This window comes from Phocoena phocoena, chromosome 10, assembly GCF_963924675.1.
Source record: "Phocoena phocoena chromosome 10, mPhoPho1.1, whole genome shotgun sequence".
Taxonomy (NCBI): domain Eukaryota; kingdom Metazoa; phylum Chordata; class Mammalia; order Artiodactyla; family Phocoenidae; genus Phocoena; species Phocoena phocoena.
In genome coordinates, this window is record NC_089228.1 from 87762177 (window position 1) to 87834265 (window position 72089).

The following is a 72089-nucleotide window of genomic DNA, read 5'->3' on the forward strand; positions in this document are numbered from 1 at the left end:
ATAATTACATTCAAGTATATTAGGGATTATTAGACTAAGGAGCTTTCAAACTCTGTGGAAAACGGGGAAAAAAATGTGGAATGACTTCAAGCTTCAAGGTATACATAAAAAGAAATTCCAGCAGTCTGGGTTGTTGAGTCCTGGGATGGATGAATCATTAAAGGAGACTGTGGTTTGATTTCCTAGGAATTATATAAGGAGCAGAATGATCACCATCTGATGTGGTTCATACTTTGTAACCAAGCAAAAGGAGTGAGTAGATTAGGTCACCCCAATCATGTTTTCCAGCTCCAAAATGGTCAAAGTATTAATTTTTTAAAAGACCTCATGCAAAGTCCCTATAACTTTAATACAAACATCCACATTTTAAAAAGTAAAATCTCGGGCTTCCCTGGTGGCGCGGTGGTTGAGAGTCCGCCTGCCGATGCGGGGGGCGTGGGTTCGTGCCCCTGTCTGGGAGGATCCCACATGCCGCAGAGCGGCTGGGCCCGTGAGCCATGGCCGCTGAGCCTGCGCGTCCAGAGCCTGTGCTCGGCAGTGGGAGAGGCCACAACACTGAGAGGCCCGCGTACCGCAAAAAAAAAAAAAAAAGTAAAATCTCCTACAGATTGGAAAATCAGTTTAAAGTTCCAGCTATGATGCTAACAAATAATAAAAATATTTTTTAAATAAAACATGCACTACACAATAAATGAAAACTTTAACAGCAGCCATTTCAGATGAAACTTCTAAGACACTCCAAGAGGTTCAAAATTGTATCACAGAGGTGGTAATAGAAACACAAGACCAAGTTTCTCTGTTTTTGTTTGCAGCCCCATAAAACCTTTATGATCTGAAGTGTCCAGGAAAAAAAAATATTTTGGTCACATCAAAAATGTTCATCCTTTCAGTGACTGGTCATCATAAACACTGTCACTGACCTTCCAAACAAAAGTTAATGGCATCCTTGTTACAAGGTCTTTCATCTACACTTTTGTATATCTGTATGTATATGTTGATGTGCATGTATGTGTATTTTACTACTTTTAATATTTTTAACATTCATTCTAAGAAAATGAAGGGGGAAAATTAAAATTCTCTTCTGATATCAACATTTTGTGGTGTGGCATTTTCACTTCTTTCATCCAGACTTTATTCTGAAAAGAAGAGAATTAAGGTAACAAGAAGTCTAAATTTTTGATCTTCGCACACTGGAAAGTGGGATCCTGACTTTTGGTTGCATGCCAATAGCTTTATGTTGTGGTATGTGTTGGAGAGGGGCATATGTGTACATGCATAAGAGGGCCACCGGTGCTCTAGTAGCCTGAAAAATTTCATGCACCACCGATCTACTCCTGACAGGAGGAGTCCAGCTTGGAAAACAAAACCCCTCCCTCTTTGTCACTTCAGCCTTCTTGAACTCCTCAAAAACACAAGTAATAGAGGGAGAGGCTTTTATTCCACACAAGCTGTTTCAAATGATAAGGGACTTTGGCACCTCTGGAGACCAAGTACCCAGTCGTACCAATGACCATCTTTAGGGAGCCTGGCCTGTTAATTGGTCCTGAAAGTGATGGAACCTACAAAGATACTGAAAGACAAAAAAGAGTGTCCAACTGAAACTGAGGCAGGTGGCTGAGGGGTTTTTCATCCACTGATAACTACTTAAATATTAACCCTTTTGCTTAAATGGTATTTAGCCATTGAAAATCTTCTCCATTCTGCCTTTCTCAGAAGATACTGCAAAGAACAAGTTCTTTTTTTTTCCCTACGTAGACACCAACACAAATATATCAAATGTCACAAATAGTGACTAGTAGGAAGAGTAAAAGTATTTTTGAGGTGTAACTGATAAAATTGTAATTACTTAAAGTGTATAACATGATAATTTGATATATGTATATATTGTAAAAGAATTCCCCTTTCTATTGAGTTAAGTAACATATTAATCACCTCACATATTTACCTTTTGTTTTTTGAAGAGAACACATTTAAGTTCCATTCTCTGAGACAATTTCAATTACATAGCACAATCTTATCAATTTTAGTCATCACGTTATACATTAGATCCTCAGACCTTATTAATCTTACAAGTGAAAAATGTGTAACCTTTTACAAACCTCTCCCTATTTCTCCCACCCTCCTGCCCTTGGCAATCACTTTTCTATTTTCTGTTTCTGAGTTCAACTTTTTATTTTTTTGAATTCCAGATAACTGAGATCATACAGTATTTGTCTTTCTCTGTCTGACTTATTTCACTTAGCATAATGCCTTCATCCATATTGCCACAAATGGCAGGATTTCTTTTTTTAATGGCTAATATTATATATTTATATATATATGTATTATATTTATATATATCACATTTTTTCAATCTGTTGACAGACACTTAGGTTGTTTCTATACCTTGGCAACTGTGAATAATGCTGCAGTGAACATGGGGCTAAAGATATCTCTTTGAGATACTGATTTCATTTTCTTTGAATATATATCCAGAAGTGGGATTGCTGGATCATATTGTAGTTCTATTTTAAATTTCCTGATGAACCTCCACAGATTTTCCACAGTAGCTGTACCAATATACAATCCTACCAACAATGCACAAGAGCTCCCTTTTCTCCACAACCTCACCAACACTTGTTATTTCTTATTTTTTTGGTAACAGCCATTCCCTGATAATTAGTGATGTTGAGCATCTTGTCACATATCTCTTGGCCATCTGTATGTCTTCTCTGGGAAAAAAAAAAAAGGTCTATTCAGTAAAGCTGCAGGATACTGTTTTGTATATTGTATCCCAATATACAAAATTCAATTGTTGGTGCATATCCATATACCAACAACAGTCTATCAGAATGAGAAATAAAGAAAACAATCCCATTTACAATTGCATCAAAAAGAATAAAATACTCAGGAATAAATTTAAGCAAGGAGTTGGAAGATCTATATACTAAAAACTTTAAAACACTGATGAAAGAAATTTTTAAAAAGACACAAATAAAAGGAGATATATTTCATGCTTATGGATTGGAATAATTAATATTGTTAAGATATCCATACTACCCAAAGCTAGCTACAGAGTCAATGCAATCCCTATCAAAATTCCAAGGCATTTTTCACAGGAATAGAAAAAAATACAAAAGACACCAAATAGCCAAAGTGATCTTGAGAAACAACAACAAAGCTGGAGGCACCACAGTTCCTGATTTCAAATTATATTTCAAAGATATAGTAATCAAAACAGTATTGTAGTATAATAAAAACAGACACATAGATCAACAGACCAGAATAGAGAGGCCAGAAATAAACACACATGTATGTATGGTCAATTAACATACAACAAAGGAGCCAAGAATATCCAATGGGGAAAGGGCAGTCTCTTCAATAAATGGTATTGGTAAAACTGGATAGTCATATGCAAAAGAATGAAGTTGTACCCCCATCTTATAGCATACACAAAAATCAACTCAAAATGGATTAAAGACTTGAACATAAGAGCTTAAACCATAAAACTCCTAGACAAAAAGATTGGGGATAATCTCTTTGACAATGGTCTTTGCACTGAGGTTTGGGGTTTGACACCAAAAGCAAAGGCAACAAATACAAAACTAAACAAGTGGGACTACATCAAACTCAAAAGCTTCTGCACAGCAAAGGAAACCATCAACAAAATGAAATGGCAACCTATAGAATGAGAGAAAATATTTGCAAACCACATATTCAATAAGGGCTTAATATCCAAAATATGTAAGTGACTCATACAAGTCAATAGCAAAAAAACAAAGAATCCATTTTTTTAAATGAGCAAAGGAAGAGTAAGGGCTTTGATAAATCTGAAGATGAGACTGCAGATGATAGACACAGCAAGCTTTTCCTTCCAGAGCAACAAAAGCCTGTGTCTTCCTGGCATTGCTTTTTTTCACCTCCACCCATCTGTTTGGCGACTGCAGTCCACAGTGTACATCCTTTACTCAATAGCAATCACCCCACAGTGAGTTATAATATGGACTCCAGAATAGCCCCACTGGGCAAAAACTAATATTTATATACTTACTAATGAGGCATATAAAAAGCAAGGTAATTTCTAGAGTTTAACAATCCATTTTTCTCTACATTCTATGTCAAAATTGAACCACCTAGTAAGGAAAAATGAGCTAGAGAACCTCAATAATGTATGGATAGAAGATCATTTTAAAATGGGAGCATTTATGGATTATAATTTGGGGAGGATTTATCATTACTACTGCAATTTTATTTAATTCTCTGGTACATCAGGTTAATAATATATTATGAATATTAATACTAACATAGATATACATGGTACTGAAATTATAGTGGATAGAGAAGACAAAGACTGAATATGAGGCAGGAAGTGAAATTAGGAAAGTCAGCAATGGTATCAAAGTAAGGGGCAGTATTGCCTAGAGAGAAAGCAAAGTTCTCAAAGTTCCTTGAGACACCAAGAGCAAGACAGATGTGAGGAACCAGCTTAAGTTGTATACCAGAAACTGCACCAGAAGGAAAATTAAGTTCATAAAAATATGACAACGCTAAAAAGCCAAAATTTAGACAGTAAGAGAAGCTGAGTAGGGTATATGTAGACACTGAAATTCAGGAATAGAGGTAGATATGAAAGCAAATATACTAATGAGTATCAGAAAAACCAAAGCACAAAAGGGTCTGAAAAGGAAATCCTCAAGAGGCTTGGAAGTCTGATCAAAGGGACAAGAGAATCAAATTGGAAAACAAAATACAAAGACTTGCACAAATGGTAGAACCAGAGGATGCTCAGGAGTGAAAGCTTGGGACTAGGTGGACCAGAGAATGGAAGACTCCAGCATCAAAATCAAAAACTCTGGGATAGGGCTCATGTTTGTACATTTCTGGGAGCAACCCCAATTTTAATGCTTGGACACTATAGCACCTAAAAGTGAAAGTAGGCAGGGATTATACCTTGCTGTAACAGTGAGTCAAAGATAATAGTGTTTATTTTTCTCATTAAACTATAAAGTTAACGCATAGTTACCCAATGATGATCGAGGCCTTCAGTTTACAGTCTGGATGACTCATTGAGATCCTCTTTGGTGATATATTAGATACTTGGATATGTTATATGATCACCAAATAACAGAAAAAGATCATACAGTTATCCATCTACCAGAAAATGATCAATTACACTAGGACTTAGGATATTCTGCTATACTTAACTGCCTCCTATAAAATCTAATTTTGATAAGGCCCAAAGTACCATGTAGGAATTTATATTTATGCATAACACATGTATACATACACAGAAATATATGTACATAAACATGTCTATGTTATATGAGTTATTATTCCCCTGTGCTTGTCACAATAAGCCCTTAGTATGTTGAGAGGTATATTCCCAAATTTCTCCAACTTATTTCTTCTTTTTAAGGGCTACTTCTTTTGTTTTCATCACCTAATTTTAAATAACCATTTTATACTTAGATACCATGCCCATTTACAATTGAATAAGAGCAGAGAAAACCTAGTAAGTGCTGATACCTTATCCTTAATTAAATGACCACTTCTGATAAACTGGAAAAACAATCATCTTCAGATCTTATTCAGGATGATAAAATCTCTCTCATTTATCAGTCCTTGTCCAGGCTAAATTCTCGCTCACTTCAGTCTTAAATTCTGCTTACTTATATTATTCTTCTACTCCAAAGTCAGGTTCTACATATATATGTGTGTGTGTGTGTGTGTGTGTGTGTGTGTGTGTGTGTGTATAAATATACATATATTTTTTCAGTGTCACGGGCAAAAAGTAAATCAAGTTTTATTAAAATTTGATGGCAGCATGAAAGTTAGAGCAATGCAGAGTTTGTAGACATATTTTTTAAATTCCCTTCTCAGAAACATTTTTATAATGAGATATTTAAAATAAAATTATTTAAAACAATAAGAATATGAAAATACTTCAGCTTAAAAGGACATTTGTTTGTCCTCTGATATCCTTTTTATAAAAAGGAAAATGAGTAAACATTTTTGAAAATACTATTGTGAATTATTTTTTAGCCAACTGCAATAACACTGCTTTATATAAAATAGATCATGGTTCATCTTATTACCATGGACTGTTTATATTCTTCAGTGTAGGATATCAAAAGATTTGTGTTTTGTTGAACTTCAAAAGAGGATTTACTATCATCCTCAAATTTACATGTACTTGAATCTTCTACTATACCTTTTCCTTCTGCTGAGAACAATTATGAGCTCTGGGAAAAGAAGAAAGAAAGAGAGGAAGATAGGAAGCAAGGAAGAAGGAGAGAGGGAAGGAGGGAGGAAGGGGGGAAAGGGAGGAAGGAGGGGAGAAAGGAAAGGAAGGAGAAAGGAAAAAAAAGAAAAACAAGCGAAACCATACTTGAACATACTGAAGATGAACAACAAATGCAGTAGATTTCTAGAGGACTGTCAATATCAAGAAGAAGAAAATGACAATGGTTTTTCTGTATCATATGGCTTTTAACCTCAGAGAAGAGTGCAGTAATGTTCTGTTGAGTGGCTAAAACTCTGTTAGAAGCCCCACAGTTACTGTGGGCAACTGTAGCCACTTGAAAGGGAGGGGAGACTCTCTTCTCCAGAGAAGAGGAGTCCCCAGTTTTATGTACAAATTCTGTGCAAATTTCTGGCTGACCTCTGTGTGTGTGGCAGACTCCACGCAGCACAGCTAAGGATTAAAGAACTGATCAAAGGTTTCAATTGCCACCCAAGAACTGGAGTTCGAAGTCTGAATCTTGTTAAATTACTCACCAGCTAAAACAAACAAACAAAAAGCAATTCTCTTCAATAGATTATAACAAAATCCAAACACAATATGTCATTTACAATGACAAGAGTGCAATACAAAATTACTTGACATATGAGGAAACAGGAAAATGTCACTGATCATCTTTTCAAAAGACAATTAGCAGAGTTCAATCTTGAGATGACTGAGGTATCTGAGCAAACAAGAATTTTAAAACAATTCTTGTAACTATGATCAATGATATGAAAGTAAGTATGTTCATAATAAATGAAAAGGTAGGAATCGCAGCAGAGAAACTGAAAGAAAAACAACCAAACAAAAATTCCAGAAAATTACAATAGCTAAATATTTTTTTTTAAAATCACAGAATGAAGATGACAGAATGAAGAGTCGGTGAACTTGAAGGTAGAATAATAGAAATTATCTAATCTGAAGAACAAGGAAAAACTGAAAGAAAAATAAACAGAGCCTCAGGTACCTATGGCGTAATTTTAAAAGGTCCAATTTACATTTAACTGGTGTCTCAGGAGAGAATATGGGGCAAAAGTACTTGAATAAATGACAACAAAAATGTTTTCAAATCAGTGAAAATAATAAGGATACAAGAATCTGAATGAAACACAAGCAGTACAAATTCAAAGACTATCATATCTAAGCACATTATAGTCAAACTATTTTAAACCAAAAATAGAAAAATCCCTGAAAGCAATAAGAAAAAAAAAATGCATTAAACGTAGGGGAACAGTGATTAGTTAACAAATGACTTCTCATCTAAAAATACGAATGCCAGAAGACATTTGAATGACATATTCAAAGTGCTGAAGAGAAAAAAAATAAACTAAGAACTTCATATTAAGCAAGGCTATTCCTCAAAAATAAAGGCAACAGAGAGACATTTTAGATTTTTTAAATGAGAGGATTTGTCATGAGCAAACCTGTAATATAAGAAATGCTAAAGAAAGTTTCTCAATCTAATGGAAAACAATACCAGAGGTAAAACTGGACCTCTAGGGAGCAAGGGAGACCACCAGAAATGGTAAGTTTCTAGATAACTATATAATAATATTTACTCTCTTGATTTCTATGTAATACATACAACTATTTAAAGCAAAAAACGTAACATTGTTTTGAGTTATAAAATGTATGTACATATAACACATATGACAACTATTGCATAAAAGACGGAGAGGGAAGAAATGGACCTATATGGTTATAAGGTTTCTGTATTTTATGTGGAATAAAACATTATTAATCTACCTAGTTATAAAAAGTTATAGGTATATATTATAATCTCTAGAGCAACTATTAAAATATTAAGAGAACTCAAATACCATAATAACTCATTTTCAAGAGTGACTACCACCTCAATCAAATCTAAGGTAGTGAATAAATTTAGTTCCAATAATCACTGGCATTGCACTTTATTTTAATTGAAGTATAATTGACTTACAATTATATTATAATTATATTACAATTATATTAGTTTCAGGTGTACAATATAATGATTCATTATTTTTACACATTACAAAATGATGACAGTAAGTCTAGTTACCATCTCTTACCATACATACCTGGGGTTGCTGGCTGCAGTGTAGAGGGGGGTCCCAGGACTGGCGCCACCCTGCTGGTGAGTGGGTAAGCCCTCAGCACTAACAGGCTAAAGAGAGGATTCTACAATGGTGCCTGCCATCACCAGTGTCCTCATGGTAGAACAAGCTCCCCCAAACAGCTGCTGTCAGCATCTCCACACCCAGGAGGAGTCTCAACTGCCTCCTGCTTCTCCAGGAGGTTTCCAAGATCAGCAAGTGGGTCTGACCCAGGCTCCTTTCATATGATTTCCTCCATGCTGAGTCTCGGAGTACGTGAGATTGTCTGCATGTCCTTTGAGAGTGGAGCCTCTGTTTCCTACAGGCCTCTGGCTCTCCCATATGCAAGCCCTGCTGACCTTCAAAGCCATTCTGGGGCTTGTCTTGCCAGTGCATGACCACTGCGCTGGGGAGATGAATGTGGGGCTCATACCCCTCATTCCTTGGGGAGGACCTCTGCAATTGTGCTTATCCTCCCACTTGTGGTTCACTTACCCAGGGCTGTAAGTCTTGACTATACCACAGTCTGTCCCTCCTACCCTTCTTGTTGCAGTTCCTTCTTTGTATCTTTGTAAAAAAAAAAAAGTTTTTTCTGCTAGTCTTCAGGTCATTCTCATATATAGCTGCTCTATAAATAGTTGTAATTTTGGTGTTCCCCATGGGAGGAGGTGAGCTCAGGATCCTCCTACTCTGCCATCTTGGCCACCAAAAGTTGGCATTACAATTCTTAATGAAATTTTGTTTACACTGTTTCTTTTCAATACATTGAGTGTGTGTTACAACTGTGTTGTATGACAGAACAGAAATTATAATATTTAGCTCAAAGGGATCTGTAAAGCACTGACTTACTCACAACAGTAATTAGAGTCCTAATTTCAATTCAATTGTGAAAAGAATTTCCTATCACTAGTTCACATAAAGGCATGTAAAGGCAAATATTTATCATGGGATTGTTTATAGTGGGAGAGGGAGTAGATGTAATCTGGAAAAGCAGATAAGTCAAACATGGAAGCATTCAATGATGTATTATAAAAGAGTTAGAAACAACAGACTAGATGTACACATAGTAAGATGAATGCATCTTCTAAACATAACTGAGTAAATAAAAACCAAGACAAAGATCAGACTGAAATCTCTAAGACCGTATCTTTTAGGTAAATTAAAATGTGTGCTAACTCAACAACACTGCACATCTTACAGAAACACATACAAAGTAATTCATATAAACATGTCAGAATGGTTGTTTCTGGGGAAAGGAAAAGAAGGGAGTGCAGAAGAGGATAAAAAAGATGGATGGATGGATAGGTAGATAGATGAAAAAATAAAGGGAGTAGCTATGCATTGAACAATAACGATGATGTATCATGAAATGAAGAGAATGAATAATCCACCTTTGTATCTAACTAAGGTCCATTCAAAACAGGAAAGAAAAAAGAAAAGGAACTGCATTTTCTGAACATCACTTTTTTTTCTCTTCTTTATTTTTCTGTTCTGGATAGCTAGGATTCACTTTCACACAAGTTTTTTTTTTTTTTTTTTTAAACATCTTTATTGGGGTACAATTGCTTTACAATGGTGTGTCAGTTTCTGCTCTATAACAAAGTGAATCAGCCATACATATACACATGTTCCCATATGTCTTCCCTCTTGCGTCTCCCTCCCTCCCACTCTCCCCATCCCACCCTTCCAGGCTGTCACAAAGCACCGAGCTAATATCCCTGTGCCTCGCGGCTGCTTCCCCCCAGCTATCTACCTTACTACGTTTGTTAGTGTGTATATGTCCATGACTCTCTCTCGCCCTGTCAAAACTCACCCTTCCCCCTCCCCATATCCTCAAGTCCATTCTCCAGTAGGTCTGCGTCTTTATTCCTGTTTTACCCCTAGGTTCTTCATGACATTTTTTTTCCCTTAAATTCCATATATATGTGTTAGCATACGGTATTTGTCTTTTTCTTTCTGACTTACTTCACTCTGTATGACAGACTCTAGGTCTATCCATCTCATTACAAATAGCTCAATTTCATTTCTTTTTAAGGCTGAGTAATATTCCATTGTGTATATGTGCCACATCTTCTTTATCCATTCATCCGATGATGGGCGCTTAGGTTGTTTCCATCTCCGGGCTATTGTAAATAGAGCTGCAATGAACATTTTGGTACATGACTCTTTTTGAATTTTGGTTTTCTCAGGGTATATGCCCAGTAGTGGGATTGCTGGGTCATATGGTAATTCTATTTGTAGTTTTTTAAGGAACCTCCATACTGTTCTCCATAGTGGCTGAACCAATTCACATTCCCACCAGCAGTGCAAGAGTGTCCCCTTTTCTCCACACCCTCTCCAGCATTTATTGTTTATAGATTTTTTGATGATGGCATTCTGACTGGTGTGAGATGATATCTCACTGTAGTTTTGATTTGCATTTCTCTAATGATTAATGATGTTGAGCATTCTTTCATGTGTTTGTTGGCATTCTGTATATCTTCTTTGGAGAAATGTCTATTTAGGTCTTCTGCCCATTTTTGGATGGGGTTGTTTGTTTTTTTGTTATTGAACTGCATGAGCTGCTTGTAAATTTTGGAGATTAATCCTTTGTCAGTTGCTTCATTTGCAAATGTTTTCTCCCATTCTGAGGGTTGTCTTTGGTCTTGGTTATGGTTTCCTTTGCTGTGCAAAAGCTTTGAAGTTTCATTAGGTCCCATTTGTTTATTTTTGTTTTTATTTCCATTACTCTAGGAGGTGGGTCAGAAAGGATCTTGCTGTGATTTATGTCATAGAGTGTTCTTCCTATGTTTTCCTCTAAGAGTTTGATAGTTTCTGGCCTTACATTTAGGTCTTTAATCCATTTTGAGCTTATTTTTGTGTATGGTGTTAGGGAGTGATCTAATCTCATACTTTTACATGTACCTGTCCAGTTTTCCCAGCACCATTTATTGAAGAGGCTGTCCTTTCTCCACTGTACATTCCTGCCTCCTTTATCAAAGATAAGGTGTCCATATGTGACTTTCACACTAGTTTTATAACTTAAACTGACTGACAAGTTTTATGAAAGACCCATCAAACTACTGTTACAGTAATTCTTAGCAATTAAAATTGAAAGCATTAGGCAGAATATTTGCAGTGACCAGTGTAGACGTAAAGTCAGGTTTTCAGCATCTACATATCCCTAAAACCAAATGAAAAGTAATTCACTGGGTTTTAAAAATTTGATTTGTACAGTGGTACAAATGATCTAGGCCAGAAGCTGACAAACTATAGCTTGCATACCAACTCCAGCAGAGCAAGCTGTTTTTGTACAGCTCATGAGCTAAGAATATTATTTACATTTTAATATCATTTTATAAGTACCTACATAACATCCTTGATATTGCCTCTTGGCTAGCAAAGTCAAAAACATTTACTCTCAAGCTCTTTTAAGAAAATGTTTTCCAACCCCTGATCTAGTCTGGAAAGACCAAAAATATATTTCTGATATTCTTTCCTTTTCATGACTTGTATCTCAGGTTATAAGAAAGTTACAGAAACAGTTTGGGGGAACAAAGGAAGAATCTTCATTGTCTGGCAACCCCTGAGTAGAATATGGGGAAATATGCTGCTGGTGGTATAAAAATATTAATTAGATGGTAGATATCTAAGATCCTTTGCAGAATAATTTATGGAATAAACATAATATCAGCACTAAAGTATAATGATTACTGCAGATTATGTTTTCCAAGATGGATATGACAGAATTTTCCATTCTACACACTTTTCTTACAGTGACCTGTTGACACCCCTCCTATTGATAGACGGGGATCTAGTCTGTCCCCCTGAATTTGTGCATGCTGGTGACCATGAAGGAAATGATACTGCATAACTTCTCGGGCTTGGGATGGTAGCCCTTGGAACCCAGCCTCCATGCTGTAAAGAAGCCCAGACCACATGAAGAGCCCATGAGAAGGTGTTTTGCTGGACAGCCCCAGCTGAGTTCCCTGCAGACAGCCAACATTAACCAGCAGATATTTGAGTGAGGAAGCTTTTGAGATGCCTGAACCCCAGCTACCACCCGCCTGCAACCTGCACGAAAGACCCTAAGCAAGAACCATCCGAAATAAGAAACTGTGTTGAAAGCCACTAAATTGGGGGGGGGGGGGGGGTTTGCAACAATAGATAATCAGAACTATTTATCTTTTATGAAAGACTCAAAGAATATTCTTAACATTATTTGATATATCATGAAATCAGTCCTGTGCAGAGAGGTCACTGTTCTAAGTGAGTTACCTGACCTATCTTATTTCATGATGCCTTGGCAGAACTGGATATAACTGGAAGTTGCTGGCAAGAATCAGGAACTATCATAAACCATGACAAATCGCATTCCTTAAATTTGGTACTGAAGTAACTATTTTATCACAATCACATAGGTACAGCCTCAGTAAGCTAGTAAAGGAGTCAGCAGTGTAATTCAAAACTCCTTTTTCATAGTCAATGATTTATGCATAAGTCTATATAATTTCTTAACAATCACATACAATTTGATCCACGGAATAAGCATTTTTTCATCCTAAGTCTTGGAGTTTGCTCTGAAATAACCCTTTCTAAAAAATAAGGCTTAAGATATAAACTTGTAATTGGGGACTGTAATGAAAGTAAAAGTTTTAATGTCATTTTTTATGAACTGTGCTAAAATGTGTCAGTCAAAAGGGAGAATATAAATAATAAAGTCTTTCATAACATTACAAAAAAATTTTTTGGGGGGTTTATGTTTGGGATGATAAAGTTTCCTCTGCTTGGGATGACACTGAAGTAAATGACAAGAAAAGACTTTTGAGGTTTTGGGGGGTTTTTTTGGACAAGGAAAAACCCATGACATTTTCACAAAGCCTTTGGTCTTAACCTTGGAAAGCTGGCTGCTTAGGATAAAGGCAGAGAAAATGAGCAAGAAAGCTCTAAAGCTGGGCTGCTATCATTAAATGCAAATATAGTCATTAAGGAATTGGCCAAACAGGAAGTTATATTCCATTTTTAATGACTTTTTTAAATACGCAAATATTCTGCAGGTGTGCGTTTATAATTTAATTAACCTTTGAAGGAAGCAGTGGTTATCTGTGGAAATGGGCCTGGGTGATAAGATGCTATCTAGACCTAAGTTTTCACCTTTTATTTTACATATATATGTTATAGAAAAATTTTAAATCCATCCAAAGCTGCCTTATTTCTACTTTCATACCCTTGACTTTTCTGCGGAGTCAATGAAAGCTCCAATGGCACCATTTTTATGGAATTTTTATTTTGAGTTGTATTGCTAGAAATACTTCATATAATGGGAAAGCTACACATAATTTTTTCAAGATACATTTTTCTAAAAACTTTAAAACACTGAAAAGGAATTAAAATACATTTTGCATGTAATATATTTTTGTGGTACACGGTGAGATGATGACAATTATCTGAGTAATTCAGGACACACATACACATCTATAGCTCGCCCCCTAAATACAGTGAGTAAAAGTGACTTACTGAATTTTTAAAGTTACAATATTCAAGTAAAATTGATAAAATCTACCCATCAGTGTGCATGTTATAGGATTCTGACCAGAGCACTAAAAAAAACAGGTTTCACTCTTTTAATCATCATTGTTTAGGTCATCAAGATATTTGAAAAGTAAAAATTATTAATGATTTCACTAACAGTTGCTTAGAGTCTACAAAGCCTACTGCACAATTTGATTGGCTGTTTTTAACTATCTAATTTGCTCACGTGCAAACAAAAATTTAAAGACTTCTGAATGAAAATAAGATACAGTTCTGGACAAGCAAATGCAACAAATTTAGTCAGCCCTCCATATTTGGGGATGCAGAACCTGCAGATTTGGAGGGTCAATTATATTACAACACCATTTTATATAGGGACTTGAGCATCTGTGGATCTTGTATCCAATGGGGTCCTGGAACCAATGCCCCCTGGATAAACCAAGGGACAACTGTACTTGTTGAAACTGCTTGAAAAAATAACAGGAACAAACCTTCTGTCTTGATATTTGAGCTTAAAGTTCTCTTTAGATTGAATCATATGAATATTACTTCAGTTTTTAAACTTCATTTATGTAGACAGGAGTTTGGAAGACATAGTTATTTCACAGACTTATCTTCAAAAATGTTCTTAAATGATAAAATATGTGCTCCTATATACTTGATGTGACCTTAATGAGAAAGCTTTATATAAACCGAACTTGAAAACGTTCTCACAGTTTCGTAGCTGTTTCCAATATACACGTGTATGATTTTCTATTTATCCAAAGGGACATTATCCCTATTTTCAGGCGCAGCTGAAAGTACTGTCTAGCTCTTATTCTGCAGTTATTAACAGAAACTTACATTCATTTTCTTTATTTCTCTAAGAAATGAATGCCCTGGAAGAAATACCCTATCTCTCATCTATTAAGTTAATTTTAATTTATAAGGTCTGAGTACAAAATGGCCTGTAAAAGAGAGAACATTCAAATGCCACATCACCTCTAAAGGTAATAATAATACTGCTTCTCTCAGTGGTCGACAGATAACCTTTTATTTTTTTTAATCTACAAGAATTCTTTGACTTTCATTCTACAATTGACAAGTGAAAAAGTTAAATGAAGATTTTATGACATATGCAAGACACGTATTAGTAAAAGAATTCTTAGAGACCAAAATGGCAGATAAACTAAAGACCAATTTGAAGAAGAAATAAAATTAATAGCTCTTCATCGCTTATCTACATAACTCATCAAGAAATATTTCAACAAATGTATTGTTTTATAACATAATTTAGAATCATACTTAAATTCTCTTTGGCAGTGGCAACGTTTCCTTAAAGGCTCCAAAGCGTTTAAAACATGCTACTTCCCTCACCTCTCTCTTTGGGAACCCAATTACTGTGGCATTTTTCCTTGAAGTAATGTGTTTCTCAATTTGTCTTCAAGGTCACATCCATACCTCCTCACCAAGACTCACCATCAGCTGCATAAGAAGCTCAGTGGGTACAAGTATGATTATAGAAAGCAAAAAGAAATATTAACGGTATGACAAAAAAATCTGGAGTTCCAGTGCCAGTTCTGTCAATAATTACACATGTTCAACACATTTTCTTCACCTGTAAAACGAGGTATTTGGTTAGATTTACTCTGTGGTTCCTCTGATCTCAAATACTATGATTTAGACAAATTAGAGATTGTTCAGAAGTTGCCCTTCAGGATGATTAATCTTCCTAATGGATAAACAGATTGAAACTGAAATGGACATAATCAGGAGAAAATGGAAGAGAAGCTATTATAAATATTCAGGTCAAGATAACCTAGAGAGAGGAGAAAAGAAAATTTTATGGATGTTGGAGAGGCAGAATAATTGCAACATACCATACCAACTGGTTGAGTGTGAGTCAAGGGAGACAAAAGAAAAGGAAAGAAATACAGCTCTGAGAGGTTAAGTGTGGGTGACTGAGAAGAGAGTAGGTTAAGAGAAAAGATGAGTAAAGATTTTCTTTTAATAAGTCAGCATATCTTGGTTGAAGACATATAGGTTGAAATGTCTAGCAAGTAGATGACAGCTCAGAAGACAGTGAGGGCAAGAAAAATAGAGTTTGGATCATCTTCATGGATATGACAGGTAAAGTCCTGACACTGAATATGACAGCCACTGGGGAGAATGAGGGTTGAATGCCAGAAAAAGGTTTGACATTGCAAAGGACTCAGGGAGTTATTTAGATTCAGCAGTTAAATAATCACTGGTGACTAGTAAGGGAAAATAAAACAAAACAAACTGAACTACTTATATATTCTTTTTTTTTTTTTTTTTTTTTTTTTTTGCGGTACATGGGCCTCTCACTGTTGTGGCCTCTCCCGTTGCGGAGCACTGGCTCCGGACGCGCAGGCTCAGCGGCCATGGCTCACGGGCCCAGCTGCTCTGCGGCATGTGGGATCTTCCCGGACCGGGGCACAAACCCGTGTCCCCTGCATCAGCAGGTGGACTCTCAACCACTGCGCCACCATGGAAGACCCCTACTTATATATTCTTATTGCCCTGTGTTCTAACTTTTAGGAAATTGTTACATTTTCATTATGGCCAAGTATAATGTCATTTATTGTAGATGTCTCTGAGGTGTTTGAAATACACACATACACATCATCTCCTACTCCTAAGTCTTTGTTAATTTCCCCTCACATTTTCTTAGTATATGCTTTCTGTTTTGGATCCTATTATTAAATGCATAAAGATTGTTGATAGCCTTGTCTCCACTGTTGACTGCATACAAAGGATGGCCCTTTGCTTTAACACATTTTGCCTTACATTTAAACTTGCCTATTAGTAATTTTACTAATCCAGCAATTTTATATTTTTTTTGTGGATTATACAGAAGTTTATATAAAGAATTAACAGGCTACGATAAAAGAATAGGGAGTTTGGGATTGACACTGCTATATTTAAAAGAGATAACCAACCAGGACCTACTGTATAGCCCAGGGAACGCTGTCCAGCAATTTTAAAGAATTTGCTTGCTGTGGGTTTTTTTATACTTACACTTTAACTTTACTTAGCCACTTCATTTTAGATCTCAACATTAGGTTTCTCAACATTGGAGCTACTGACATTTTGGATGCCATACCAGTTTGGTTTGGGGGCTTTTCGTGTGTTGTAGGTTATTTAGCAGCAACTCTGGCCTCTACCCAGTAGAGCATGCCAGGAGCACTGCCATCTTCAGTTATGACAATCAGAAATGTCTTCGGGGGCTTCCCTGGTGGCGCAGTGGTTGAGAATCTGCCTGCCAATGCAGGGGACACGGGTTCGAGCCCTGTTCTGGGAAGATCCCACATGCCACGGAGCAACTGGGCCCGTGAGCCACAACTACTGAGCCTGCGGGTCTGGAGCCTGTACTCCGCAACAAGAGGGGCCGCGATAGTGAGAGGCCCGCGCACCGCGATGAAGAGTGGCTCCCGTTCGCTGCAACTAGAGAAAGCCCTCACACAGAAACAAAGACCCAACACAGCCAAAAATAAATAAATAAATATTAAAAAAAAAACCAAAACAAATGTCTTCGGACGTTGGCAAATGTCCTCTTGGGCGGCGGGGGGTGGGGGGGAGCTCAAAATCAACCGCTCTTTGTCCTTTGAAAACAACTGTTTTGGCTATATCACTTATTTTGTTTTGGAAATACCATCTATTGGGATTTGCTACTTTTAAAGAAATTAAGTCTTTTTCTTTCTTTAATGAGTAAACTTATTCCATAATGTGTTTGATTCTATTCTGATCTCTAATTTTATATTTTTTGTTGCTTACATTTCCTTTGTTTTCTATCTTTTGATAAGCGGAAAATACATTTTGTGTGTGCTTGTGAGTGTTTGTGTGATATTTCCTTTCTTCTGAGAAGCTAAAAGGTTTATAATCTGTTCTCCATTTTCCAGTGGTTGTGATGACAACTCTGCACCATCTATTGACATCTTTTTTTTAAAATCACCTTGACTATATCTATTGATTCCCCACACTGAACCACGAAAAAATTAACATGCTCACACTTACTTCCATCTTTGACTGACATGCAATTTTGCTAGTTTTTTTTAAAGCTTATTTTGTTGCTCATTTTATTAGAATTAGGGAGAGTCAAGATTGTGTGGTATCCTTATCTCAGAAATCCTTATCAGCACCTTGTACCTCCCCCTTGTAGTTTAAAAATATATATATATAATATATATACTAGTATATACACTAGTACATATCTACCTATCATCTATCTATTTACATAGAGATAGATAGGGAGAGAGTATAAAGTATGTATATACAGATAAACATACTTTATATAAGTATATAAATATATGTGTGTATATAAATATATACATATATAAATGTGTGTTATATATATATACATATACATATACATTTCTTTGGGTCAATAGAGTATTCCATCAAAGAGTTCATTCTTATTTATATTTCAACCCCAAATGATTAAAAAAAAAAAGCTTTGCAAACAATTGTCACTTCAGTTAATCCCTGAATATCAAAGCATATATTACACTAGCAAGATGTGTTGCATTTAGTGAATAAGACAAAAAGATAGAGACAGGTCACAGCTAAGATACTGGAGACAAATTTTAATAGAAAAATGTATTAGAGGATGATGGGGGGTGCAGACTGAAACTGGAGGATATTATTTCTTGTGAAGAACCAACCCTATTTCCCAATCCGAATTCTTTCAATATATTGAAAAAGATGAACAGTGGAGAAAGGCAGGGGTGATAGCACATCAACACATGTACGGCTCTCTGAGTTATTACAATATAAAAATACTTCTCTTGAGATCAGCACAGATTTGTTGCCGTGTCTTCCCACACGTCCTGACTCCTCTTGAAGGTTTCAGTCCCTCCTCTGGGACCCCCATTGTCTCACCACAATGGAACAATTAAAGAACTGAAGCCTGTCAGTTCAGGGAGCCTCAAGGACCCTGGTCTATTGCTATAGGTTTCTGTTCTGCTTGGTGGTGCCCATGCTAATTATAAAATTTAAAATTATCCCTGGAAGAAGACATGGCTCAGAGTCCCATTTCCTATTAGATAATATCTCTCTCCCTCTCTCACTGGAAGTGGGCATGCTTCAGATCCACTTCCCATTAGACAAGGAATACACACATACATACAAACACACACACGCACATATCGAAATACGAAGAAACTTTCATGAGGTAAGTTATTATCCACCCCACTTAGCATTAGCATACAGCCAAATATTTGACACTTTTACCTGAAAAAATGTAATCTCAAGGAGAGAATCTGTGAAGTCTCTAGACACATCATCCTTGGATCTGGCATTGTCTTATATCAGGCATTAAAACTTGTCTGAAGGTACAGATGGTTCAAACCAAACATGTGATAAGAAACTCATAGAATAAACTAACACAAAGAATTCACGGAACTAGATCAGAGGATATGAATATCCTGTCAGTGAAAAAGAGAAAAAGAAAAAAGGAATTACAGGGGAAATTTCCAAACACTTACACTATTGCTTTCTTATTTAAGGAGCAAATGCCCTCAAGACACTGTTGACAGATTAAGAACTTGGGTTCTGGAGTTATTTAGGGAAGCTGATGATTTGCAAAGCCCTAGCAAAGAGATAAGCATTGAACTTAGGAGGAAAAACTGTATATCTTAATACAAATGGGGTTAATGTAAATAATAGGATGTAATCAAATCATTACTTTTGCTTATCCTGAAAACAGTGTAATTCAAGAAAGCCCCATTGTGATTCATCTTGTCTCCAATGTACCCTTTACATTTTCTGATATTTTATATCAAAAACGACACAGGGAACTCTACTCAATACTCTGTAATGGTCTATATGGGAAAAGAATCTTAAAAAGAGTGGATATATGTATATGTATAACTGATTCACTTTGCTGTACACCTGAAACACAACATTGTAAATCAACTATACTCCAATAAAAATTTAAAAAACAAACAAACAAAAAACACATATCCTAGGAATTCCCTGGGTCCAGTGGTTAGGAGGCCGCACTTCCAGTGCAGGGGGCGCGGGTTCAATTCCTGGTCAGGGAACTAAGATTTCGCAAGCCTGGGGGCACAGCCAAAACAAACAAAAAACCACGATAAATAGCCTATGCAATTTTTTTTTTTTTTTTTTAGGTAAGAAGTGGATTTATTTAGAGAGAAACACACTCCATCTCAGACGGTGAGAGGCCCCAAAATATGGGGTGGTTAGATTTTCTGGGCTGGGTAATTTCATAGGCTAAGGAGTGGGAGGATTATTCCAACTATTTTGGAGAAGGGGCAGAGATTTCCAGGAATTGCGCCATCGCCCCCTTTTGGCCTTTTATGGTTGGCCTCAGAACTGTCATGGCATCGGTGGGTGTGTCACTTAGCATGCTAATGTATTACAATGAGCATATTCCAGATTCAACTTCCTATCTGACCTTTTAGTCCAAGTTTTGGAATTTTTAAATCCATGAACACTATGCCTTTAGTCATTTGCAGATTTCACTTTATTAAAGACCATCACTCCACGTATAAGTGAAAACATACAGAACAAATACAGCAAAACAGAAACAGACTCACAGATACAGAGAATAAACTAGTGGTTACCAGAGGGGAGGGGGTGGGGGGGAGATGAGCAAAATAGGTGAAGGGGATTCAGAGGTACAAACTCAGAATATTATTTATTTGTTATAAAATAAATAACTCACAGGATGTAATGTACAGCACAGGGAATATAGCCAATAATATTATAATAACTTTGTATGGAGCATAACTTTAAAAATGTCTAATCAACTATGTTGTACACCTAAAACTAATTTTGTAAGTCAACTGTACTTCAATCAAAAAATAATAATAAAAAGACAATTCATTACTAATGTAAGTTGAAACATCCTTGTGATCCATTTATTCAGATTTTTAAACCTCTTAATTTCTTCTGCTCTTTAATATTCCCTACTATATCCTGCAGTAGACACCTTTCAAGTTATGTGAATTATTTTAAATATTTTTGCATCATTAAGGACAGAAGAAAAAAAAATATTATTCCAAACTTAAAAACAGATGACCAAAAGAAAATATAAAGAACATACAAGTTCAGTTCCTAACTAGGAATGAAATCCAACTTGATGTTACTTAGTATTAAAAATTAGAGTCGTTTAGAAAGGATGGCAAATTTGTTTATTAGTTTCAGGTACTAAAAATATCATGGAGCATTTAACATCATTTGAGCTGTTTATTCAGCTACTTGACAGAAATCAATCAGCAAGTTTAATTCTAAACCCTCAGACCAAAAATGGCAAAGAATGAATTTTTGTAAATATTTAGAAACAGACAAGTCCATTCTTAGTGAACTTCTTGACTGCTCTAAAGTAAGGGCAGGTTTTCATAAAGAGAAAAACTTGCAAAAGAACGCATACAAAAATTAAGGTGGGAAGGGGCTGATACTACAGGAAAGAAAAATAAGACAACTATGACTTTTTACATAAAGTATGCCTTTTGCGTTTAGATATTGCAATATCCCTTTAGCAGGAAACATGGGTCTGCGAAGCAGCAAAAAAGCACACAAGAAATTTTACGGAGAATCACGTTCCTCTTTGGAGTCAAATAAATCAATTGGCCTCCACTGAATAAACACAACTCGGGTTTTCTTAGATTACTCTTTTCCTGGCTATCTACAAAAGTTGCAACACCTTTAAATTTTAAGATTAAGTTGTCAGTTCTTACAGCAGATTTTCCTACCCTTAAGTTTCCAAGAGAGGAGGGAAAGGTAGGGCAGCATTAATTTCTCTACCACATGGCACTGCTCTCTTAACAATTCAGACTTTCACTGTCCAGGGGAAAAAAAATGGATACCTACTATGAGCGTATGGAATCCTGACCCAGCTTTACATTGATAGAGCCTATATGTCATCATACTTGATTCATGTGATTCAAAATCTAGTATTGCCTAAGCTAAGGCAATTAGGAAGATAGTTTTTAAGTGACGCTAGTCTTTGTGGAGATTTCTAAGTCTCCATAAGAGTACTTAGATAATTGCTAAAGCATAAATATGGCAGGAGCAACTATAGAAAAAGTGAATGCCATAGAAAGACATTATTTTTTTTTAATTACCTAACCTGTCAATTTACTATGAGAGACATATGGTAAAATTGAAACTAAAGGTCACAGGCTGCTTTAGATGCATGGACTTAAAAATTAGAGAATGTCGTCAACAACTTAGTTCGTATTCATTACAATCATTTCATTCAGGAAATCTCTAAAAGGCAAGTGGAACTTTTGAGCCCATGAAAGATGAATTTTTGTCATCTTGGCTCCAGAGTAGCTCGAGGTCAGAGAAATAAAGCCACCATAGGTTAGTAACAGTTTGTCCACCCCTATCCTTGAAAGTGGACATGACTGTCTAGAATTTTGTTTTACTGCATTATATACCAGGCTCTGTGTGTGTGTGTGTGTGTGTGTGTGTGTGTGTGTGTGTGTGTGTGTGTGTTTGCCCTTGAAAATCACTGTGTCACTTCCCCAGGATAAACCCCCTAAGGTCAGGGGTGACTTTTTTCTTCATCTTAGAAGAGGGGCAACGTGTGTTAAAGGATTTATTTTCCAGCCTTCTTCACATCCCTCCTGATTCCTCTTGAAACGACAATCCTTTCAGCATCTAACTTGACTAATTACTTCTTCTATATCCTTGACATTTAATATCTCCAATCCTCTGTTTTTCAATCTGTAAACTGGGGATTAAAATATAACTTTACCTAAATGTTAAAATCAAAAGAGATAAATGAAAATGTACATTTTACCACAGAGGTATGTCATTTTTAAAAGAACAAAACAGAATGTGTAAAAATCAAGAAAAAATGAGGGAAATGTATTGAGTATAACAGGAACTGAAAATCTTACTCATCCTTATTCTATATTTCTTGGTATTTAGTGTGTAAGTTTTGAAATTTTGACTTCACCCAGCAATTTTGAATGAAAAAAAAATAACCTTTGATAATACATGCGACACCTTCGTGAAAGATAATGCTATATTCAAGAAACTGCAGAGAAATAAAGGTAAATGTTAAAGTAAATGACTGCTATAATTTTACAGGTCCTCTAACCCAAACTAGTCTCCAGATCTCACCTTCATTATCTCTCTCATTTCCTTTTGGTCTAATTAATCAAAATCCTTCCTAGATGTTCATTTCTGGCCAGTACGTCTTCCTGAATATGAATAAGAAATAGAATACCATTTGATGTTTGAAATTATGGGGGTAATCTCGATGACGGAAATAGATGACTGGCAAAAGGGAAGGGAATGCCTGATTAAATATATTCATGAAGATGTCAAAGGCTTATAAAGCCAATAGCTGGGAAAGAGAAAGCTGTAGGACTACCAGATCTTCTCTGGTGAAGTGTGTTTTTCGAAATCATCACCACCATGGACAACAAAGGTTCATCACAGAAAGGTATGTGCAGCAACTCACGGAGCTGCTAGCTTTATCAACACTCCTGTGGTGGTATTCATTTGAAATTGTAGCTAATATTCTCTCATTCAGAGGTTTCAGCATTACAGAGTTTAGAAGAGCTATCTAATCACTGCTCTAGAAATCAATTGTTTAAGGGACTAGGAATGTGGTTCCCAAATGGGGGAGGGTCTTCCAGAGACATTTGGTTAATGTCTGGAGATGTTTTTGGTTGTCTTAATTTGGGGCTGGGGCGCTACTGGTCTCTAGTGGGTAGAGGTCAGAGATGTTGCTAAATATACTACAATACACAGGACAGCCCCCAGAACAAGGAATTATCCAGCTCAAAATGTCAATCAGCCAAAGGTGAGAAAACCTGGACTGGAGTAAGACCAAAAGTGTCTCTGAGTCCAAGTCATCACAACTCCAGAAGGTAGAAACAAACATTTTCTAGTTCCCAGGCCTCTTATGTGGTTTGGCCAAGATGAGTCAGCCTGATGAAACTTTTAACTTTGAAGCCATAATATAGACAATGATAGCACAGTTGTCTCCTACAATACTTTGTCGACTGGGTTTAAGCCAAATGACATTATAAAAGAAAAAACAGGCTAGTAATAACTAATTACCTTTACTTTCTTGGTTGACATTTGCAAGAAAAAGAAATTGCAAGACAAGGAAATTAGTAACAAAATTTATTTCATGAAACAACAGAAACATTTATCTCTTTTATCTCATCTTAGACTATGAAAATCCTTCAGATGATAAAGGTACAGACAAATGTAGAAAGAATTAAAGAGTATCTATCCAGTCATGAATTTCCTAGAACCAATACTATTCCAATGCCTCTACCTGCAAAGCACTTTTTATTTATACTTGTAGATAAAACATCTAATCAGCTATGTTACATGACTGTAATGTACCTAAACTAAACTCTTTGGAAACATGTTTTTGAAAAATTAAAAGTCTGTTACATGAATCATCTCACAACATTAATATTTTTTTATTTTGCAGCTAAAAGGTTGTTTAGCTATATTCTATACTAAATATTCTTTTATATATTTTCAGGTATTTGGGGTTAGGTATTTTTTCACCATAAATCTTTTTAGCACTTGCCTAGCTTTATCTTGGACACTTCCAGTTACATTTATTGAAGATTCCATAGCAAATGAGTTTTCTGATAAACACATTTTATATTCTTTATAGTCTTTTGGAGTAGTTTGAAGTTAAAAGTGATTTTAATATATTGTTTCTTTCCTTTGGAAGTGTAAATTATTGATATGTTAGTGGTTCTTATTTGTCCATCTTCTGAGATAGTAAATTGGTGACTAAATCATCTCTGGTAATTGTCAAATATCTTTAAAGTGAGTGTTTTATAGATAGAGCAGAACAAATTGATAAAATCAACTTTCTAGATTCACTACTGTCATGCAATCAAAGTATTTTTCTCTACTAGTAATGGCGATGACCTCTGCTAGCTCTGAGTCATCACAGCTACCGATGTGGTCCCTGTTACACACACACAGACCGAGAGCCCACACGCGTGTGTGATGTGACATGAGGAAGTGAAAAGATGACACTGGCAGCCAGCCTCCTCCATCTGCTAATAATGGGACTTGGGGAAAATTACTCACCCTCTCTAAGTCTTCTTGTTTCATTAATATAATTTGAAGATAAAGTCAAGGCTATCTCACAGGGTTATTGTGAAACACAAATTTAAAACAATTTTTAAAGCTTTGGGCAAAGTATGAAGGAAATGCATGGGGTTATTAAGGTGAGTTAGCAGATCCAGGCTACAGTATCCTTTTTATCTTAGAATTCTCTTTGTGCTCAATATTAGCAATCAGTCGGTCATGTGTTATTATCATCAGGCACGACAGTAAACCAGAGAGATCAACTGTGCTATTCTTGCCATTTCAGTGTCTAGAATGCAAGCATTCGTCAACATAGAGTTAAAAAAATTACAAACTCCTAGAGAGCCTGGCTGCTGAGAATCTGCAGAAAGTTCCAAGACATTAAACTATCTTAAGAGAATGACCTAAACACTCCGGCTCAGAATTAATTTCAGCTCCAAATGTTTGCAAAGCACAGAAGCACTTCTGGGAGCAATACAAAAATGCAGGGAGTAACCTACTTCTCAAACTACCTATCTGTGCAAATATGATTATACATCTAAATTTACACAGCAGAAGGTGTTGATTCTTTCCCACCCCAGCTATTTCAGTACCAAATCATGCAGAGGGCAATGGGGAGAGATAAGGCTTCCCTTGACAGGATGGCTTTTGATAACCTCAGTTGAATAGATCATCTCAGAGTGGCTCATTTTTTTTATTTAAGCAGGGTCACTCCTGCTCCTGCTGTTGCTGGTGTCAAATCTGCTCTTGTGCAAGAGTGTGGCCTCCCTTCCCATCTGTCCCAGCGGGGCTGTCAACTGCCAGGTGTCCCTTCGAGACCTGTTTGACCGCGCAGTCATCCTGTCCCACTACATCCATAACCTCTCCTCGGAAATGTTCAACGAATTTGTAAGTACTGCACTTCATGCCTCTTTCCACAAAGAGCCTTCACGTAAGTGACTGGGCTAAACCACACTGGAAACAAGAAAGCTGCACCAGTCAAATTTCAAATAATACACTTTCTAGGTCAAAGAAGGCATCAGCTCATAAGATGTAGAAGAAAGAGTCAGTTTCATGAAATCTCAAAGATTCTTATAGAGTGTAATAATTTTTTTTCAATTTCCTTTACTTCATTTTATTGTTTTAATTTCCAAAATAACTTTTAAAGCACCTATATTAGTCAGCTTGGAGTGCCATAACAGAATACCATAGACTAGGTGGATTAAATAGCAGAAATTTATTTCCTCACAGTTCTGGGGGCTGGAAGTCCCAGATCAGGGTGCCAGCACGGTCAGGTTCTTGTAAGGGCTCTCTCTTCCCAATCTGGCTCCTCCATGTGTCCTCACATGGTAAGCGGGGGAGAAAGAGACAGAGATACAGAGAAAACAAGAAAACTCTCTTATGAAGACACTAATCACATTGGATCAGGGTTCTAGCCTATGAGCTCATTTAACCTTAACTACCTTCATAAAGGTCCTTCTCCAAATACAGTAACATTGAGGGTTGGGGCTTCAACACAGGAATCTGGGGGAGACACAAACCTTCAGTCCATAACAGCACCTGACCTAAAGCACTTTTAGGTGGGGCTGAGGAAAAGGAAGTATGTTGACTTTTTTGTCCTTAAGTGTCTCTCTGGGCATTCTTCACCTAGCACGCAGTAGATACCCGATAAATAACTGCACTGCAGTGAATTGGGTGGATTGAACATGGTAAATGAAGCTGAATCCATGTCAGGAAAACAAATAATGATAGTTTCTTAAATGCTACAAATTATTGTTCTAAGATTTGCAGTGAATAGATTTAGAACCAACTAGAAGGGTTGGTTTAGAACTGGAAACAATTATTCTCTTTCTGATGAAGGTACTTTGAAAGTTGTAAGTTAACTCTTTTAGGACAGTCAAGGAGGACATAGTAGAGCAAACAGCTGATAAAAAATGGTATTCAATGTCTGTATTAAATTCATGTAGTTCTTTTTACTCACCAGTTTCTCTTTCATTCTCCATTTTTAACTGGCCACCTTTTTTCCAAATCTTACAAATAATCCCTTTAAATGTTCACAAGTTTTACTAAAGATTAGTTTTTCTCTATCAATGTGTTAGCTAGTTTTTTCTATTCTTATTCTCAGTCCATTGCTTAGTATTTCTTAGAATTTTATGCCACGTTTCTCTGACTTGCCATTTTGTCACCATCCACAAAATTGTAGTCTGCATCTATGATGAACACTAAGCTATAGGCATGTGGATTCAGAGATTAGTCAAAGAAAAGTTATCATTTTATAACTCCTATTAAGGAAGTATATTGGTTCCGACCCACAGTGAACAAAAGATTAAATGGCTAAATACAGGTACACATGCACTATATTTGGTGCAAATACTTTTAAAAAAGATGATACTTAATAAAACATTTAAGATTTCATATTTGAGGTATTTTTAGTGTTTGCTCTCCAGATAATAACTTGTGGGAAGGGTGAAATTAAACAAGGGAATAGCAAAGGGAAGAGCTTGGAATTTAGAAAAGTTAGATGAAAAAAAATTTTTATAGAGATAATGGAAAGAAAAAGTAGGACAAAGAATGACTTTTACGTGCCTTTCATTAAAAAAATGATACCTCTATCAAATGTGTTACTATTCTGGTAATGGGTTCATTTATTCAATGCCCAAACAACACTAACTCAGTAAACCTGCTTGATCACTTCCAGGATAAACGGTACGCCCAGGGCAGAGGGTTCATTACCAAGGCTATCAACAGCTGCCACACCTCCTCCCTCTCCACCCCTGAAGACAAAGAACAAGCCCAACAGGTCCATGTGAGTCTTTTATCCAGGTTTTTCACCTAAACAAATGAGATAGTCCACGGGTGTTACCAGGCTGCAGATTATTAGAAGTAATGGTAACAGCACATGCAAAGGAAGGTGCAGGAAGAACAAGCTATCGAAGAGAAATTACATTCTGCACTTGATGAAGTATGAGTAAAATCAAGTGCTGACTAAAGATTGATAGCAGCAAAATAAATGACCTATAAATTGTCCATGCGGACAACATACTTCAACCAATGCATTAGACCTAGGATTGCATATATTTTACTGCATGAAAGCATGAACTGAATGGGATTTCCACGTGTAAAATATTAAATTTGCAAAATTCATGGGTACTTAAGAAATGCAAACCCAGTTGATGTATCCCCCATTACTAGTGACTCTTACATGGGCAGCATTTACCATGACGGACCACTGTACCATTCGAGCCATTGCTTCTGACTTTCAAGGCTCTCCTGATTCTGCTTCTACTTCTCTGACACTTACTTCATTCTTCACTGACTCCTCTGTCACCTCTCATTCTTAATTACAAGTCTCTCCCCAAATCAGGTCCTATAAAATGGTTTGCTTCTCATGACCGCAACTATTGCCTCTGTTCTGATGACAACAAAGTCTGTATATCAAGGCCTGTTCATTTATCCCAGCTCCATTTTTTTATCATCATAATCTCTCCCTTCTGATTCCCTGCCTGAACCACTGTCCTCACATGATTTTAAATACTTTCACATATATCCCCTCTTAAATACAATCTGTTCTCTCTCTACAACTTGGTTAATGATACCGGCATTCTTTCAGTCTAGTAAGCTCATTAATAACGATGATGATAAAATGAAGGAAGAAGGTGAAGAAGGAGGAGATAATTTTTTATAAATTTAAAATTTATTGAGAGCCACTACATTGCCATACATTTTACAAAGCACTTTATGTGCGTTATTACATTCAGTCGTCACAAAAAATCCTATAACATAGGTACTGTTATTACACTTCCTGAGATAAGGAAACCGAGGCTCAGAGAAGTTATGGAATTTGCACCTGTCACACAGCTAGGAAGCAGTGAGTCTGGGTTTCATCTAACTCAGAGCTCTCACTTTTAACCATTGAGTTACAATGGCCCAGTGCATATGTGCCACTCACCATACAGCCTATATTTCTTTACAACTCCTTCTCTCACATTCTAGTCATGCTTCCATTGCAATGTCTATTTGATTCTTCTCCACTCTTCATTTCCTTTACCAGTAGATTAGATTAGTTCATGGACATCAAGAAAGTAAGCATTTTAAATCAGAGATGCTCAGCCCCTTGGAGTTCCATGCCTGATCCTGGTAGTAGTAAACTAGGGAGCAACACCCTCCATTGTGAATCCCACTGATGCTGTTACTAAAGACAGTACTGCGCCATTTTCTGCACCTACACATGTCAACAAAATAGCAGCATGGGGGTTGGTGTTGGGATAGATTAAGGAAAGCATGTTTTTAAATGCCATGTCTTCTTCACTGTCTCTTTGTTCCAATATCATAAAATAAAATTACCAATCAAAAAATGAATATATTAATACATGATTTGATTCATTAATACAAATGAATCTTTGGGTGAAAATGATGTGGGCATGGATGGAATATGTCTTTCCTGGGTAGATACTCCAGGCACATACTGAGTTCCAACAAAATACTTAGGTTTCTTTCCCTGGACAAGCAAAGTATTCAAATATAAAGAACTCACTAAGTAGATGGTCGAATTTCCGAGGTAAAAACAAAATTCTTTACATTATAAATTAGAACTCATTAGAAGAATTAGTTATTTACATAAGGCAGATCCAGAGATAAACCCATGCACCTATGGTCAACTTACCTATGACAAAGGAGGCAAGGATATATAATGGAGAAAAGACAGTCTCTTCCATAAATGGTGCTGGGAAAACTGGACAGCTACATGTAAAAGAAATTAGAACACTCCCTAATACCATACACAAAAATAAACTCAAAATAGATTAGAGACCTAAATGTAAGACTGGACACTATAAACCTCTTAGAGGAAAACATAGGAAGAACACTCTTTGACATAAATCACAGCAAGATCTTTTTTGATCCACCTCCTAGAGTAATGGAAATAAAAACAAAAATAAACAAAGGGGACCTAATGAAACTTAAAAGCTTTTGCACAGCAAAGGAAACTACAAACAAGATGAAAAGATAACCCTCAGAATGGGAGAAAATATTTGCAAATGAATCAACAAAGGATTAATCTCCAAAACGTATAAACAGCTCATGCAGCTCAATATTAAAAAAAACAAACAACCCAATCAAAAAATGGGCAGAAGATCTAAATAGACATTTCTCCAAAGAAGACATACAGATGGCCAAGAAGCACATGAAAAGCTGCTCAACATCACTAATTATTAGAGAAATGCAAATCAAAAGTACAATGAGGTATCACCTCACACGGGTCAGAATGGCCATCATCAGAAAATTTACAAACAACAAATGCTGGAGAGGGTGTGGAGAAAAGGGAACCCTCTTGCACTGTTGGTGGGAATGTAAATTGATACAGCCACTATGGAGAACAGTATGGAGGTTCCTTAAAAAGTAAAAATAGAATTACCATATGACCCAGCAATCCCACTACTGGGCATATACCCAGAGAAAACCATAATTCAAAAAGACACATGCACCCCAATGTTCACTGCAGCACTGTTTACAACAGCCAGGTCATGGAAGCAACCTAAGTGCCCATCAAAAAGACGAATGGATAAAGAAGATGTGGTACATATATACAATGGAACATTACTCAGCCATAAAAAGGAATGAAATTGGGTCATTTGTAGAGACGTGGATGGATCTAGAGACTGTCCTACAGAGTGAAGTAAGTCAGAAAGAGAAAAACAAATATCGTATATTAAGGCATATATGTGGAACCTAGAAAAAATGGTACATACAGATGAACCGGTTTGCAGGGTAGAAATAGAGACACAGATGTAGAGAACAAACATATGGACACCAAGAGGGGAAAGTGGGGGGGGGTGGGATGAATTGGGGGATTGGGACTGACATATACATAGTAATATGTATAAAATAGATAACTAATAAGAACCTGCTGTATAAAAAAATAAAATAAAATTCAAAAATTCAAATAAGTAAAAATAAAAGCATTGAAAAAAAATAAGCCAGATATTTTTAAATTTTAGCAAAATGTAAACAAATAGCTTACATTTTATACTTTTACCACCTTCAAAAAATTTTGTATACACGCAGGAATAACAAAGAGTTTTTTAGGTCAGCCTCTCTGCACAAAAATCACATGTGACTAAAGCCACTGTATTATGCTCATTTTAATGAAATTGCTTCCTATGGTCACTTAGCATGAAGTCCTTCTGAGCATGATCCTTGGCGTGCTGCGCTCCTGGAATGACCCTCTGTACCACCTGGTCACTGAGGTGCGGGGTATGCAAGAAGCCCCTGATGCTATCCTATCAAGAGCCATAGAGATTGAGGAACAGAACAAACGACTTCTAGAAGGCATGGAGAAGATAGTTGGCCAGGTGAGCAGCCTCTTGAAGGCTTCCTTGGTTTTCTCATGAATGAGAGAAGGGACCTCTGTGATGAGGAATGAGTTTTGAAATATCTCACTTTGCAAGAACAAGATGCAGGCCTCCTATATTCTAGACTGCTATTAAATAAAGCAAGAGCCTAGTCATTCATCACAGTGATAGATTCTATTGTAAGTGAAGCAGAATTCTACTACGATTTTTGACAGGTGCAGCCTTCCCTGCATTGCACACAATTCCACCAAATGCTTGCCTTTTCCTGGGCACAGGTGGCTGAAATATTTTCAAGGGTAAGAGAACTACAGAATAGAATTTGCAAAATAAATGTTTTCTTCAAAGTATCCCAGGACATCTGCTACTGAAATTCTGCTTGTATTCTTTCTCTGTCCTCCTCAAACCAAAGGATGAGAGTGGGAAGGAAGAAAAGAGAAAGTCAAAACCAGATTGGATGGTGTTTCTCCCCACTCCTCCCTGCTCTGCTGGAGATATCTGTCAGGGAAGGAAGGAGATTGAAAAGAGGAGGCCACAGCATGAATGCTGTCCCACAAGCACTAGATTTCAGTGGGTCACAAAAGATGGAGATGCTCCTTTTCTGGAATGTTTTTTTATTTTGTAATTTACACAAAGTTTTCCCATCTGAAATTTTCTTTGGGAGGGGGCTCCAAAATAAAAACTCTAATCATTGCATTTAATCTCCCCAAATAATTTATCATATTTAGATTGATATATGCATTTAGATGGGAAAAATAAATGGGATAAATAAATCTCCATTTAGATGGGATAATTTCAACATGAGGGAGGGAACATCTAAGCAGCTTCCTGAAGTTCTCAGAAATAATATATAATCTAAATAAAAATATATGATTATAGACCTAATAATAGGAGCAATTTTATATTTCTCTTATTGTGTACAAAGTACATGTTAATCCTGTGACATTTTTGTCATTTTCAGGGGATAAGAATATATCCATCGCAAATACAAAGCACATTTTACCCTGGGACATATGAAATAAACACCTAGATTTTCAGGTTATTTTCCTCATTCCTGTGGGCCTATTTTCTGAGGTCACTAATTTGTTCTATAATACTTCATTTTGTTCTTTTTTACCGCTTACTTATTTATTCTTATTCATATCATTGCCCTTTGCACAGTAAATTTTGTCTTAGGGCTCAAGCACCAAAATAAAAAGCAAGGCAACACACACAAACTTTAAATTCCAGTAAGGAATCCCAGGTTTAAAAACTGGTCTTACTCTGCAGCAGGAAGTTAGTGTAGCAGGGTCTACAGTTATCCCACGTTTATAGCTAGAAGCTCTCCAAACTAGGTGACATCCCTAGTTGCCAAGCTGGTTACTTGGTCTCTTGGTTCTCCGGGGGTTCCCAGCCCACAGAGGGTAACAAGCATGAAGATGCAAGGTGCTCAGTTGCTCACAGTCCCCACCCTACCACCCACCCCTCACCACTGAGGGGTTGCTGTCAGGACCCCCTTTTTATAGGCAGTTTTCCCAGTACCTCCCACTTAAGAGACATCAAGAGAAAGCAGATATTTCTCATGGACATCAGGGGGTTATCTGTCCTGGGTGGAATGTGAATGCCTCCTGACTATTTCAGAAGACCTTGTCAGTCACAGCCATCGCTAGATTATCTGCCCCTTAAACCATCTAGTACAATCCGCATCATTTCTAAGGTCTTTAAACACACGCTCTATGGAGAAGAGAATCAGTTCAAAGCAGGGGAAACATAAATGTAATGATGGTGACCTTCAGAAGAAATAAGGTAAAAAGTACATTTCAGAGAACAGATTCAGGACATGAAACAGTTCAAGTGATACAACTGTGTCCCTTGATCACATTCATATGAATATTCAAACAGCAGCTTGGTTTCTCCATCGTTTTACTCCTGTACAAATATCCTTAATCTGTGATCACATACATGTAAGAAAACTTACACTTGAGTTCTGCTTCTAGTTTGTAAATTACTAACAGATTTCTGATACGCTGGCTCCAAAACCTATGTCTACAGAGTTTTATATTCATGTGTCCTCCCCAAAACTTAATTTGATAATTAGAAGGAACGAAGATAAGCAAATACTAATAAAACGCATAATAAGTCATTATCTTTGGGTGCTTAGGTTCATCCTGGAGTCAAGGAGAATGAGGTCTACTCGGTGTGGTCGGGACTTCCATCCCTGCAGATGGCCGATGAAGATACGCGCCTTTTTGCTTTTTATAACCTGCTCCACTGCCTACGCAGGGATTCACATAAGATTGACAGTTATCTCAAGCTCCTGAAGTGCCGAATCATCTACGACAGCAACTGCTAAGCCCACATCCATTCCATTCATTTCTGAGATGGTTCTTAATGATCCATCCCATAGCAGTCTTCTTTTAGTTTTATAGCTTTTTAATGCATGCTTGGGTGTAATGGGTCTCATCTTAAAAAAATAAAAACAGACTCCACAGAGATGTCAAAATCTAAGAAGGCAATCTGTCAAAGTTTCTTATCTTCATTTTAACAGAAAATCAAAAGAAAATCCATCCCTACCGTTGAGAGAAGTTCCTATTAAAATCTGTCACAAATAGCAGAATCTGGCATTACAAAGAAGACCGTTAACAGCTTACTTCAGCATCACAGCAAATTATTCTGGGTCAGGTTATTAGAATCAAAGAATTAGATAATTATTTATCGTGCTGGTCATGCTACCGAGAAGACTGAATTCTCAGGATTCTTTATGAAAACCAGCCACGTACTGTCAGCCAGTTTTCACAGTGTTACAACAGACAATTAAGTGCTATGAAACTGTAATGTACTCAAATAGCATGAGGTTTACCGAACTGTCTAAAAATTATTAGGATACCGTCTTAGTCCTTCTGGGCTGCCATTACAAAATATCACAGATTTGTAAACAACAGAAATCGATTTCCACAGCGTGGTCAGGCGGGGCCCTCTTCCGGTCGCACACTTCTTACTGGATCCTCACATGGGGGGAGGGACTAGGGAGCTCTCATATATAAAAGCACTAATCTCATTCATGAGGCTCCATCCTTGTAACTTAATCACTTCCCAAAGGCTCCACCCATGAACACCATCACCTTTGGGAGCTAGGATTTCAACATATGAAATTTCTGGGGGACACAAAGGTTGAGGCCATAGCAGATACAAACGTGAACTGGCTTCATCCTCCTCTACTGGCTGTCTTCAGCCGTGCTCAACTGCATCCCCATCTCCTTGGCATCATCTTGCACACATTCCATACGTTCTGGCCACACTGGGTTTAACAAGTTCAATCCGGTCAAGTTTCAACTCCACCTCATGTTCAGCCTACTTAATGTTTCCCCCTCCCATACTGAGGCCCAGGGAACCTACCAGGGAAAGCAGATATGACCGTTTCTGCAAGGATTCTTCTCCCTTACTCTCTGGATCTTCATTCCTCTGGCCATGTTGGAAGGGGGTGGAGGATGACGAGATGGAAAATCTCTGACATCACTGACTTACGTGGTGCTATTGTAGCTGCCAAGAGGGACTGATCTGGAATTCCCCTGAATGACAAGTGTCTCTCTTGTGCAGCACCCCTGTGATTTTCCAGGACATTTGCAAGTTGGGGATACCCCACTGCATAGTTGTTGTTTTTTTTGACCAAGGGAAATATTCTGGCACCCCACAGCTCAGCCACCTGCAGTATTCTCCACAGTCTGTCTGTTTCCCTCACTCTGCAAGCACCCTACTGGAGAAAAGTAATTGGCTTCAGGTCAGCTACCTACTAGCTGACCCATAGGAAAGCCATGCATCACAGACACTCCAAACAACTGAATGGCAATAATACCGGTGTGCATCTGACCCCATCCTGAGGTCTCTGGACAATTCTCCACCTGGTGAACACAGAGTAGATTAGAAAGTTGGATTCATAGACAGACATTAATCTGAGTGAGATACCATTCTTTCCTCCTTTCAGAACCATGAGTAACTATCTTTGTCAATAATTAGGTAGTTGGCCTTACAAACATTCCCTACTAGGTGCCTGAATTGCAAAACCCTCCTCATAGACTTAGTTTCCAGTGAGACTGGAAAGACGTGACTGGATTAGGGTAGCTCAGCTTGTTCAACTGCCTCAAAACAACCTGGGATGAGGGCCAATCTCGTTGCCAGCTCTCCTGGCGGTGGTGTCGCCAGGCTGGTTTTGCAGCATCTTTATGGCTTTAGCAAGAATTCTTAGACAACAGTCAATGGGAAATATTTCATCCAACATCCTGATAGAGACGAAATAAAAAAGGTAGAAGGGAAGGAGAATGAAGAGGAATGAAAGAAGGAGAAGATGGAAGGAAGGAAATACAGAAGAGAGGAAGTGAGTAAAAGATGGGTCATGCAGGGTGAGATGCTATTGGAATACTGTATTTGGTGAAGACCCAAATATATATGCTTTAATTTTTATACCCTAAGAGCAAATATCACCTCATATTCTCCTTTTACTTCTATTTCCTCTCCTCTCCTCTTTTTCTGAAATTGTCCTTTGTATGAGGAGTATTCTTTTGCTGCTACCAAATGAGTTGCCATAGTACTAGAGATGAACAAAACTGGGCACCTCTTCAGATCAGAACTCAAGGCAATTTTCTTCTGTCATGCAAAGAAACTTTTCATACATGTATAGGGACATAGTCCAGCAAAACCAACCTCTTCCCTCATAGCCAGGGTTATTTTTGTCTGAGTCCTGCTCCTGCCTCTAGCTGTGATGACCCAAACCTTTCAGAACACAACAGAATACTCTGCCCCAAACCAATCTATCAATCTCTCCCTTTGTTCCTGCATGCATGCAAAATGTCAGCTTTCTCGTATTTCCGCTTTCTTCTTTCAAAAGGCAGAAGACTATGGGAAAAACACGTATGCACTTTCTTTCTAAGTCATCTATTGCTGCAAACATCTAATTCTATTGTGTTACCCACTTAACTTTCTTTCTTTCAATGTCTAGATATTTCCAACAGAGAGGATGGTATTTATCAGAGGGGAAATTTGGCAATAAGGGCGACAATGCAATTGTATGAAACATACATTCACCACTAGCCCACACACATCTTCATGTATTCTTCTCTTATAAAGTTTATTCCAAGCACAAATTTAACGCTGTAGATAAACAACGGAGGAGGTGATATTGAAAGGCCTCTCTCCCTGCTTGACCGTGACATATAAACTGAATACTGTAGATTTCAGACAATAGTGAGCAGAGCCCTAGGTGTCCTGTAGAGTCAGCAAGGGGTAGCTGAAAAGAGGATATTGGGGAAGAATATAACAGTCACTCCCCTGAAAACCAGAGTGAGTCTATTTTTTTCCTCTTTTACAGATTTTCATGTAAGATTACATTTGAAGAAACGACCCTGCTATAGCAAGAATAGTAGCAGAGGTTACCAACGGAAACAAACAAATGAAAAATCCTTGAAGTTCACTGACCTCACAGATTAGTAAATCACGTGTCATGGATACAACAAAGACTTAAACTGAGGTTTAAAAAAAAAATCTCTATTTTCCAGAAGTTGGCTCTCAAGCTGTGGAGAAAGAGAGGGTGACATAAACATGCAAATTACTATATTATATGGTAAAGAAAAGTAAGTATAAGAGGCGATGCCAAACAAAGTGCTACAGTGAATTGAAGTACAGCTAGGAGACATCTGGTTGTGAGAACAGGAAGCTTTTTGGAGTGACACAGTTGTGATGGCTTTATGATGGAGTTTTGAAAGGTTGATGGGATGTTGATACACAAAAACAGGAAGACAGCATATCTGTCAATTCATTTGGAATCATAAGTGTCTCCTATATCCTGGGCAAAAGGAACTGAGATATTAATACATATAGCATTATAAGGTATCAGTGAATAATCAAGTTTGACCAAAATACAAGAAATGCTCATCTTTTTAACAGACATGTAACGTTTCTCATTATTATGCTCCCACTATGTGCTATACACATTATTCTACATATATTACTGTTATGGGGAAAATCTTGTAAGGATTGTTTATGCATTGTGGAAGATCATTTACGCCAATTTGGAGAGCTTGTATTTATTCAGCAAGGCAACAGGAAACCAGGAAACTTTAGTGCAAGAGGGAAGTATGTCCAGAATTGGAAAATAGAAACATTAACCTGGTCTGAGGGGTAGTGGGAGTATGGGGCTGATGGAGAAAAAGCAGCAGTCCAGAAACAGCTTGGAATATGATGACACTAGAAGAAAATCAAAGAAAAATCAAATTGCCAAGCAAAAAGAAGCAGAGGATGTGAGAGAGATAGGAAAAGAAATAGGCTTGACTACACAGAGGGAATGAGGCAGGCCTAAGAGTCAAAAAGGCATCCAAGAACATGGGACTGGATGAGTAAATATAAATGATTGGGAAGTCAGAGAGAAGACATGAGATAAATTAAGGTTCTGTCCAAAAGCATCTGAACTTTATTTTCCTGTATTTCATCAACTCTGTACAAGAATTCATCAAAAATGTTAACTTACTATAGCACATCACAGAAATAAGTACACTCAAGAGCCCCTGCTAGACTCTATCAAATACCAGAACCAAAAGATCACTGCCCAGTGATAACACGTAGTAAGTCACTAGTCACTTTCAACATTTAAATAAGACATGCATTGTAAAGCATAGTGGATGAATGGAAATAAAATGAAAACAATCCACTCCTTCACAGACCCAGCCTGACCCAAAACCTAAACAAAACATAAGTAATGTTCTCTTTCAACATGTGTCCACTTTCTCCAAGAGTTTCTCATTCCTTTCTCCTGAATCCACCCTTGTTTACTGTCCTTTCATTGTCTTCCTCTCAGCAGATGGTCAGCTAATCACTAATCACATAAATAATTAAAAAGTGTTTACTCCTAATATTCATACTGAAGGAGTCTTGAAACTGAAATGCGTTCTAATCCTCTGAAAATAAAACTCTAATATTGGAATGACTCCTCCCCAGCCTCTTTCCAAAATGCCCAGTAGGCAGCCAGATGTGACTCTAGCTACTTAGAAATCTTCTGCTGTAATTATAACCTATTTGGATAGGAAAGACAGGAAAGACAAATGAGGCAATGAAAGGCATTTAGAAAGAAATGCATGGACAAGTGGAAAAAATACCATATGTTTTAAACACAGATCCATGCTTGCACACCCTACCAGTGTGATGGGAGCCAGGTGGGCCTAATCGGGGGTGGAGTTTGCAAGAAAGCTCTATATCAGTTAGCACTGAGAAGTCTTATTCAGCTCAACTGTTTAAATATGATTCTTTGATTCTAAGACTCAGAGCCACTCGTCCCACTTAACTGCACTAAGTCAAAAAAGGAATATACTTATTGCATCTTTGAAAGTTGCTAAGAGATCTGAAAAGTTCTCATCACAAGAAAAAAAATTTGTAACTATATATAGTGACAGACAGTAACTATATATAGACTTGTTGTGGTATCACTTTGCAATATATACATACGTCAAATCATTACACTGTACCCCTGAAACTAATATAATGTTATATGTCAATGTTATATATGCATAATGATTATATAATCATTACGCTGTATACCTAAAACTTATATGTGTGTGTGTATACACACCAATATATGTGTAAAGTTTTTTAAAGAAATTACTTTATATATTGAATAAAGAAAGCAAATCAACTAATATTATTTGGGGTTTTTTCAAAAGTACATTCTAGCTAGCATATTGGGTCTAAAACCTTATCTCCAAATGTTGTTTATGTTTATGCTGATAAAGAAAACAGAAAAGTGTCCTAACCCTGTAACGTTAACCGCAAATGAGTTTAGTTACAATAGTTAATAAAACCCACTAAATCCTAAAACCTACAGGCCAGCCGAGTACTCTGCTATTGATCACTGAACAAATATTTACTTAATTCCCACTTGACTCAGGCACTATTGTTGGTGCTTGGTTTACATCAATAAACAAAGCAGGCAGACGCCCGTCCTCACAGAACTTATATTCTAGCTGGGGGGGAAGACCGACAACACACAATAAACATGAATACAAATACATTATATAGTTGGTTAACAGGTGATCTGTACTATGGAAAGAGAAATAGTAAAGCAGAGGAAGGGTTTTAGGAAGTAAAGGTGAAGAAAGGGAAGTGATTTAAAAAGACAACTTAGAACGCATTGCGGGCAGCAGCAGCATTTCCTCTGTTAAATCATGCAAACGTGCTCCCTTGCATTCCAGATCCAAGTTTTGCCTCATCCAGTCAGACTTCTTCCTCTTCTGCACAACTTCAGAAAGCTTTCCATCTTTGAGGCTCTATGCAAACATGAATATTCTGAACGTTCTGCCTCTCGTCACTTCAACTGGAAGATTTTAAAAATAATTTGGAGTAAACTCCCCCAAACTAAGTAACATTTTATGCAACAGATTTTATTAATTTTCTGTTTCCTGAATGACTAATCTCTAAATTATTTTCATTTTACAACACACTATCAGTGCCAAAAATTATATAATGTAAAAATATTATATATGTACTGCTCTTCTAATTTACTGTGACATTTAAAAAATATACACAAAATATAAATTAAATAAAATAAAGATAAAAATAAATAGAAATACTAATATCTTCTTCCCAAAGGATGAGGACACTCACTTCTTTTTCAAGTTAATTTAATTTTTTTATACAGCAGGTTCTTATTACTTATTTTATACACATCAGTGTATACATGTCAATCCCAATCTCCCAGTTCATCCCACCACCCCCACCCCCCACCCGTTTTCCACCCTAAGTGTCCATATGTTTGCTCTCTATATCTGTGTCTCTATTCCTGCCTTGCAAACCAGTTCATCTGTACCATTTTTCTGGATTCTACATATATGTGTTAATATACGATATTTGGTTTTCTCTTTCTGACTTACTTCACTCTGTAGGACAGTCTCTTGGTCCATCCACGACTCTACAAATGACCCAATTTCATTCCTTTTTATGGCTGAGTACTATTCCATTGTATACACGTACCACATCTTCTTTATCCATTCATCTGCCGATCGGCATTTAGGTTGCTTCCGTGAACTGGCTATTGTAAATAGTGCTGCAATGAACATTGGGGTGCATGTGTCTTTTTGAATTACGGTTTTCTCTGGGTATATGGCCAGTAGTAGGATTGCTGGGTCATATGGTAATTCTATTTTTCGTTTTTTAAGGTCCTCCATACTATTCTCCATAGTGGCTGTATCAATTTACATTCCCACCAACAGTGCAAGAGGGTTCCCTTTTCTCCACACCCTCTCCAGCATTGGTTGTTTGTAAATTTTCTGATGATGCCCATTCTAACTGGTGTGAGGTGATACCTCATTGCAGTTCTCACTTGCATTTCTCCAATAATTAGTGATGTTGAGCAGCTTTTCATGTGCCTCTTGGCCATCCGTATGTCTTCTTGGAGAAATGTCTATTTAGGTCTTCTGCCCATTTTTGGATTGGGTGGTTTTTTTTAATATTGAGCTGCATGAGCTGTTTGTGTATTTTGGAGATTAATCCTTTGTCTGTTGATTCACTTGTAAATATTTTCTCCCATTCTAAGAGTTGTCTCTTCATCTTGTTTACAGTTTCTTTTGCTGTGCAAAAGCTTTTACGTTCAATTAGGTCCCATTTGTTTATTTTTGTTTTTATTTCCATTACTCTAGGAGGTGGATCAAAAAAGATCTTGCTGTGATTTATGCCAAAGAGTGTTCTTCCTATGTTTTCCTCTAAGAGTTTTACGGTGTCTGGTCTTACATTTAGGTCTTTAATCCATTTTGAGTTTATTTTTGTGTATGGTGTTAGGGAGCGTTCTAATTTCCTTCTTTTACATGTAGCCGTCCAGTTTTCCCAGCACCACTTATTGAAGAGACGGTCTTTTCTCCATTGTATATCCTTGCCTCCTTTGTCATAGATTAGTTGACCATAGGTGCATGGGTTTAGCTCTGGGCTTTCTATCCTGTTCCATTGACCTATATTTCTGTTTTGGTGCCAGAACCATATTGTCTTGATTACTGTAGCTTTGTAGCACAGTCTGAAGTCAGGGAGTCTGATTCCTCCAGCTCCATTTTTTTCCCTCAAGATTGCTTTGGCTATTCGGGGTCTTTTGTTTCTCCATAAAATTTTAAGATTTTTTGTTCTAGTTCTGTAAAAAAATACCACTGGTAATTTGATAGGGATTGCACTGAATCTGTAGATTGCTTTGGGTAGTAGAGTCACTTTACAATATTGATTCTTCCAATTCAAGAACATGGTATATCTCTCCATCTTTTTATCATCTTTGATTCCTTTAATCAGTGTCTTACAGTTTTTTGAGTACAGGTCTTTTACCTCCTTAGGTAGGTTTTTCCCTAGGAATTTCATTCTTTTTGTTGCAGTGGTGAATGGGATTGTTTCCTTAATTTCTCTTTCTGATCTTTCGTTGTTAATGTATAGGAATGCAAGAGATTTCTGTACATTAATTTTGTATCCTGCAACTTTACCAAATTCACTGATTAGCTCTAGCAGCTTTCTGGTGGCCTCCTTATGATTCTCTATGTATAGTATCATGTCATCTGCAAACAGTGACAGCTTTACTTCTTCTTTTCCAATTTGTATTCTTTTTATTTTGTTTTCTTCTCTGATTGCTGTGGCTAGGACTTCCAAAACTATGTTGAATAATAGTGGCGAGAGTGGACATCCTTGTCTTGTACCTGACCTTAGAGGAAATGCTTTCAGTTTTTCACCACTGAGAATGATGTTTGCTGTGGGTTTGTCATATATGGCCTTTATTATGTTGAGGTAGGTTCCCTCTATGTCCACTTTCTGGAGAGTTTTTATCATAAATGGGTGTTGAATTTTGTCAAAAGTTTTTCCTGCATCTACTGAGATGATCATATGGTTTTTATTCTTCAAGATGTTAATATGGTGTATCACACTGATTGATTTGCGTATACTGAAGAATCCTTGCACCCCTGGGATAAATCCCACTTGATCATGGTGTATGATCCTTTTAATGTGTTGTTGGATTCTGTTTGCTAGTATTTTGTTGAGGATATCTGCATCTATATTCATCAGTGATATTTGTCTATAATTTTATTTTTTTGTAGTATCTTTGTCTGGTTTTGGTATCGGGGTGATGGTGGCCTTGTAGAATGAGTTTGGCAGTTTTCCTTCATCTGCAATTTTTTGGAAGAGTTTAAGAAGGATAGGTGTTAGCTCTTCTCTAAATGTTTGACAAAATTCACCTGTGAAGCTATCTGGTTGTGCAGTTTTGTTTGTTGGAAGATTTTTAATCACAGTTTCAATTTCATTACTTGTGATTGGTCTGTTCATATTTTCTATTTCTTCCTGGTTCAGTCTTGGAAGGTTATACCTTTCCTAGAATTTTTCCATTTCTTCCAGGTTGCCCATTTTATTGGCATAGAGTTTCTTGTAGCAGTCTCCTATGATGCTTTGTACTTCTACGGTGTCTGTTGTAACTTCTCCTTTTTCATTTCTAATTTTATTGATTTGAGTCCTCTCCCTGTTTTTCTTGATGAGTCTGGTTAAAGGTTTATCAATTTTGTTTATCTTCTCAAAGAACCAGCTTTTAGTTTTATTTATCTTTGCTACTGTTTTCTTTGTTTCTATTTCATTTATTTCTGCTCTGATCCTTACGATTTTGTTCCTTCTACTAACTTTGGGTTTTGTTTGTTCTTCTTTCTCTAGTTCCTTTAGACGTAAGGTTAGATTGTTTATTTGAGATCTTTCTTGTTTCTTGAGGTAGGATTGTATTGCTATAAACTTCCCTCTTAGAAATGCTTTTGCTGCATCCCATAGGTTTTGGATCGTCATGCTTTCATTGTCATTTGTCTCTAGGTATTTTCTGATTTCCTCTTTAATTTCTTCAGTGATCTCTAGCTTATTATTTAGTAACATATTGTTTAGCCTCCAGGTGTTTGTGTTTTTTACATTTTTTTCACTGTATTTTATTTCTAATCTCATAGCATTGTGGCCAGAAAAGAGGCTTGATATGATTTCAGTTTTCTTAAATGTACTGAGGCTTGATTTGTTATCCAAGATATGATCTACCCTGGAGAGTGTTCTGTGTGCACTTGAGAAGAAAGTGTAATCTGTAATCTGCTGTTTACGGATGGAATGTGCTATAAATATCAAATCTACCTGGTCTATTGTGTCATTTAAAGCTTGTGTTTCCTTATTAATTTTCTGGCTGGATGATCTATCTATTGGCATGAGGTGTTAAAGTCCCCCACTATTATTGTGTTACTGTCAATTTCCTCTTTTATAGCTGTTAGTATTTGCCTTATATATTGAGGTGCTCCTATGTTGGGGCATATATATTTATAATTGTTATACCTTCTTCTTGGATTGATCCCTTGATCATTATGTGGTGTCCTTCCTTGTCTCTTGTAACGTTCTTTAAGGTCTATTTTGTCTGATTTGAAAATTGCTACTCCAGCTTTCTTTTGATTTCCATTTGCATGGAATATCTTTTTCCATCCCCTTACTTTCAGTCTGTATGTCTCTCTAGGTCTCAAGTGGGTCTCTAGCAGACAGCATACATATGGGTCTTGTGTTTGTATCCATTCAGCGAGCCTGTGTCTCTTGGTTGGAGCATTTAATCCATTCACATTTAAGGTAATGATCGATATGTATGTTCCTATTACCATTTTCTTAACTGTCTTGGGCTTGTTTTTGTAGGTCCTTTTCTTCTCTTGTGTTTCCCACTTAGAGAAGTTCCTTTAGCATTTGTTGTAGAGCTGGTTTGGTGGTTCTGAATTCTCTTAGCTTTTGCTTGTCTGTAAAGCTTTTGATTTCTCCGTCGAATCTGAATGAGATCCTTGCTGGGTAGAGTAATCTTGGTTGTAGGTTCTTCCCTTTCATCACTTTAAATATATCATGCCACTCCCTTCTGGCTTGTAGAGTTTCTGCTGAGAAATCAGCTGTTAACATTACGGGACTTCCCTTGTATGTTATTTATTGCCTTTCCCTTGTTGCTTTTAATAATTTTTCTTTGTCTTTAACTTCTGTCAGATTTGATTACTATGTGTCTTGGCACATTTCCCCTTGGGTTTATCCTGCCTGGGACTCTCTGTACTTCCTGGACTTGGGTGGCTATTTCCTTTCCCATGTTAGGGAAGTTTTCGACTATCATGCCTTCAAATATTTTCTTGGGTCCTTTTTCTGTCTCTTCTCCTTCTGGGACCCCTATAATGCGAATGTTGATGCGTTTAATGTTGTCCCAGAGGTCTCTTAGGCTGTCTTTACTTCTTTTCATTCTTTTTTCTTTATTCTGTTCCACAGCAGTGAATTCCACCATTCTGTCTTCCAGGTCACTTACCTGTTCTTCTGCCTCAGTTATTCTGCTACTGATTCCTTCTAGTGTATTTTTCATTTCAGTTATTGTATTGTTCATATCTGTTTGTTTGTTCTTTAATTCTTCTAGGTCTTTGTTAAACATTTCTTGCATCTTCTTGATCTTTGCCTCCATTCTTTTTTCAAGGTCGTGGATCATCTTCACTATCATTATTCTGAATTCTTTTTCTGGAAGGTTGTCTATCCGCACTTCATTTAATTGTTTTTCTGGGGTTTTATCTTGTTCTGTCATCTGGTACCTAGCCCTCTGCCTTTTCATTTTGTCTATCTTTCTGTGAATGTGGTTTTCATTCCACAGGCTGCAGGATTGTAGTTCTTGCTTCTGCTGTCTGCCCTCTGGTGGATGACGCTACCTAAGAGGGTTGTGCAAGCTTCCTGATGGGAGGGACTGGTGGTGGGTAGAGCTGGGTGTTGCTCTGGTGGGCAGAACTCAGTAAAACTTTAATCTGCTTGTCTGCTGATGGGTGGGGCTGAGTTCCCTCCCTGTTGGTTGTTTGACCTAACGTGATCCAGCACTGGAGGCTACAGGCTCTTTGGTGGGGCTAATGGTGGACTCTGGGAAGGCTCATGCCAAGGAGTACTTCCCAGAACTTCTGCTGCCACTGTCTTTGTCCCCACAGTGAGCCACAGCCAACCCCTGCCTCTGGAGGAGACCCTCCAACACTAGCAGGTAGGTCTGGTTCAGTCTCCTATGGGGAAACTGTTCCTTCACCCTGGGTCTTGATGCGCACACTACTTTGTGTGTGCCCTCCAGGAGTGGAGTCTCTGTTTCTCCCAGTCCTGTCGAAGTCCTGCAGTCAAATCCCACTAGCCTTCAAAGTCTGATTCTCTGAGAATTCCTCTGCTTGTTGCCAGACCCCCAGGTTGGGCAGCCTGACATGGGGCTCAGAACCTTCACTCCAGTGGGTGGACTTCTGTGGTATTACTGTTCTCCAGTTTGTGAGTCACCCACCCAGTGGTCATGGGATTTGATTTTCCTGTGACTGCACCCCTCCTACCAACTCATTGTGACTTCTCCTTTGTCTTTGGTGTGTGGTATCTTTTTTGGTGAGTTCCAGTGTCCTCCTGTCAATGATTGTTCAGCAGTTAGTTGTGATTCTGGTGCTCTCATACAAGGGAGTGAGCACATGTCCTTCTACTCCACCATCTTGAACCAATCTGACACTCACTTTTAAAGTCACTGGACTAATGGATTCTGTATGCACACATATAATTATACCACAGTTGTTTAACTATCATAATAAAATAATTTCTTTTACATACAATTTAAATCAAAGCTCTCAGAATACCACAAGGGACTGGGAATAAAATTATATGTGAATCTTTCTCTTCATATGCATATATTAAATTTCGTAAGCTCAATCAAGTAATCACCATTAGCCCTTTTATTATTCCATCAATTCATCTACTGGTAAATAATCCAAATTCTACAATAGATTTCTTCAAGGGTTTAAATTTCAAGTCACGCCAAAAGCAGAGCAATGGCCTACGAGAAGAAACAAAATGTAATATGGGTATCATTATACATATCCATTTGTAAAGAGAATTAATGAAGAAATACAGAAGACTTACAGTGGGCTGTATCAGAAAGTGTTCTCAATCAGCGCTGAACGTGTGTATCGCCTAGAGCAACAGTCCCCAAACTTTCTGGCACCAGGGACTAGTTGTGTGAGAGACAATTTTTCCAGAATGGTTAGGGGGGTGAGGATGGTTCATGTGGTAATGTGGGGAGCAGCAGATGAACCGATACTAGTCCGCAGCCCAGGGGTTTCGGACCCCTGACCTAGAGTACTTTCTCAGCTTCCCATGACTTCCAAAGAAAAAGAGCTCCATTACTTTCATCTCCTGCCTACTGTGGAGTCTTTTCCACTTTCCTCCACAACTTCCTTCAATGAAATGTCTTCCCTAGGTATAAAACGGACCTTGGGCTTCTGGTCCAGACAAGATGGCCTGGGTCTGTTTGTGCCCACTCTCCATGCTGGAAATAACAAGAGGCCAATAAAAGAGACTTTTTATTTTTTTCTTTTTTTTTGCGGTATGCAGGCCTCTCACTGTTGTGGCCTCTCCCATTGCGGAGCACAGGCTCCAGACGCGCAGGCTCAGCGGCCATGGCTCACAGGCCCAGCCGCTCTGCGGCATGTGGGATCTTCCTGGACCACGGCACGAACCCATGTCCCCTGCATCGGCAGGTGGACTCTCAACCACTGCGCCACCAGGGAAGCCCTAAAGGAGACCTTTGAGAGTTGGCAAGAAGAAGGTGAACTAGTTTGGGACCTGAAGACTGGAGGAGCAACACAGCAGCACCCAACAGAAGAAGGCAACCCAGGCCCAGCATTTCCTAACCTCCAACCTAGCATCAGAAGGCAGCCTGAGTAGGGCCATTCCTCCCCAGGAAAGAATATGAAGGAACAGCAGGTGAGCTGAGCCAAATCAGCAAGGGGGATGGATGGGAAGAAGTCTCCTGGGGGAGACTCCAAGGCTGCCACACAGCACAGCAAGAGACACCATATAAGCAACTGGGCTCTGGAAGCCTCTTTGCTCCCAATGCCTGTGACTCCCCTGTAAGGCGATCCCACCACCACAAGCAGGCCAGCCTGGGAAGCACTCTTGGTCCCCCACAGCAGGGAAGTTCCTATCAGAACAGGTACCTAGCCAGGGAAGCCTCCAGAAGCCTGAAACTCCCTTTCGCACTAGGGAAAGAAGGGTGGGTGGGTAGAACCACAGGAGGGACCCAACCACACAGTCAGAAAGGCCTGGAAAGTCTCTTTGTCTCCAAGAGCCTGAAACTTCCTGCCTCTGCCCAGAATCACTGGGAGGAGGGGCAGATGGGAGACACTAGTAGGGGGATCCTGCCACAACAAGTCTGGCTCAGGAAGCCCCTTTTTCCTAAAGGCTCTGGACTGCCTTCTTTCATCTAGACACACCTGGTGGCCTACGCTGGGGAAACCCCTTTTGCTTCCTCATACATACCATCAGAGACCAGTGAGAGCCCAAGCAGCATTAGATAAGTCAAACAGGACAAATAACATGGCAAAGGCTTTAAAATTAAACTGTTAATGGAACCACAGCCCACAAACTAAGTCGGGAACTCCATGATCAATCTAAACAGGGTGACTTTCTAGTAAAACAAGATTTCAATAGGATCCCAGAGTCCTCTAACATAAGACAAGATATCCAGACGACAACTGAAAACGACCTGTCATACCAAGAACCCAGAAACTGAAAACCTGACTAAGAAAAGACAAGAAACCAATGCCAACACTGAAATTAATCAGATGTAATAATCTGACAAAAGTTTTCAAGCAGCCATGATAAAAACACTTCAAGATAAATTATAAATTCTCTTGAAATAACTAAAAATATCTTGTCAATGAAATAGAAGTTATTTAAATAAGGACCAAATGGAAATTATATAAATGAAAGGTAAAATAACAAAGAAAAAACTCACAGAGCAGAGATGACAGAGAATAAGAATCAATGAATTTCAGGACTGATTAATACAATTCATGTAATCTGAACAATAGAGAGAATGCAGACTGAAAAAAAAAAAATGAATAGAGCCCCAGTGACCTGTGAGAGAACAACAAAAAAATCCAACATTCCTCTCATCACATTCCCAGGAAAAAAAAGAGAAGGAAAATGGGTGTGAAAGACTACTCAAAGAAATAATGGCTGAAAACTTCCTAAATGTCAGAAAAGATACAAACCTGTAGATTGAAAAAGCTCAGCAACTCGAAATAGGATAAACTCAAAGAAATCCACACCAAGACACATCATAATTATATTTCAGAAAACGAAAGACCAAAGAAAAGTCTTGAAAGCAGCCAAGGAGAAATAATGCATTAACTAGAGGGAAACATCAACTCAGATGTCAGTGGATTTCCCTTATGAAACTCTGGAGGCTATACGAAAGTCGTAAGTCCTGAAAGAAAAGAACTTTCTATCACAAAATTCTTTATCTGGCTAAATTATCCTTTAGGAATGAAGGGGAAATAAGAGCATTCTCAGATGATGGAAAAACTAAAAGAATTTGTCACTAGCAGATCTACTTTTTTAAAAGTTGCTAAAGAAAGTCTTCACACAGAAAGGAAATAACAAAAGAAAGACTCTTGGAACCTTAGGAGAAAAGAAAGAATGGAAAGAACTGCATATATAAATAGACTGTCCTTTTCCTCATGACATTTATGTCATATTTAATGATTATAACAAAAATTATACCATCTGATACTCATGAGAATGGTATTTAAAAGTGTGGAAGACCCTAAATGGAAAGAAGTTTCCACACTTCATTAAAGGATGTAAAATACTGATGCCAACAGGCTGTGATAAATCATAGATAAGATAGATGATTGACAGATGGAGAGACAGATAGATAGACAGACCCATAGAATAAAGACACTCAAAAACATTTGAAATAGACTAAAATGGAATCCCAAAACTGTTCAAGCAACACAAAAAGTGAAGAAAAGAGAAACAGAGAAACAAGAACCAGAAGAACAAACAGAAAGCAAATAATAAAATGTCAGACTTAAGCATTAATATATCATTAATTACCTAAAATATAAATGGTCTAAATATATCAATCAAAAGACAGAGATTGGCAGAGTGATTAAAAAATGAGGCACTGTATGTCGTTTCAAAGAAACTCACTAACGACATGGGTATGTTGAAAATAAAAGGAAAAAAAGATACATTGATATCAGATAAAGAATATTCAAACCAAAGACAATTTCTGGAACCAAAGAGGAACATAAGGGTATTACATAATGATAAAAGAATCAATGCAGCAGGAATACATAATAACCCTAAATATGTATACATCAAACAACACAGTCTCAAAATACCTGAAGCAGAAAATGACAGAACTGAAAGGAGAAATAAATTAATCTGCAATTATAATTAGGAACTTCAACATCCCTCTCAGAAACTGATAGAACTACTAAACAGAAAATCAGCAAGGATACTGAAGATCTGAACAACACAATCAAACAGGACCTAAATGACACATATAGAACACTCCCCCAACGATGGCAAAATACATGTTTTCTCCCAAGTGCCCAGGAACATTCACCAAGATAGACCATATTCTGAGCCATAAAACAAAGCTCAACAAATTTGAAAGTACTGAAACCATACGGTGTGTATTGAAACCATACAGTGTGTTCTCTGAGTATAATGGAAAACAAACAAACAAACAAATCAATAACATAAGGACAATAAGAAAATCTCTAAACGTGTAAATTAAACAACACATTTCTAAATAATCTACAGGTCACAAAGGAAATCTCAATGGAATTTAAAAATACACAGAACTTAATGAAAACAAAGCACAACATAACAAAATATGTGAGATGTAGCTAAAGCAGTGCTGAGAGTGAAATTTTTAGCAGTGAATGCTTACATCCATCATAAATAAGGCAAGGTCTGAAAACAATAATAAAATTTCATACCTCAAGAAACTAGAAAAAGAAGGGTGAAATAAAGCCAACACAAGAAGAACGAAGGAAATAATAAAAATAGTAGAAATCAGTGAAACTGAAAATAGGAAAACAACAGAAAAATTAATAAAACAAAAAGCTGTTTCTTTGAAAAAAATCAATACAATTGATAAAATTCTAGCAAGACTGACAAAAAGAAAGAAGACACAAACAACTAATATTAGGAATGAAATAGGGGATATCACTACAGATCCTACAGTTATTATAAAAGTTAGCAAGAGAATACTGTAAACCGTTTTATACTCATGGAGTTGATAACTTAGAAGAAATGAACAGTTCCTCAAAATTCACAAATTACCACAACTCAACCAAGAAGTATTAGATCATCTGAACAGTCCTATAACTTTTAATGACATTGAAACTGTAATATAAAACTTCTGAAAATGAATTCTTCAACCCCAGATGGCTTTACTGGAGAAATCTAACAAACATTTAAAGAATTAAGATCAAATGTACCCAATCTCTTCAAAAAAATAAAAGAATAGGAAACCCTTCCCAACTAATGTGATGGGGCCAGTATTGCCCAATACCAAAATGAGACAAAGAGAGTACAAAAAGAGAAAATTACAGACCAATCTCTCTCATAAATTTAGATTTAAAAGCCCTCACTCTCACACATACAAATCAGCAAACTGAATCCAACAATGTATAAAAACAGACCTTGATAGTTTCTGGTCCCCTCCTAAGTCTGGTCACACTACCTATCTCTTCAAAGGGTTTAACTAAATCAGTGATACAGTCAGTTGGGGTCCTAGTAATAATATTATCATAACAGCAATATAGTAACAAATATCCAAGTCTAGGTCAAATTAGAAATTGACTTTTCCCATTAAAATTAATCATGCCAAAATAACTACAACTACATTTATAGGATAAAGAAAACATATCTACAGTATAAAAATGATGGATGTACTTGATATTCTTTATTTGCCCCTCTAGAACCACTCTTGATCCTTTTCTATCATGTTAAGGACATTTGGAGGTGGATCTGACCAGACTGCATCCCTCTGGCTCTCCTGGCTTCTGACTTCTACTTGAGTTTGGCCAATGGTAGACACCAAGCAAGAGACTGGAGAGTCAGTGGAGAAAGATTAGTGTATTGATTCTCTCCTCTAACTCCCTTCTTGGTGGAAAGTGGCCAGGTTTCTCCACTGAAGCCCGGAGTTCTGGTCAGAGGCCCTCTCCTGCAGCTGCAGCTACCTACAAGTCTCTCTAGAGATTCCAAGGTCCACTCTTTTCCTTTGCCCTGTGGGCCTAAATGTGTTAATGTCTCCCTGCTCTTGCCCATCTCAAAGATTTTTGTTATTTCTTTTAAGCTATCCTGAACTCTGATACAACTTCCAGCTAGCCCCTTAAGTTCATTAAGCTCTCTTTATTTTCCTCATTTGTACATATCATCTTGTTTTCTGACAATGATATAGATGGCTAGGGAGTGGCTAGATGAAGATGGCCCCTCAAGGATTTATCACTAGTGTGCATACAATAGGAGGGTGATATCTTTTTTCCTGACTCCAAAATCATAAGAACATGCCACAGATCATGTAAAAATAATTGTTAAAACAATAAATGATTTAGACATTTTCTTTTTATATAATTTTGTAGATATTTCAGCCATTACTCTGGGCATATAAAAAGGTTTTTTTTAATCCAGATAATTACCCAGTGGGATTCATTGGATATTTAGAAAAGGAAGAAACACTGAAAATCAACTAGACAATCTTCCCATTTTAGAGATATATAAATAAATCCAAGAATGATTAAGTCAGCTATATAAACTCATAAAATCGATGGCAAAAGTAGAAACAGAAACAGTTACCTGAGTTTAAACCAGTGTGCATTCCAATAAACTGTACTATCTATTCGAAACTCTACTTTCCAAGTAAATACAGGTTTGAGCAGGTTTTGCTGCAAATCTTGCTCTCTCTCATAAATCTATTTGCCTTATAGCTTTAAACGTGCTACAAGCATATATGACTTATACTTTAGAGGTAAAATTGTAATGAACAAATAAATGCTATACCCTAAATAGCCTGTAAAGCAGAATTCAACAGTAGATATTGACAAAGGGCACATTTTTGCAGTGGCTACCTAGGGCCCAGCAAATAGCATCTTTTGGAAATTGCAAAAACAGAAACTGAACAGTTCAGCTATTTCTAAAAAGTCTCATCAGTTTTACTCATATTTTGTATGTTACATTCCTTTAATCACCAAATAAATTCTCCTACATGACCAGAAAGTTTCCATAGATCCCTAAATGTCTATGTTTCTGACGATCAATCCCTTCCTAGGTTGTACAATTACCAGCAAATCTCCTTCAGGCAGGCTCGTGTATCATCCACGAACTCAGCCAAATATCGCATACCATATGTCAATATTTCTGCTTGTATGTCCTAAATGTATTTTCAAACAATTTTTATTTGGAAGCTAAAGTGACTATCAGACAACATTTTGAAAATATCTCCTTTCCTCTGGGCTCTACGCCTGTGTTTATAGATGTCCCTCCATAACTGAACAGAGGGGAAAATGTACTTTTTATGGGAGTAATTTTTTCTCTTTCCCCCCATTTATTCGTCTGGGAAGAGGAAATGAAAAAATATGAGCCATGGAGTTGAACATACTATAAACTATATCTATTTTTGGCAGGCAGCAGACCTATGTACTGTCTTTAGAGTGGCATGGGACAAACTCACTGCTTCCGTTTGCTGTTTGCTTAAGCTAGGATTCAGTGTAGTATATTTCTCTAAAGTGACAGCAAAGTGCACAAAGACGATATAGAGAACAAAGCAGATGCCAACAGCAGGGTGAACCCAAACTAACTGGATAATATTGCTATAATTTTTCAGCCTTTCCTTACAGGACTAAGCTTGCCTTGAGTGAAATCTCATAGATTTTCAAATCCAATTTACCATCTCAAAGCGAGAAACGGGGACATTCCGTGAACATCTGAGGACCAGTCAGCTGCAGCCCTGACTGAACAGGGGGTTTTGTTAGGGGGTAAAGGGAGGTGACGCTGAGAAAATAAGTTCTTGAGCCCTAAAAACAGGTATCTGAACAAACTTTAAAAGAAATCATTTCAACATTGTGAAATATCTGTTTGGTATCTTGAAAATCACATATTCATTTTGTGTACCTCATTATCAATTTTGGTATTATTTCAATAAAATGGAAAACAGAGAATAAGGAACACAGTTTTTACTGGGGAAGAAACACTTATAACTTTATAAAGGCCTAAAGAGAAGGGTGCCATGGGGAGACAGGGGTGCAGAAAGGAAGCAAAGAAGGTGCAAAGGGGAGAGCTCATCAGCTTCGAGGGACGGACTGGCTCCAGTTCTGAGCTCAGAGGAGAAAAGTATGCATCCTCTGTTTACTTCTTCCAAACCAAATTGGTTCAGAACTCAAGGAAGCGACACAACTACAACCATTCAGCTTCAAGAATGGGGAAATAAACTTCTGTGAACTGGCATTTGAAACTAACCACCATGTTAAGCCCGGTTCTACGGCAATCTAGTTCAAACTGGTTTACAAAGTAAACTTTTGGAACAAAACCTTTCCTAGGTAAGGGCTTTCCTATAAAGAGAAAAACAAAGAAAAACCTATCCCAGGAACAAATTTACCTATGCCTAGGAAAACTTATAAAGTTGTAGAAAGAGGTAAGTTAAAATTTAAAATTTTTCCAAGCCACCAAATCACACATTTTGGGTAAAATAAACTTAGCCCTATATATTAATGCTTTAACAATGACTGTGCTACATATTAATTTAAATCTCTCTGTTCAATAACACTATGTACATAACTGCATTTGAATTCATGTAAACCATTAATTTGTTTATTGGTAAGTAGTGAGGCTAGAGAACTGAAGCTTGAAAAATAACTTTTTAAAATGAGTTAATCATTTAAAGTGTGATTAGGTCTTCCAATTTTAGTCATAACATTCTTATCTATTATAATGAAAAATCACTGATTACTTGATTTCCCTATTTTCAAATATTTGGGGGGACTTCTCTGAAATTGCCTTTTTTAGTCATGTGTTAGTTTATTCATGTGTTTATTATCTGCTTCTCTGACTAGAGTACAAATTCCATGAGGGCAGGCACTTCGTATTGGGTACAGAGCACAGAGGAGTTGTTGAAGGGATGAATGAATGAAATGAAATTATTTTCCTAGATCCACCTTACCCAAAAAGTGTAAATGCTAAAGCTACAAATGGGATATTTGAATCTGTGGCTAATCTGTTAGTTAAAATAGAATAATCTGAAATTCAAATTACTTCCAAAGATCTTTTAATTATCAGTAAATAATTAGCTTATAAATTCACGACCAACATGGTAACTATCTCAATCTCTACCAAAAAAAAAAAGAAAAAAAAATAGGTTCAATTACACTTTTCTAAATATAATCCTATAAGGCAAACACTAAGGAAAATAATTCTAAGCCATTAGGTTGATAACTAAAGGCCAACACCATCTAATAGAGAATGCTCTTGGCTTGAGAGTCAAAAGACCAAGATTCTAGTCTAAACATTTACTTACTAGTTGTGGGAACCTGTGTAGCCATTTGACCTCTCTGAGCTAAAGCCTCATCTGTAAAATGTCAAGATTTGATATGCTTACTAAGATCTATACTTGCTTGAAAAGTCTATCAGAACAATAAATCGTTAGCTAGACGAAAACTGTGCCAAGCATATATACATGACAATAATAGATAACACATATAGTTCTTACTAAGTGCCAGGCATTCTCCCGAGCACCTACCATTGATTAACATGCAAAATCTTCACAAACAAGCTTATGAAGGAGCTTTCATCCTCCCCATTTGCTTCTGGAAACTGAGACCAAGACATGTTAGATGACTTTTTCAAGGTCCCGAGATAGACATGCACAGCTAATCAACCCCAAGGGACCTGCCCTCTGCCTGCCTCTTATCCACCTGGTCCACCACTTCTGACATCTCTGTGCTCAAAGCATGCTGGACTTCTCCCTGGACCCTGAGCATGCAAACTTGTTCTTATCTCAGATCCTTTGCACTGGCTGTTCTCTTTGCTTGGAGGATTCTTTCTCCAGATCTTTGTGTGGCTGATTCCCCCTCACCGTTCAGGTCTCATATCAAAGGTCATGGACCTGTCCTGATTCCTCTAACCAAAGTCGTCACCACAGTTAGTCACCTCTTTTTCTTCATAGCATCCAAAACCGCCTGAAATTATCTCATTTGGTGGTTTATGAATTCATTAGTGTTTATTATCTGTCTCCCCTGACTAGAATATAAGTTCCACAATGGCAGGGGTTTTGAATTTTCATCACTGTATCTTCAATACCTAGAATAGTGCAGGGTACAGAGTAGTTACTGACAAGAGGAATAAGTGGATGAGTGAATGAGTGCTAACGTAATCAGAATGATTTTCCCACATTCCTCTTAGTTTTTCAAAAAGTGTGAATGGTAAAGTGACTCATAGGATATACTGAATCTCTGCTATGCCATTTTAGTAAGAAGTATTTTCAGACAATGAAGAAATGAGTTTACTGACAATATTCAGTACTAGCATTTCTCAGAATTTCTGCTTTACTGTCAACTCCTATCAATATAATTATGTAAACATTTCATTTTTTTAATTAAATGAGTATATTCATTTCAGAGAAGAGTTCAGATCTTCTACTAAATCACCCAAGAAACTGAGTGACAATATGAGTCATCAAAAACATTAAGCTCACAGAATCTAATACTTCCAAGAAGGCTTAAATTGTATATGAAAACTTATATGCTCAAAGAGTACAGCACAAGTGATATGCAACAGCAACCATGTTTCATGTCCTCCCTGAGGAAGGTGGTAAAATATCATTTTATCAGTAAAGAAAAACCCTGTAGAGGGAACAGTGAGCGAATCTTGAGTGCAGTCTGACTGCATATTGGGGCAGCTTAAAGTACACAAGGGTCCCTGGACTAGAAGGACATGTGATAATGAAAGGTCAAGGCCTTCGCTGTTCTCAAAACTCTCACCCTCACTTCCATAAATCATTTACGGTAGCGTTCAAAATCTATACACTATACTAAGAAAAGATAAACTCTCAACTAAGAGGATAAAAAATGAAATCAAAAGAAAATGACACTAGAAGAAGTTAGTTGAAGCCAGGACTGAAGTGAATACATAAGCTGCCTGTGGATCTGGACCTTTGCTGGAAGAAGGTCAGATACTGACCCTACCTTTTCTGGCATCCAGTGCAAGGGTGGGCCATGGGGGACACAGCCAGGAAGCTCAGCATTCAGCTGTGGCCTAATCAGGTACCTTATTCATAGTATGGATGAGAAGGGCAAATGTGGCCCAGGACAGGCATTCCTACCTTTGTAATCCAAGAGACTCTTCTCCCATGGGTCCTCATAAAGATGGCACTGGGCGATGAAACAAACCCCACAGCATTCTTACACTAGATGCAGTAATATGTTTCATAAGACTGTTTTCTTATAAAATTACTCACTGTAGGCTGGGGCATTGCACTAAAGAAGCAATTCAATAAAAGCAATTATATGAGGGGCCAATAGCAATAAGCAGTCAATTAATGCAATTCACAGCTGCACCGCATATCCTTCCAGTGATGTGTGTGTGTGTGTGTGTGTGTGTGTGTGTGTGTGTGTTTATAAATATACTTTTGTTCAAGTGAGTTTTTCTTAAAATTGGAGCAGCAGGGACCTTAAGGTATAACAGGTACCTGGAGCACAGCTGTCCCATGTTCTGTCTTAGCTTGGAACCATATGCCTAAAGTGGGATGGACTAACATCCTTTTAGGAAAGTTGATGTGCCTGCCCAACAGGACGTACAGTGCATAGAAAGCCTCTCCCTACAGGAAGATGCAGCAAGTCCTCTGGGATGTAATTTTGTATACACGGATGAAGGGACCAATGGTTCCCCAAAGTTCTCCAGAAAAGGGTAGATGGCTGAAGAAAAAGTTAGCCTGAAAATTTATATATGCAGGCAAACCAATCATGCCTGCCCCTTGGCCTTTTTTTTTTCCCCCTCAAGTATCAGGAGAATACCCTCAGAGTAGTTAATCTTGAATAGCAGGCCATTCTCTATATAGTAGAGAATTTGACTGCAAAATATATACCTGGAGAGCTAAATGAGTTAACCTATTAAATAAGATCATAAATTATACAGCAGTTGTATGGACAGCTTGCCAAGTTGATGACTGTTGTTTTCGAGTGATGCACCTAAACCCCTCTGCTTGGCAACAGATAGCATAGCCAGGTGTCTATTAAGGCCATTGCTGGTTCATGGTACTTATGTTATGCACTTCCATAGAAAATAAGATTACCTCTCTATTCTCTGCTTTATTGTAATACTCTAAGGGAATATAACATACATTTATATTTAGTATATTTATATGGTCGATTATCATATATCTATATTAATTCACATATATTAATATAAATATCATATAACAAGAAATATTAAATATTTAGTATATATTTTTTAAAAACAGACTTCTGAACTCTTCTGTAGCAATGTCATGGAGGACATTGTTTATATTATCCTCTTAATGAGAAACCTTGCAAGAACTTTCTTCCTGGGATTAGTACACAAAATAATTGTACCTCTTAAACAATTGGTCTATTTTTAAACACATGAACTCTGTGAACTACGGAACTGTTCAGGTTACAATTTTTCAGTTAATTGTTAAAAAGATTAGTGCTGATTTTTGGTCTACTTATGGCAGTGTAGAGGCTTTTATAACATGCATTTAATATCCTTATCATTGTTTATCTTTTAAAGTTTAAATTATTTTTAATTTACTCTGAGTGTTATGTTGTATTTGCTTGTGTTTTAAGTCTCCTTTAAATCTACAATAGAATAGACTTGCCAACAACCTGTTTTCTCTTCAGAAAAAATATGAGATTAAGTAGCCTGCTTTATTAAAAAAAAAAAGAAAACAAAGCTGGTGTACATTTTTAATCAGATGACTAACCATATAATCAGTCTAAGATTTGGAGGAGGAGAAAATAAATATATCATCGACTTATATTTTTGTTACTTTGGAATAGAATTGAAGATGAGAGCATAACTCCCAAATATCCTTAAAAGTTTAAAAATAAAATTAAATTGATTTCCCTTAAGGTGCTGAGGGGTGTTCTTGGAGGGAGGAGGGTTTGTTGCTGTTGTTTTATCTAAGACTATTTGTGAAAAGTCTAATTGTGAAATAAAACTAAATTAAAAAATTTTAGTACATATATAAACTAAATTAGTCCCATGTTATGGGACTTCTTAAATCATTGGTTATAAAATTGGCATCTTTTGTGATAGTATTTACTTTTAATATCTTAATTTTTTTGCCCTATATCATGCAGAAGTTATTTTCTTCAACTACTACGTACATCCCAGAATGCCCCTCAATACATTTGTCATATTACTATATGTTTTGGCAGCCACCAGAACACAGTACGATGAATTTAACAAGGATATGAATATGGTAATATTTTTGTAAGTCTTGCAATATTTGGTAACTCAACTATTCCAATTTACTCATAGTTTGAATAGGTATAGTTTGAATAGAAATTTTTTTGAACGCTTAATAGGAATAGTTTAAATAAAAACATTCAAACAAATTCCTTAAATTTCCATCCCCAAATTTCCAATGTAGCCATATTTTTAAGTGTTTACAGTAACATCAATTTTCTATTTCAATATGTTTTTATAACAAATATTTAATAACGTGTAATGGTTTTGTCTAGTTACATGAGCTCTATCATTCTAAGTTTTTATTTCTTACTTCCATCAAATACTTGGTATAACATTTTCTTTACTGTCAAATACAATTTTCAAATATACTGAACTCCATATGTGGATATGCAGATATTTTCAATTCAGAAAATGAGGTAACAAAAGAAAAAAATGTTTTTTGCTGAAACTGTTCTTCAAATTAAAAATGTGCTAAACAATCATTATCCAAACATTTTGGAAAAGACAGAAACTGGTAGAGAAGAAAAAGTGAATGAATGCGAACAAAATGAAATTGAGGGAGAAAATTAACCTGTTAAGCAAATATGCTTTAACTTCTAAGAAGCAATTGTGGGGTCTCTTTATGTACACCTTCTAACAGCTAAGAGGTGGCATAGAAATATTTTCATTAGTAAAACCAAGCTTTAGGCAGCAAACAATTCTTTGCTTTTTTTATGGTAACAAGAATAGCCAGTGTGTGATTTTAAGATGAGACTAATTCTGCAATTATATATAAAAATCAGGCGCATTGTCTTATATCACATTGTACTTATTAGTACACAAAAATCTAATTTGTGCCCTAGTTTAAGACTTTGACGCAGAAGTTTTCTATGTTTTCCTGTTTGTTTGTTTGTTTCAAATCCTAACCTTATATAAGAATAATATGGTTTAAAAAAATCAAGACTTTATTGGGTAGTCCTATGATAATTTGAGCACATGCAGTAAATTTGGTTTTTGTTATGTCAGTAATCAGCAGAATGAACTCTACGCAAATACGTTCATCAGCTCTGAGAAAGTGAAATTATCAACTGACATACAAAGGAAAGGAAACCTTGAGTGTCATTTGAGATCCAGGCACTCTATATATATAGCTTAAAAGCCCTTTATAAATAAAATTTATTATATTTTACTGTAATCACTGCCAGCAAAATCAGCAAGTGGTGTTAAAATAATGGACTTTCCCCAGTGCCATTAATATAACTGTGAGTATAAATAGTAACTGAATTTTCCCATTGTCTCAAAAACTATGCACCTTTGCTTAGTACCTGAATTACTTGAAAACTGTTGGATATAGTACACATGTTACTAAGCTTTAGCAAATAGCTATGCAACAACATAAGAACAACCTCTAAAATTAAAGAATGAAAATTAAAATAAATATTAAAAAGAAAAAAATTATTGTCCTTCAAAAGAGAGCAAAAATAAAAAATCAAACTCCAGTTTTGTTTTGTTTTGTTTTTACTAACAGATGCTCCATCTTTCCAATTATTTATGTAGTTCCAACTCTCTAAACAGATAGTTTTACGATATTAACAAAAAAATTTTTTTTTAATCTTGTTAGTGCTCTCTCATTTTCCTTGTCTCTAGGATATTCAAGAAAATAAGTCTAGAGATGGAAAAATGTTAGTTATCACAGTCTTGTCCACAGAGAAATGATAGTTGAGAAAATACATATTTCCCAAAGAAGGAGGAAAAGAGCAGATGTTCTAGAAATGAGCATTACAAAACATGCACATTTAGAAGAGTGGACAAAAATAATGAAACAAGAAACAGTCCAGGGGTCAGAAGACAACCCAGAATCAAAGCCACAAAAGACAATGTTTCAAGAAGCAGGGTGTGGTCTAAAATATCAAAGTCTACAGAGATGTTATGGAGGATGAACACTGAGTAAAGGCCATCATATATGGTTTAACCATATATGAATGGTATTCTAGAACAGTCACAGGGAAAGCAAAGAATTAATTCAGATCATGAGGATACAGAGTAGACATGAGATGTCGACCATTCATTCTAAAATTGTGGTAGTAAAAGAACAGAAGTGTCAGAGCAGTAGCTACACGTACATGACAAAAAATATATCATTATATTATTCTCATCTCTCCTCAGTTTGGGGAATATTCATCTTTGCCAGATGATTTATCAGCTACTTATTTTGTTGACTTTTTTCATTTAATTACTCTTTTGATATTCTATGTTACTTAAAATCTGCAGTGAGACCTACTTATCTAGACTTAGTCCAAATTCCAAAAGAGTGGGACATTTTTTTAAAAACAGCACTTGAGCTACTTTCATTTAAAGGCAGTTCAACAACTCTATCATGTAGTAAATACCTAGCACAGGTACATGCTAGTTAAGTATTCTTCACAATTAATTATATGATACTTCATAAAATATTGTGCTTTGCACTCTATTTTTAAAATTCAACTCAAGTTACACGTACTTCTGTTGAATTACTGCATCAAATTGGAATTGGAAAAAGTACACCATGAATACAATCTAAAGAATATTAAAATCCACTTAAAAGATACTGTGCAACACAGTAAATAATATCCCTTTATACCAGCGGTCCCCAACCTTTCTGGCACCAGGGACCGGATTCTTGGAAGACAATTTTTCCACGTACGGGGGGTTGGGGGAGGGCGGGAATGGTTCAGGTGGTAATGCGAGCGATGGGGCGCGGCAGATGAAGTTTCCCTCATCTGCTGCTCACCTCCTGCTGTGAGACCCGGTACCTATCAGGCCACGGACCAATACCGGTCCACCGCCCATGGGTTGGGGACCCTACTTTATACTATACTTAGAAAAAGGATTAATAAGCAGTAGTCCTAAAGCATCTCTATGGTCCCTCCTGCATGCTTATTATGTAATCCTGTGGTTCTAACTTCTCTCTGTAGAAACTTTAATTTTAAGGGAGCCCCAAATTGGGGTGAGTGCTCATTAAATGACTTTAAAAATTAACAGTCACATTATTACTGTCAGTATACACTGAGATATAACACTATAAGACAAATATATTTTATTCTGTATTTGACTGTTACGAAAGGGTGGGGAGAATGAACTGGTGGGTAGGTAGAAGAAAGCATTTGAAAAAGGTAAACTATCAGCTGTTACAGGGAAAGGTAAATTATAGTTGCCCATGACACTTGTTGCTAATTATAACAATCATCTTCCTAGACCACAGGAGGATAATGGTACTCAATCAAGAGCAAGTACTCACAATTTCCTCCCCAGGCTCCACAGCCCCATCTGATTCAGTTTCTGTGTCCAAGTGGGAATCAGACTGTTCTTTCTTGAATTAGTTCTAAACCATTCTTTAACCCGTTTTCTACCCCATTATCAAAGAGCTCTTTGTCTTGGGATTGAGCAACCTGACTGTGAAAAAAATGACTAAGAGAGAAAAGAAGGAAAGGGATCGATTCAAACTAGGAAGATACACGTGAAGAATAAAAGCAAAATATAGACATCTGAAAACCAATACATTTGCCATATAAATAAATAAAATACGATAAAAGCATAGTTATAAGTTGCCTTATGCTACATTGAATAATTCTTAAGGCATATTACACAAGAGCATTTCTAAACTTTATCTTGAACCTAAAATAGGTCTGAAGCCACCAATTTCAACGCTAACTTTTAAATGAAAAAACACACCCGAAAACGTAATTATTGAAGACTAGACAAGTAATACTCTAAATAACAGTGTCCTTAATTTTTCAGTACAGTTTTCATGTACTTCTATATGTACATGAAATATTTACTCAAAATATACACTCAATTTTCATATATTTTTTACAATAAAGGCAATTACTTTAAATGAATACAAATTAACTGGATACTTGTATAAGGCTTTAAATACCATGTTGTATAATATACCAGAAATGTATAAACTATAAAAAACTGTAGCTCTGATTTTTGTTTGATAAAACAGAGTCATCACAGACACTGACCACATAAAGAAATAGATGATAAATGCTGACCAGAGGTTCTCCTTGCACAGTAGGATAGATAAGATGAAGTTTAAATTGTAGTTGGTGCAATTTTGAGAATAAAGAAGAAATCTTTGATATGTCAGAAAAATCTGTAAAGGTGGTGCGTGGATTTAGCTTGGTCTACAGGAATAAAAGAAACAGCCATTAATTACCACTACCATCACCATCCATCACACCCATCGTTGTCATCGTCATCATCATCATCATGGTCATTATTTTCAAAATCCCTACAGGGTCTGTTGCCATAAAAACTTCCATACACTGGGCAATTTACTCCCTGTCAGCTCCAAATCCACTCTTCTTTACCCACTCTCTGATAATGGAACTTTAAACATTGCTCCTTTGCAGCAAGCATGATAATACACTTTGTCAATAGAAGGCACTGGAGGACATTATAGAGGAGGGACTTGTCTTCCTACTTCCCAGTGGGAGTCAGTGTTCTACATATATTTTCGCACGTTTAAGGAAAAGGATGCTTGGAAACAGGGGCAGATCCAGGTTTGGGGACTCAAAGCATTTTGGGGGTCCCACTATAAAAACAATACCAAATTATGGATACAAAATTAAGTATAAAAGTAAATATTTATTTGGGATGAAAAAATAAACGGCAACAGATTTCAACATGTAAAAACTGACAGATACCACAAACGTTATAAACCAAAGGCAAATAAACATTGCTATTCATAGCCTGACACACCCACCTCTACAGTGAGTTTTGCCTACATTTTTAGCTTCAACCTCTTTGACTGCCTCTTTTGCAAAGATGCTAGATAGCTAATTCTGTCTCTCCTTGAGCAGGGTTAACCAGAATTTATTTTCCTTTTATTACTGATAGTTTTTAAATGATTTTTTTAGCTTCTTGACGCATTATTAGTAATTTAATTAAAAGTTTTGTTGATAACTTTGAAAACCTCTATTAAGCCTTTGTTCATGTGAGTGTAGAATTCAGAATAATTTTCCACAGCCAAGGTCCTGGATCTAAATATGTATTTATTGTAAACCATATTTTTCCTGCATTAGCCACACAGGTCCATGCTCAGCATCACAGGACATGTTCATTTGGCCCTAATCCTTCCTATCCAGATGCCAGTGAGAGAAAATAGTCAGTAGAAGTAATTCTGGAAGCCATTCCTAAACCAGAATGACCAGCAGTGATTTAACTCTACATGGAAGTGACTATGAATCCCAGAAACTGATCCCAATGTACCCAGAATACCATCTGACATGAACATTTGGAGGTAACCATTACCTCGATTATCCTGATTGTGTATTATGGGCGTATACATGTATCAAACATATCAAATTGTACACTTTAAGCAGGTGCAGTTTATTGTATGCTGAGTACAAATTTGTTCTCATTAGTCAGAGAACAGTCGCATCAGGCAGAATCTCATCAGGGGACAGAAAACACACAGTAATTTGAGCAGAGAAAGTTTGATATGAAGAGTAGTTAACCGTTGAGTTTGTGAGCTCTTCTCCCTGTAGCCCTGAATGGTCACCCTATTCTGTATTGAATGCACGGCATGATACAACTAATTTAAGAGTCTTTTATCAATAAAGTTTGCATTAACTATAAAAAAGAATAATGCACTATAATGAAGGATAATAATAAAGATATAAGAAAGCACTCAAGAATAAACATAAGCTTGAGGGAGAGTACTCAAGGAGGAATGAACTTGGAAGGGGGTGCCCTCCTCAAGGCTGAATTAAGACCTTATTAGAAAAGTTGGTCCTGCAGCCCACCACATGGCAGGGATGTTCGCTGGACTGGCTAAGCCTGAACTGGTCCTCAGGTGTTGAGGAAGCAGGAAAAAATAATAGGTAAATTAAAAACCTCCCCCAGCTGCAGGTGAAACCATGCCGGTGAATGACAGCACAAGAGCAGTCAAAGCTCTGGAGTACACTCACTGGTAGGGTGAAATGCATCCAGGAGTAGGCAGTGTCAATGTCAGGAGGACTGTGAGAAACAACCCTATGGGGTGCAGATGGGTCAAGGCTGGTGGGATATTGTGCAGAGGAGGCTGAAGTGTGGGGAGCCTGTTGACCAAAAGGGCAGAGCAACACCTGGAGCATATTGTGTCCAAGTCAGCAGGGCTACAGTGAATGCAGTGGCCAGGGCTGTGAGCTCACTGAAGGGCTGAGTGCTCTGGACGTGTTGCTGAGGCAGTGCCCTGCTGGCAACCATGCAGCTGGGGCAAAGAAGGGGCAAAAGAGCAGCCAACTGGAACCATTAAGTCGGAAACTGTGAAAGATCTGAAATGTTATGAGATCTATAAACCAACAAGTAAGCCTGCCACAGAGGTAGAAACATGTGTACGTACATGTACACATAAATGTGTGTGTGTGTGTGTGTGTGTGTGTGTGTGTGGGCATAAAACCTCTTGTTCAGGGAACAGCACTTTTACATACACAGCAGTTTGTGTCCTTTCCTCATGACTCAGTTATCCCGTAGGATGATGCAGGGGAACATCACATGCTCTATTTCCACGTGTGGAAACTGTTCCAAATGAAAACATGGTGTGACGTGGTAGAGCACATGTACCCTGTGCATAAAAATGAGCTTTGCACCACAGGATAGGAACTCCAAAATTATGAAACTCAAAGCTTATAGAGGGCTGCTGGCACACCTGCCAGCCTCCTCTTTAGAGAGACCATTGCTCCAGAATATAAACAAACCCTCTCTGGGGATTCCCTCCTCTCCCCTCTATAACACCACCCTGGAACATAAACAAATGGATCTGTGGGGATAAATCTGTATCTCTCTCCAGATGCCTCTATCTTCATGGTTCTATTCAATCATCCTTCAACCCAGGTGCCAATGTTCTTTGCTTAAAAGCCTGACTGCAAAAATTTGAAAATATACATAGAACATTGACTCCCTACACGAAGAAGGAAGACAAATCCCTCCTCTATAATGTCCTTCAGTGCCTTCTACTGACAAAGCGTATTATCATGCTTGCAGCAAAGGAGAAATGTTTAAAGCTCCATTGTCACAGAGCAGGTAAACAGTGGATCTGGAGCTGACAGGAAATAATTTGATAACTAGAAGAGCTAATAAAGAATATTGTAAACTTTATGTCTATAAGTCTGACAACTAGATGAGAATGACAAATTCCTTAGAAGACACGAACTATTAAAGCTCACTCAAGAGGAAACAGATAATCTGTATAACACTGTACCTATTAAGGAATTGAATTTGTAATTTAAAATCTTCCTATAAAGAAAACCCCATGTCTAGATGGCTTGATTGGTCAATCCTTTTTTTTATCGAATTATAATCGAAATACAATGTTATATTAATTTCTGGTGTATAACACAGTAGATATTTTTGATATTTAATATTTGATATTTTTATACATTATGAAATGATCATGACGATAAGTCTAGTCACCACATGTTGCTTTATTTATCAATTCTATCAAACACTGAAGGAAGAAATAACAAATTCTACACAAATTCTAGAAATGTGAAGAGAGGGTATGATAATAGCATTACTTAAATCCAAAATCAAACACATGACAAGAAAAATAACTACAGACTAGCATCCCTCATGAACACAGATGCAAAAAATTAACATTTTAGCAAATCAAATCCAACAATATATAATTTTAAAAAGAAAATGCATTATAACCAACTGGGATTTACTCCAGGAATATGAGTCTGGTTTAACATTAAAAACTGCTCGATATCATTCACCATATTAACTGATTAAAACACACATGTGCGCACACGCACATGCACACACACACACACACACACACTGTCTCAATAGATGCAAAATATTTTAGACAAAATCCAAATCCATTCCTGATTAAAAGAAAGAAAAAAACTCTCAGGAAAGTAACACTAGAAGGAAACTCTTTAAACATGATAATGGACAGCTACAAAAAATGTACAGCTAACATCATACTTATTGGTGGGACACTGAGTGCTTTTCCCCTAAAATCTGGAACAAGGAAATGTCTGCTTTTACCACATCTACTCATTATTTTACTGAGGTGCTAAGTCAATGTAATAAGACAAGTAAAAAGAAAGAAAAATATGCAGATTGGAGACAAAGAAGTTAAACTGTCAGTATTCACAAATGATATCACCATGTAGAAAATCCTATGAAACCCACCCCAAAAGTCTACTAGAACTAAAAATTGAGTTTAAAAAGGTCATGAGATACAAGATCAACACTAAAAAAAAGTCAATGGTATTTTTATTTTTAAAAAACAAATGGGAGAGCTTCCGGGAAGATGGCGGAAGAGTAAGACGCGAAGATCACCTTCCTCCCCACAGATACACCAGAAATACAACTAGACGTGGAACAACTCCTACAGAACACCTACTGAACGCTGGCAGAAGACCTCAGACCTCCCAAAAGTCAAGAAACTCCCCACGTACCTGGGTAGGGCAAAACAAAAAAGAATAAACAGAGACAAAAGGACAGAGACGGGACCGGCACCAGTGGGAGGGAGCTGTGAAGGAGGAAAGCTTTCCACACAAAAGAAGCCCCTTCGCGGGCGGAGACTGCGGGTGGCAAAGGGGAAAAGCTTCGGTGCCGCGGAGTAGAGCACAGCAACAAAGGTGCGGAGGGCACACCGGAGAAATTCCCGCACAGAGGATCGGCGCCGACCGGCACTCACCTGCCCAAGAGGCTTGTCTGCTCACCCGCCGGGGCGGGCGGGACTGGAAGCTGAGGCTTGGGCTTCGGTCGGAGCACCAGGATAGGACTGCGGTTGGCGGCGTGAACACAGCCGGCAGCGGGTTGGTGCACCACGGCTAGCCGGGAAAGAGTCCGGGGAAAAGTCTGGACCTGCCAAAGAGGCAAGAGACTTTTTCTTCGCTCTTTGTTTCCTGCTGAGCGAGGAGAGGGGATTCAGAGCGCTGCTTGAAGGAGCTCCAGAGACGGGCGCGACGCGGCTAAAAGCGCGGACCCCAGAGACAGACATGAGACGCTAAGGCCGCTGCTGCCACCACCAAGAAGCCTGTGTGCGAGTACAGGTCACTCTCCACACCCCCCTTCCGGGAGCCTGTGCAGCCTGCACGGCCAGGGTCCCGGGATACAGTGACAACTTCCCCGGGAGAACGCACGGCGGCGCGCCTCAGGCTGGTGCAACGTCACGCAGGCCTCTGCCGCCGCAGACCCGCCCCGCACTCCGTGCCCCTCCCTCCTCCCGGCCTGAGTGAGCCAGAGCCACTGAATCAGCTGCTCCATTAACCCCGTCCTGTCTGAGCGGAAGAACAGACGCCCTCCAGCGCCCTACACGGAGAGGAGGGGCCAAATCCAAAGCTGAGCCCTTGGGAGCTGTGGGAACGAAGAAGAGAAAGGGAAATCTCTCCCAGCAGCCTCAGAAGCAGCGGATTAAAGCTCCACAATCAACTTGATGTACCCTGCATCTGTGGAATACATGAATAGACAAGGAATCATCCCAAATTAAGGAGGTGGACTTTCAGAGCAAGATTTATGATTTTTTCCCCTTTTCCACTTTTTCTGAGTGTGTATGTGTACACCTCTGTGTGAGATTTTGTCTGTGTAGCTTTGCTTCCACCATTTGTCCTCGGGTTCTATCCGACCTTTTTTTTTTGTTTGTGTTGTTTTAATAATTTTTTTTTATTTTAATAATTTTATTATATTTTATCTTACTCTATTTTATTTTACTTTATCTTCTTTTTTCCTTCCTTCCCTCGTTCCTTCCTTCCTCCCTCCCTCCTTTCTTTCTTTCTTTCTTTCTACTTCCACTAATTCTTCCTTTCTAATTTTTCTGCCTTTTATTCTGAGCCGTGTGGATGAAAGGTTCTTGGTGTTGCAGTCAGGAGTCAATGCTGTGCCTCTGAGGTGGGAGAGCCAACTTCAGGACACTGGTCCACAAGAGACCTCCCAGCTCCACATAATATCAAATGGTGAAAATCTCCCAGAGATCTCGATCACAACACCAGCACCCAGCTTCATTCAATGACCAGCAAGCTACAGTGCTGGACATCCAATGCCAAACAACTAGCAAGACAGGAACACAACCCCACCCATTAGCAAAGAGGCTGCCTCAAATCATAATAAGTCCACAGACACCGCAAAACACACCACCAGACGTGGACCTGCCCACCAGAAAGACAAGATACAGCCTCATCCACCAGGACACAGGCACTAGTCCCCTCCACCAGGAAGCCTACATAACCCACCGAACCAACCTTAGCCAGTGGGGACAGACACCAAAAACAACGGGAACTATGAACCTGCAGCCTGCAAAAAGGAGACCCCAAACACAGTAAGATAAGCAAAATGAGAAGACAGAAAACACACAGCAGATGAAGGAGCAAGATAAAAACCCACCAGACCTAATGAATGAAGAGGAAATAGGCGGTCTACCTGAAAAAGAATTCAGAATAATGATAGTAAAGATGATCCAAAATCTTGGAAATAAAATAGACAAAATGCAAGAAACATTTAACAAGGTGCTAGAAGAACTAAAGATGAAACAAGCAAAGATGAACAACACAAGAAATGAAATTAAAAATACTCTAGAAGGGATCAATAGCAGAATAACTGAGGCAGAAGAACGGATAAGTGACCTGGAAGATAAAATAGTGGAAATAACTACTGCAGAGCAGAATAAAGAAAAAAGAATGAAAAGAACTGAAGACAGTCTCAGAGACCTCTGGGACAACATTAAACGCACCAACATTCGAATTATAGGGGTTCCAGAAGAAGAAGAGAAAAAGAAAGGGACTGAGAAAATATTTGAAGAGATTATAGTTTCCATAACATGGGAAAGGAAATAGTTAACCAAGTCCAGGAAGCACAGAGAGTCCCATACAGGATAAATCCAAGGAGAAATACGCCAAGACACATATTAATCAAACTGTCAAAAATTAAATACAAAGAAAACATATTAAAAGCAGCAAGGGAAAAACAACAAATAACACACAAGGGAATCCCCATAAGGTTAACAGCTAATCTTTCAGCAGAAACTCTGCAAGCCAGAAGGGACTGGCAACACATATTTAAAGTGATGAAGGAGAAAAACCTGAACCAAGATTACTCTACCCAGCAAGGATCTCATTCAGATTTGATGGAGAAATTAAAACCTTTACAGACAAGCAAAAGCTGAGAGAGTTCAGCACCACCAAACCAGCTTTACAACAACTGGTAAAGGAAGTTCTCTGGGCAAGAAACACAAGAGAAGGAAAAGACCTACAAAAACGAACCCAAAACAATTAAGAAAATGGGAATAGGAACATACATATCGATAATTACCTTAAATGTAAATGGACTAAATGCTCCCACCAAAAGACACAGATTGGCTGAATGGATACAAAAACAAGACCCATATATTTGCTGTCTACAACAGACCCATTTCAGACCTAGAGACACATAGAGACTGAAAATAAGGGGATAGAAAAAGATATTTCATGCAAATGGAAACCAAAAGAAAGCTGGAGTAGCAATTCTCATATCAGACAAAAGAGACTTAAAAATAAAGACTATTAGGAGAGACAAAGAAGGACACTACATAATGATCAAGGGATCGATCCAAGAAGAAGATATAACAATTGTAAATATTTATGCACCCAACATAGGAGCACCTCAATACATAAGGCAAATACTAACAGCCATAAAAGGGGAAATCGACAGTAACACATTCATAGTAGGGGACTTTAACACCCCACTTTCACCCATGGACAGATCATCCAAAATGAACATAAATAAGGAAACACAAGCTTTAAATGATACATGAAACAAGATGGACTTAATTGATATTTATAGGACATTCCATCCAAAAACAACAAAATACACATTTTTCTCAAGTGCTCATGGAACATTCTCCAAGATAGATCATATCTTGGGTCACAAGTAAGCCTTGGTAAATTTAAGAAAATTGAAATCGTATTAAGTATCTTTTCCAACCACAACACTATGAGACTAGATATCAATTACAGGAAAAGATCTGTAAAAAATACAAACACATGGAGGCTAAACAATACACTACTTAATAACGAAGTGATCACTGAAGAAATCCAAGAGGAAATTAAAAAATACCTAGAAACAAATGACAATGGGGACACGACGACCCAAAATCTATGGGATGCAGCAAAAGCAGTTCTAAGAGGGAAGTTTATAACAATACAATCCTACCTTAAGAAACAGGAAACATCTCGAATAAACAACCTAACCTTGCACCTAAAGCAATTAGAGAAAGAAGAACAAAAAAACCCCAAAGTTAGCAGAAGGAAAGAAATCATAAAAATCAGATCAGAAATAAATGAAAAACAAATAAAGGAAACGATAGCAAAGATCAATAAAACTAAAAGCTGGTTCTTTGAGAAGATAAACAAAATTGATAAACCATTAGCCAGACTCATCAAGAAAAAAAGGGAGAAGACTCAAATCAACAGAATTAGAAATAAAAAAGGAGAAGTAACAACTGACACTGTAGAAATACAAAAGATCATGAGAGATTACTACAAGCAACTCTATGCCACTAAAACGGACAACCTGGAAGAAATGGACAAATTCTTAGAAATGCACAACCTGCCAAGACTGAATCAGGAAGAAATAGAAAATATGGACAGACCAATCACAAGCACTGAAATTGAAACTGTGATTAAAAATCTTCCAACAAACAAAAGCGCAGGACCAGATGGCTTCACAGGCGAATTCTATCAAACATTTAGAGAAGAGCTAACACCTATCCTTCTCAAACTCTTCCAAAATATAGCAGAGGGAGGAACACTCCCAAACTCATTCTACGAGGCCACCATCACCTTGATACCAAAACCAGACAAGGATGTCACAAAGAAAGAAAACTACAGGCCAATATCACTGATGAACACTGATGCAAAAATCCTCAACAAAATACTAGCAAACAGAATCCAACAACACATTAAACGGATCATACACCATGATCAAGTAGGGTTTATTCCAGGAATGAAAGGATTCTTCAATATACGCAAATCAATGTGATACACCATATTAACAAATTGAAGGAGAAAAACCATATGATCATCTCAATAGATGCAGAGAAAGCTTTCGACAAAATTCAACACCCATTTATGATAAAAACCCTGCAGAAAGTAGGCATAGAGGGAACTTTCCTCAACATAACAAAGGCCATATATGACAAACCCACAGCCAACATCGTCCTCATTGGTGAAAAACTGAAAGCACTTCCACTAAGATCAGGAACAAGACAAGATTGCCCACTCTCACCACTCTTATTCAACATAGTTTTGGAAGTTTTAGCCACAGCAACCAGAGAAGAAAAGGAAATAAAAGCAATCCGAATCGGAAAAGAAGAAGTAAAGCTGTCACTGTTTGCAGATGACATGATACTATACATAGAGAATCCTAAAGATGCTACCAGAAAACTACTAGAGCTAATCAATGAATTTGGTAAAGTAGCAGGATACAAAATTAATGCATAGGAATCTCTGGCATTCCTATACACTAATGATGAAAAATCTGAAAGTGAAATCAAGAAAACACTCCCATTTACCACTGCAACAAAAAGAATAAAATATCTAGGAATAAACCTACCTAAGGAGAGAAAACACCTGTATGCAGAAA

At 37.4% G+C, this 72089-nt stretch overlaps 1 protein-coding gene across 2 annotated transcripts; it reads left to right on the plus strand.

The window, feature by feature from the left end:
- The first annotated feature begins 23187 nt into the window (after nt 1–23187).
- Nucleotides 23188–33713, plus strand: PRL (prolactin). Of its 2 annotated transcripts, none has more exons than XM_065885529.1 (5): nt 23188–23272; nt 25607–25788; nt 27578–27685; nt 31050–31229; nt 33367–33713. In XM_065885529.1, exons 1-5 carry the CDS (start codon nt 23245–23247, stop codon nt 33556–33558), a joined length of 690 nt encoding a protein of 229 aa, XP_065741601.1. In that variant the 5' UTR covers nt 23188–23244; the 3' UTR covers nt 33559–33713. The 2 variants fall into 2 exon arrangements, with proteins under 2 accessions (XP_065741601.1, XP_065741600.1); XM_065885528.1 differs by having other exon boundaries at nt 23192–23272; nt 25604–25788.
- The last annotated feature ends 38376 nt before the right edge of the window (nt 33714–72089 follow it).

Coding starts and splice junctions, on each gene's coding strand:
- PRL (XM_065885528.1), top strand. CDS start 23,245: ATGGACAACAAAGGTTCATCACAGAAAG. Junction 27,686..31,049: donor AACAAGCCCAACAGGTCCAT/GTGAGTCTTTTA, acceptor ATGGTCACTTAG/CATGAAGTCCTTCTGAGCAT. Junction 31,230..33,366: donor TGGAGAAGATAGTTGGCCAG/GTGAGCAGCCTC, acceptor TTGGGTGCTTAG/GTTCATCCTGGAGTCAAGGA.